Genomic DNA, 72,089 nt, shown 5'->3' with positions numbered 1-72,089 from the left:
ATATCAACCTTATGCTATCTAATTAAAGATGCAAAAAATCATTAGAGTTGCAAAATATTAGTTCCAGCTCCATCAGGCTGTGAGCTGCCCCTTCATGAATATATATTTTTTTACCCCATGATAAATAGTTAATGAGGTACAAATGACAAAATTTGCATGTAGGCAAATTAGTTTAATAGAATGATGTCTTTTCTGACTACTGAAAGTGACCTTTTCCTTATCAAAAAAATGGTTAAAATACTTGGAAATTATCATCCGGCTGCCTTTGCACAAATGACAAATTATATGTATTAACAATATAAAAATTATAAAACTCAATAATCCTAAATTCTCATCATACTGTAAATGTGTCCTGCGCTTCTGCATTTATCAATTTAATAAAAGGAAATTAAGCATATTATAAAGTATCCATTTATGAGGCAATTTTTATTCCAGATCATAAAAATGAAAAGCACATGCTTAATAGCTAGCACTATGGCAAACATCTAGATCACATTTTTAAAGCACAAGAATTCTAGACTACTTATTTGAAATACTTACATATGAAAATGCCTACTCCACTCTTAGTATTTTAGATTATAGATGATTGTTCTCAATTAAACTGGCATTATATCTTGAGATTAGTACATCAATTATTCAATAGGGCTACCTTGCTTCTCTATTAAAATAAACTAAACAAGCAAACATAAGAGATCTTGAGAAGAATCACACACAAAAATCGTAAGAAAGAAAATATCTTCACAGTGTAAATACCAAGGGCATGAAGAGTCATAATAAACAAATAAAATAAACATGTCTATTCATGTAAGTTTGGGAATGTTTGTGTATGCTTAAGACACATAACCACAACAACAAGAAATAACAGGTGGTCTACAGATTTTCAAATGATTTGCATAAACATTTCTATAATTCCTACCACTCACGGTTACTGAGTCTATACATGTAAAGACAACAGCTGCCATTTATCTAGAAATTTGAATTTCTGCTAATGGTTCAACTGAATCAAAGCCAAAATATTTTACTTAAGACCCAAATGACTTTCATTAAATTGTTTACTTCAATTCCATTTAATTAAATTGTCTTTTCTTTGATTTATTTGAATGTTTACACACAGAATTATGGACATTCTAGGTTTGAAGTCTGTTTCTGAGTTCTAGTCGTATCCATCATGGGGCAGCTAAGTCATTTTACTAAGAAGAGCATAAATATTAAAGAATTAAATAATTTCACAGCCTCCTTCAATTTTTCTTCTAGCACCTAGATTTTAATTATCTCTCATGTGTGTACACACTCTCTCATCCCTTGTTAAAATAGACATAATAAATAGTCAAGTAATTCTGTTTTCCTCTGTTTTATCTATTTAGGTACTGTTGTTCAACTCAAATTCTTTTGGTACTCAACTTTGGATTGTTCCCAAATTCTTGGACTTCCATGTTGTGACACTTATTAATGAAACAACGTGCACTCTACCTGTTCCAAGCACTGTAAAATTATCCTAAAGAGGAAGTGCTTTTTGCTTAATTTTTAGGATAATTTCAACAATTTTGGTATTTTAGAAATTATGCTGTTAGTCAAGGATGTCTGAAGAAGAAGTAACCAGAACAAATACATAGTAACATGAAATTTGTTTTGCTTCAAGTTAGGGTTTTGAAAATGCCTGCTATAATATTATATGAACTCTCAAATAAACAGAATTCAAGACATATTGATTATATTGAGTGAGCCCATGCAATTTTTTTAAAGCTAGTGTTTACATTCCTATCAAGTAGGAAATGAGGTAAGGTATAAGTTCATTCTGTAGGCTAACGAAATATATTCAATTATTCAACTATTCATTCCTGCATGCATTCTTTTATGTATTGAACAAATAGCCAGTAAACAAGTGCTATGTTCTAGAGATTGAGATTAAGGGCATGAAGACTGAGGACAGAGATTAAGGTCATAAGATGAAGAAACCACTCTTATTCCTCAAGGATATCTCAAGTCTACAAAGAAAGAGGGACACATGAACAGGTAGTTCTCAAATTGTGTGTTGGATGCTGTCAGGTAAGACAAGTAGGTTTGACAAAAAGAAAATGCCAAAATATTTCACTTAAGACCCAAATGATTTAGATTAAACTGTTTCTCTGGGTTGACTCCACAGAGAAAATACTCAAGCTGAGCCCTGGAAGAATGATTAGTTTACCAAATACTACGTGAGAAGTTGGGAGGATATTGTTCCAAACAGAGAGGAATACATGGACATGGGAAACAGTATGGCATGGGTGGTGAGTTGCTCATATTTTTATATAGCTTAATCATATTGTGGTAAGAAGCATGCTGGCTGGGAAGAGGTGGGATGGATGGGGATACAGGACATGAGGCTGAAGAGGTAAGAAATAATCAGGTCAAATGGCAGTTATAAAATAGTAAGGATTTGTGTAATGGTGGCCAAAACAACGGTAAATAACTTCAAGAACAACACAAGAAAATTATCAACTTGCTGATATACTGGCCGAGTGAGGGTTTTTTGAGCAGTCCAAAACACAAAGCTCCTTCAACCCAACTCACCTTTCTTCTTTCACCATTGATTCCTCTCCATTGCTCAGATCGTTTCACTATATAACTTAGCTCCTGATTGGAAATCTCCAAGTCATACGGTATGAAGAATTTGTTTTCTTCACTGTGGACGCACTGAAATGCATCTAATATCCAAGAGTCACTGTGTAACCTAAGAATAAAGGCATCTGTTACCCCAAGTCTTGTTTTTTTTTTATTTTTTTCCCAAGTCTTGTTTAGTTTTTTCTCCCAAAGTGTTAAATAATTCGTATTTCTTTTATCATCTTCTATTTTAGTGCATATTCTTCATTCTTTTCTCAGAAATTATTTGATGATTAAGATTTCAGAAATTATATAATAATTTCCTCAACAAAATCCCATAATGTAACAATTGCAACCCAGAGGTTTTTGCAGTTATTTCCTATAAGCCTACTGCTTCTTATTTTAAAATTTTTTAAATTTTAAAATTTTTATTTTTTTGTGGCTGCATAGTAGGAAGATCCAGAAGCAACCTACTTGTCTGTCAACAGATGAATGAATAAAGAAAATATGATAGATAGACACAGTGGAGTACTATTCAGCCATAAAAAATAATGAGATCCCGTCATTTGCAACAACATGGATGGAACTGGAGATCATTATATTAAGAGAAATAGGCCAGACACAGAAAGATAATCACATGTTCTTACTTAATTGTGGGATCTAAAAATCAAAACAGTTGAACTCATGCTTATTTTTGATGTCTAAGAAAAAATTGTAAAACTATTTAGCTATTAACTTGGATTGTAAATATCCAAATTAGTTCAAATGTGAGGGATCTATCTAAAGAAAATTTAAATTTGGATTCATTCCTGAGTGGTAGAAACCCCACTGGGGCAGGTCAGATAGCACAGTGGTTTCTCTTAGTTGTTTTTTTTTTCCAACGTGAATGGTAAACAGATTAATTTGCTGAAGCATCTAACTTGATAAAATGTTCATTTAATTTTTTTCCATGTATCAAAACAACTCCAATATTGATTTTGAAAAATCAGTTTTTCTTGTGATACTAATAAAGTGACAGCCTGTTGCCTCCCAAATTTATATTTTAATAAGAAATATTAATTATTTGATATTGTTAAGTAACATTTAGATGAGAAGTAGAGATATTTGTTAGGTCAATGCTTATAAAATTTTTCTGTTGAATACCCCTAAAAGTAAAGAAGAGAAAATGTGTATACTTTCCCTAATCTACCAGTGTTTAATACAATATATTTTCTTTTCCAAAATTTTGAGTAAAATTGAAACTTGAGAAAATGTAATATTTATCTTGTGACTTAGCGTACATATGTCTCACCATGCATACCAGGAAGTAGTTTCAGAAGCACAAAATTGGGCCACTAACAGTTCACATGCCAGACCAAAATCTTTTGTGTCTCAGTGTCAATAAACGACCCTTCTGAGAAGTAAGTTTTTAGAAAATGGCCTGAGATACAAATTGGATTATCAAGATATTTAGGCATCACATAATTATGTGTCTTCCTACACATTCAAAGTAGAGAATTATTTTAATTCAATAATTATATTTTGCTTTAACTAGTCCAGATAATGCTAGAATTTATTGATTTTCCATTATAATGGCAGTCAATTTCACATTCATCGAATTATTCTAGCCTTATTTTAATCTCGTTTTTTATATATTGATACACTAAGATACTAAAAGAAGTTTGCCTCACTGTTTATAAGTAACAGAGACAGAATTTAAGCTCAAAGATAACTCCAAAGTTTATTTTGTTCCTTTTTTCTTTTTTCTTTTTTCGAAATGCAGTCTTGCTGTGTTGCCCAGGCTGGAGTGCAATGGTGCGATCTCGGCTCACTGCAACCTCTGCCTCCGAGGTTCAAGTGATTCTCCTGCATCAACCTCCTGAGGTGCTGGGATTACAGGCCCACACCACTGTGGCCAGCTAATTTTTGTATATTTATTAGAGATAGGAGTTCACCATGTTGGCCAGGCTGGTCTTGAACTCCTGACCTTGTGGTCCACCCACCTCAGCCTCCCAAAGTGCTAGGATTACAGGCGTGAGCCACTACACCCGGCCCAAAATTTATTTTGTTCTATCATGTTGATTTAGTTAAAATAACTAATATAACATGTATCTTCATTTAACTACCTCTGTCTCAACTCTTACCAAAATAGTATAATAAACATTTTGACCTTAGCTGCTAAATAATGTCTTTGTGTTTTTTCCCCTACTATTCTGCATTTATCACACAGTGAAAATAAAAGCAAAACTGCCACCCAGCCTAACTGATGGCCCAAGACAGGCCATATGGCTGGATGCCATCTTGAAATGCAACTACTGCTCTTATTGCACTTGAGATTCTAGGTCGGCTGTTTGAATGATTTACCAGTTGCCTTGTTAAACAAGAACTAGTCTTTACCATTCTCCTAAGTTTGTTTAAAGTAACATTCATCTTTTTATTTTAATGGTGGTAAGATTTAATGTAGTTGAATTACTGTCAATTTGCCTCCATAAACATTTTCTATATGAAGATTTTAAGTGCAACATTATCAACAATGCAATTAACTTTGAATTAATTAGGAATCACAGTCCTGTTTCTGCTGGCTTCTGTTCCTTTTGCCCAGAAAATATCTGCCTCCTCTTTATTTTTCCTTCATTCTGTGTGAAAGAATAATTATGTAAACATCCAAGCCCAGATCTACAGGATGGTAAACAAGTACTTTGACAGAGAACAAAATAGCCCATTGGAATAGGGAAAGCTGTACAAAGATTAATTGCATTTTAGCTTTATTATTATTATTATTATTATGCCATTTTGGGTGGCATTTTCCAGCGAAAAGTTCCATGATGAGTTGTTAATGGGTTAAATTACAAACTTTTATAAGTTTGTAGCATATTTTTGAGCTCTATAAACCAAGCTCATATAAACAAAGAAAAAATAATCTCTGGTTATATATGCAAAATTTAAAAAATAAATAAATTGAACATAATTCTCAACATAATTGAGAATTATGTAATTCTTCTGATAATATATAACTTTTGATAATTATAATTTTTATAATTATTTTATAACATTAAGCAATATAACACTTATCCAAAGGTGAATTATTTTGTTCTTCCGCATCAAAAGATATTTTAGCCCATTATACATCTGTGAAAATGTCACTTTTCTGGTGTTCTTTAGAAAGTTAAGAAGCCCATCTATATGTTAGGAGAATTTCTGTAATGATAAACAATGTAGAAACAGTCCTTATTTCATAAATAAATTGGGTGTTGGTTACCACTGATGAAAGAGCAACAGACTATTCTCTTTGTATATGCAACACTCAATAAAATACTAAGTTTAAACTTTTCATGATCATATGTAGTTATAAAGTTTACTATCCTCAAGTGCATCAGTAATACACACAAACACACACACATTTTCACCCATTTTCTGCCATCTTGTGTGTGTGTGTGTGTGTGTCTGTGTGTGTGTGTGTGTGTGTGTATCAAACTGATTTATATAAAAGTAAAGATATGGCTGGGCACGGTGCCTCCCAACACTTTGGGAGGCTGAGGCAGGCAGATCACGAAGTCAGGAGTTCAAGACCAGTCTGGCCAACATAGTGAAACCCTGTCTCTACTAAAAATACAAAAAATTAGCCAGGCATGGTGGCAGGCACTTGTAATCCCAGCTACTTGGAAGGCTAAGGCAGGAGAATCACTTGAACCTTGGAGGTGGAGGTTGCAGGGAGCCAAGATCACGCCACTGCACTGCACTCCAGCCTGGGTGACAATGCAAGACTCCATCTCAAACAAACAAACAAAAAAAGTAAAGACATTGGATTATATTAGATGACAGAAGAGAAAAAGTAAACCAACCATGGAAAATTTTCAACAATTAATATCTCTAGTAGAAGGATATAAGTTCATTGTATGCTTATAATTTTTATAGGTTTGGGTTGTTTTTAAATAAAATGCTAAAAATTATAAGATTCTATTGCAATATACGTCATTATATGGTGATGCTTGCAAATTTGAATTTCTTTAAAAAATACAGCTATTCAATATGCCTGAAAATTTTATATCTCTAAATTATTTCTCATAAAGGTAATTAAAAGAGAAACTATATTCTACCTGTTCATAAAGCCTTAGGCATTGATGTTTATAGAAATAGGTGACATATTATGCTACAGGTTCTGATGATGGCCAATGAAACAAAGTAATTTACAAAGTCCTTTGCCCTGTGTCCTACATTTGCAGCAATTCATTGCTTTGTGAGTGGCAGAAGCTATTATGTTTGGTTCACATCTCAATGTGGGTCATTTACAGCAACCTAGTGTGTGACATTTCTTGTAAAGCTAAAAAGGACAAATGTGAATATTTAGCTAACATAGTATTTTAAGCATCATAAAAAAATGGAATCTATAACTTTAAATAGCTCTAAATGCAAATATACATATGAAGAAGAAGAATCAAATATAACTGGTTATTTCTAACTCTAATAGCTACAAGTCAGATTGGCAGTGTGATTTTACACATAGAGTAGTCAATGTACTTGTGATGTAAGTTGGAAAACTACTTACCTCTGGGCATATTTGCATTAGAATGATGCAGGTATAGCTCTAAACAGACAGGATACAAACAGCCAAACTTTTGGCACGACCAGCATATGTTCATCAAAATTCATTTTCATTGTCTTTACTTGTTAAAACCCACATATTATTTTATAAAATTGTTGAACACTTAAAAGAGGTGTCTGATACCAAAGTATTGAGACATATGGAGGCAGTTTTGGTTTGTTTTCTAGAAACTCTTAGGTGCTCACCATTCTGTTTAAGAGTCATTGAAATTCATACAGCTTTGGTTTGAAGTCATACTAAATAAAGAAAAATGAAAATATAAGGGAGGAACAAAGAAGAGAAACAGAATAAAAAGGGAAACAGAACTTTAGAAAAAGGGAAAAGAAATTCACAAAACAATAAAGTGCACACAGCTGGAAGGAGCCAAGAACTCCCCTAGCCCCTGACCATTTCTAGAGGCAGTCTTAGTGTAGGTTTCTAGTGATGAAGTCAATGTTCTTCTATATGTGTAGTCTCATGTTTGTAAGGGGACAGTCATATTCTTCTTCATTCATTCCTCTTTATTCAGTTGGTTAACAAATATGTATGGAACTAGATGAACACATTTAAGAGTGAGGGAATTTCCTGAATGTGGACACAGTTGATATGGAGGGTGAAGGAGAGGGAGGATGTAAAAATGTAATCACTGGATGGGTTTTTTTCTGCCCACTGCACAGAAAAAAATCAATTCACTGAGATCACAACATTGCAATAGAGAAAGAGTTTAATTGATGCGAGGCTGGCCACACAGGAGATGGACTTCTTACTCAAATCAATCTCTCAAAACTCTCAGAGACTAGGGATTTTATAGACACTTTCGTGGTCGGGGGGCTAGGGAATGGGTGTTGCTGACTGGCTGGGGGTGAAATAATAGGGTGTGGAAAATGGTCCTCATGCAGCGAGTCTACCTCTGGGCGGGACCATGGGACCAGTTGAGTCATGAGTCACAATTCCATGTGGGGTCAGTCTGAAAAATACCTCAAAAAAAAACCTTTTATGTTTTACAGTAGTGATGTTTTCCACAGGAGCAATTGGGGAAGTCACAAATCTTGTAATATCTGGCCACTTGACTACTGAACAGTAAGTAACTATGGAAACCATGCCTATGTTTTAGCAGAAGTGAGGTCCATCCAATATTCCTAATTTTATGGCCTTTCACTAGTCTTACAAAGGGAGTTTCAGCCCTCGAACAGGTAGGGGATTCATTTTAAAGAGAGACTGTTACTATTATTATCCTTGCTTCAAAGTTAAACTGTAAATTAAATTCCTCCCAAAATTAGCTTGGCCTATGCCCAGGAATTACCAAGGACAACTTTGAGGTCAGAAGCAAGATGGAGTCAACCACGTCAGACTTAGCTTACTGTCAAAATTTTGCAACGGCAGTTTCAAATAAAGCTGTCCAAAATAGCTTCTCTTTTCCCTCCCCCACCTTTCCTTCCCTCCACTTCCCTTCCCTTCCTCCCTCAGAACTAGATGAGTGATTTTGGCATTTACCAAGATAGGAAACCTGAATGAAAAGTGATTTGGAGGAGAAAACAATGAATTTATTTTCAAAATGTCAATAGTGAAGTCCTCTTGCTATATATATGTGGAGTTGTGAACATTAACTGTAAGTTCTATATTTTTGGACTAAATTCATGTTTACCTTGAAAGAACTAAATACCATAACTAAACAAAATGGCCTAAGTTACTGTTAGTTAGAAATACACTAAATACATTAGTTTATTTCTAAAAAACAGATCTCATTAGCTACTTTCGTACTGCCAATAGAAATGAATAATAGTTAATATTTATTTATTGAGTAAATACTTGTTATATATTTTATATATATTAAATCTATTCCTCAAAGTTCTAATTTGATTTTATTATTCACATTATCAAGAAATAGAGTCAAAGAGGTAAAACTATTATCTCAAAATGCACAGCTAGTAAGTAGCAGAGCCATGATTTAAGCCAGGTCTACCTGCCTTCAAACCAGGAACGAACCACTACATTACACTAATTCATTACAGGAAAATTAACCCACAAATGTATTTTTTTAACCATCACATGGTTAAAAATTAGAGGAAAATTAACTACAAATGTGATGTTTTAACCATCATATTTATTTTTAAGTGTACAGTTTAGTAGTATTAAGTATATTCATATTATTATGCAACAGATCTCTAGAACTATTTAATCTTGCAACACTGAAACTTTACAGCCATTAAATACCAGTTCGCCTTCTTCCCTTTCCCCAGTTCTTGGTAACCACCTTTCTACTTTTTGGTTGCTATGATTTTGGCTACTTTAAATACTTCTTATGAGTAGAATCAAAGAGCTTTTCTCTAGCTTATTTCATTTAGCATAATGACCTTAAGATTAATCCATGTTGTAGGGCATGACAGAATTTTCTTCCTTTTTTAAGACCACATAGTATTCCATTGCATGTGTATACCACATTTTCTTTATCCATCATATGTCAATGGACATTTGGATTTCTTTCACCTCTTGGCTATTGTGAATAATACTACAATGAAAATGGATATTTAAATATGTCATAGAGATTCTGTATTTAATTATTTCAAATATATACCTAGAAGTAGAGTTACAGAATCATATCGTAATTGTATTTTAAATTGTTTGAGGAATCTTCATGCTATTTTCCATAATAGTTGCACTATTTTTCATTCTTACCAAAAGTGCACAAGGGTTCCAAATTCTCTGCATCTTCTCCAACATTTGTTATTTTCTGTTCTTTTGAGAGTGGTAATCCTCTTGGGTGTGAAGTTCTATCTCACTGTGGTTTTGATCTGTATTTTCTAATAATTAATGATGCTGAGCGTGTTTTCCTGCACTTATTGGCCATTTTATATCTTCTTTAGAGAAATGTCTATTCAAGTTTTTTTGCCCATTTTTTAAAGAGGGTTATTTGGGTTTTTTTCATTGTTGAGTTGTAGAATTTCCTTATATATTCTAGATATAAACTCTTTATCTGGTATATGACTTCCAATTATTTTGTCCCATCTAGTAGGTTGCCTTTTAATCCTATTGAATGTTTCTTTTGATGGGTAGAAGTTTTTAAGGTTGATTTCATTGCATTTGTGTATTTTGGATTTTATTATCTGTGCTTTTGGTGTTATATCCAAGAAATCATTACCAAGACCAATGTCATCAGGTGTGAAAGTCCTCTGTGTAATCTCCATATGTCAATTCCTGTGGTATAGGATGAAATAGGAACCTATGCTTAGAGATTCAGAGATTTTTGTGACAGCTATTGGTTAGAATTAGGACGTTATTTTTTAATGGGTCAGATCTACCAATACATATTGTCTGATATTCCTTTGAAGGCACTGACTCATTAGATTACATAGGTGCATCTGTTATAGAATCTATACTAAGGAGACCCAAACTGCACAGCATAAGATGAACTATTAAAAGAAGAACTACAGCAGCACTGTCTCAAATCCAACTCGTCTGTGAGGTCTTAGCTACTGGGAAAACACAGTGCCAGGGAAAGGTCCAGGGTTACAACTAATGTCAATGGTGAAAACCACCACTGCTTGTGCACTAGAACTAGCTTAAGGAGGAGGCCCCTTCTGTCATTGTCCCTTTGCAGAATGACAGCCCCTTTGTAAGTATGACCAAGATCACTAGGAACTCTTCTGCAGTTTTGAGCATCTGAACATGCCTTATATTAACCTATTTAACAGGTCAATAAAGAAAAAAGACTACTTGGGGAGGAAAGCAGAAGATGGAGGCTGGAGGCTACAGAATAGAGATTTGAAAATACCAAAGTTAGAACAGAGAATTGTCAAGACAGAATTTAGAGATCATTCTGCATCTAAACTGTGGTTATTACCATCCTGGGTTCTCTGAATTTTTTATTTACATTGACTAAAAGTTTTGCATTTCTCCTGCTATGCACCATTCTGACAATTTTGAACTCTTCCTTCCACATTGCATTGTACCTTTTAAAGTTGACTGTTACCAAAAAGTCAAACTAAAAACCTATTCTGGTCATTTTGATAAGTCAAATTAACACAGGCGAGAGCTGTGTGTGTGTACCTTTCCACGCTTCATTATATTCCAGCTGACAGTTCAAAATGAAAAACACTTGGGGACAAGGGTCATTTGAACATGCAGCCTATAAGTTACATTTTATTTGAAAGGGAAAGTGTGTCCTCACCACATAAAAAAAGTATTCATTTATTTATTCATGCTTTTAGTTCAACCAATTTTTGTTGTGTTCCATTGTATTCCATGTACTTTTCTTGGTATAGAGAAGAGAAGGGTGAATTATAGAGTCCACATCTTGCCCTCAGTTGCCAGTTCAAGAATGCCATATCATTTTCTCACAATATTTGCTTCATTCTGGTCTGACTACTTATGCAACATTAAAATACAAGGTGAAGAGAATTCAACACACTGCTCTTATGCAGAGGTAATCCTCCTTGGTCTGTGGCAGCAAACCAAGATTTTTTTTTTTTTGGTTGTTTGTTCAATTGTTTCAGTAATAAGGATGGCACAATTTTTTTCAGGAAGAGTTTTAGAAACTATACATATTGCTGACAGAGAAAAGTGGGGAGTGGCACTGGCCAATGCAGATTAACTACGCTATGAGATGCAAGTACTTATATGAACGTAGAAAAGAAAATTTCTTATCCCAGTGACCTAAAATAAGCTCAAGCCAGTAATCTAGACTGTGCCAGCCAGGTAGTCTGCACCTTGTCACTTCATTCGGGCACATATAAGCTTATTGACACCTGTTTATCATTGATCAAAACTCACATGCCCTGTCTCCCATATGCTTGGGAAGAAAGTAGAAGTTGTAACAGATTATTTTATATTATTTTTACCCTAGAGGTTCTGAAAACAGGCAAATTTACCAAAAGTCAATTCATCAAAGGAGTGATTGAGTCTAAACTGACCAATTTTTCTGTTTATAAGAGAAGAAATATCATGCCAAGGAATGTTCACCTTATCTCTGACCTAGCTTCTTGCGGCTATGGATGGGAAGAGTTGGGGTAGAAAAAGAGCACTCTATCTGCTGAAACAAAAATGGAAGGGGGGTCAGCTACAACATTGTCTCAACTGCCCACACAAGACATATTAAAGTCTAAGGAGTAGAGGGAGAAACAATGATGAGCTTTTAGCAAACAAGCATTCAGTGAATGTATCTGGACCTAAACCAGCATTCAGTGAATGTATCTGGACCTGCAGGATTGAGCCATTGAGTTACAATCATTCAGTTTAATGGAGCTGACGCAATGCAGTATCTAAATCTTTTAAATAGGTCTATTCCTATACAAATGTGTCATAATGTACATAGTTCATTTCTGCCTATCAGGGCATAGAGTGTCCATGAACTAATTAGGTGAGAATTTCAAGGAATAAGAATTGCTTAGCTATATATTAATTACATACATTTTAGAATTTTTTTTCTTTACCTGGTAAATAATATTTTGCCTTTACCAAGGAACATTGTAAAGAAGATTGTAGATCCACAGTGAAATGATTTAGAAAGTAGAAAATCTTTGATTATCTCATACACAGTCCCTAGACAATGAATATGCTCATAATATCCTCATCAAAACCTGTCTTTAAATTATTTTAATCTAAATTAATTTTCCTAAGTAATAAATGACAGCAGCTAAAACTTATAAGGCTATTTGGAACTATTAAGTCAATGATTAAGAAGACATAAAGACCCTCAAAAACTAATTAACTTGACTATCAGTCTTTTAGATTTGTGTACAGCTTCCAGGATTATAACAAGCTTAAATAAATCTAACTAACACTTAAATTGTGATTTCTTGTTCTCTGCATATTTTAAAGAAAAATGTAAACAGCCTGGAGATCTTTTGTACTATTTAGATAAAGGGTTTAGAATTTAAGAATCTATATGATATCAATGGAAGCTTTATCTGAAAGGAATGCTACAAGACCAAACACTTAGTCATGGATGGGCCTCACATCTTTTCCCTAATGCCAATGTCCATAGTAGTCATTTATAAATGTTTGGGGAAAGGTAAATTTTGTAGAAGATTATCGTGAAAACAAGGGAAGCTTACTCTGTCCATCACACTGGAAACATAAAATAATTAGGTAAATTTATTTAAAATAAAACCCAGTAAGATAAAATAACAAAACAGTTAAGATCTAATGATGATACCAACTTACTGAACAGACCAGAAAATTAAAGATAAAAGAATGTCTTAGATCTCAACACTAGCCATACCAAATGACTTCTACATGGCTTATGAGCAGAGGTTCAAAAAAGAATTCAAACTTTCTAAAAATAGAAGTAAATAAATGGGAAACAATTATTTGTCAAATTTGTTATTTCAATGTCAACAAAGTTATAAAAGACTTTATGTAAATTTTAAATAACTATTTTAAAATCAAAACATAAATTTAAAAGGCTAGCAGAAAATAGAGAAAATATCCGTTAAAATTATGACAAAAGGGTTAATACTGTTAATATATATATATATATAACTCATAAAACTGAGTAAGACAAATATTTGAATGCTCTGTGGAAAGGAAGGCAAAAGGACACTTAAAAAAGAATTCATAGGCTAGGCGCTGTGGCTCACGCCTGTAATCCCAGCACTCTAGGAGGCCGAGGTGGGTGGATCACCTGAGGTCAAGAGTTCGAGACCATCCTGACCAACATGGTGAAACCCCAACTCAAAATTAGCTGGGCATGGTGGCAGGCGCCTGTAATCCCAGCTAGTGGGGAGGCTGAGGCAGGAGAATCACTTGAACCCGGGAGGCGGAGGTGGCAGTGAGCCAAGATAACCTGAGTGACAAAGTGAGATTCCATCTCAAAAAAAAAAAAGGCAATTCACAGAAAATGAAATATGAATGAATAATGAGCATAGTAAGAATGTTTAGCGATGAGTAAACAAAAACTAACATTTATTGAAAAATGAGATTTCATTTCTTCTATTAAATTTTTTTAAAGTTAAGACATTACATGAACATGATTTTAGAACTTTCCTCATTTACTACTGTGGAAAAATAAATCCATACTACTTTCCTAGAAAACAAGTTTACAATAGTTGTCAAATGTCTTAGAAATATCAAACCCTCTAAAACAGTATTTCTGGGTCTTTAGGACTCCATTCAAATAATACTTTAAAATGTAGACAAGCCCCTGTGCCCTAGGATGTTCATTAGAATTATTTATAAGATGTACAAAAATGTAAAACAATCTATTTTCCAGCAATAAATAAATATGTATTTTATACTGCTTCTACAGTATATTTTATACAATATAAAATATTGTGTATGCATTAAGTGCATACATAATTCTGAGCAAACTATCGCAAGGACAGAAAACCAAACACCGCATGTTCTCACTCATAGGTGGGAACTGAACAATGAGAACACCTGGACACAGGAAAGGGAACATCACACAGGGGGGCCTATCCTGGGGTGGGAGGAGGGGGAAGGGATAGCATTAGAAGATATACCTAATGTAAATGATGAGTTAATGGGTGCAGCACACCAACATGGCACATATATACACATGTAACAAACCTGCACATCGTGCACATGTACCCTAGAACTTAAAGTATAATAAAATTTTTTTTAAATGTATCACATAATATTAAGTTTAAAATCAACATATGAAGTTGTTTTTGTAGAATTCCAACTTTGTAAAAAACTATATAATGGGAAAACAGTTTAAATAAAAGCTCCTAAAAAATTAACAATGCTTTATCTAGATGAGATTACTCGTGTTTTTAAATTTATTCTTTGACTTTTTTCTATACTTTCAATTTTTTTCATAAATCACAAATTCTTCTAGAATGAGAAAAATTACTAAAAATATTAATGCTTTTTAGAAACTATAAAATCAAGTCCAAATGATTACATCTAGCAGATGTGAGAAACTGGTATCCAAGTCAACTTGCCTTTCAGAGCCATGGAGACTGAGAATTTTTCTAGTAGAAATCCTGTAGCATCTAATTACTGAGGCTCTTGGAGGAATCAGATCCAAACAAGCAAACTTAACAGGGATCAATCTGGAGCCTGCACAGCCAGTCCCCATAATGTGGAGCTTCCAGGGCCCAGAGCTAGACACATCCTTTATGAACTGCCAGCACAAGACTTGGTCTCCTTTGTCTTCCTATCATGCTAGCCATATTAACATTGCCATGTTGACAGCACTGATCCAGAAGTCCAGAACGACTTACAGTTGTTGCTCTAATATATCGATTAAGGATGCTAACCTAAATCAGTCAGACATTGCACAAATCCACATTGGCATTTTCCACTAAGATGAGTTCTTATGACTTCTGTGTCTCCTGGACTATTATGCCAGAGCAAAACCCCACCTCAATGACCAGATGCATCTGCTGGGGGCCGTGCTGGCTTCACAGAGGAACTGGGCTGCCCAGCATGCCATCATTTTGAGAGGTGACAATGTGCTAGCAGACCTGGCTCGCTCTCAGCGCCTCCGCGGCCTCGGCGTCCACACTTGAGGAGCCCTTCAGCCCGCCGCTGCACTGTGATAGCCTCTCTCTGGGCTGGCCCAGGCCGGAGCCGGCTCCCTCTGCTTGCAGGGAGGTGTGGAGGGAGAGGCGCGGGCTGGAACCGGGGCTGCGGGGCGCGGCGCTCACGGGCCGGTGTGAGTTCCGGGTGGGCGTGGGCTAGGTGGGCCCCGCACTCACAGCAGCTGGCTGGCGCTGCCGGCCCGGGCAGTGAGGGGCTTAGCACCCTGGCCAGCAGCTGCGCAGACTGCACTGGCTCCCCCCAGCACTGCTGGCCTGCCCGCGCCTGGCGGGAATTCTCACCAGGCCTCAGCCGCCTCCCCGCGAGGCAGGGCTCTGGATCTGCAGCCCACCATGCCCGAGCCCTGCCCTGCTGCCTCCTCCCTGCCTGTGGGCTCCGGGAGGCCAGAGGCTCCCCGAGGGGCACCACCCCCTGCTCCACGGCGACCGGTCCCATCAACAGCCCAAAGGCTGAGAAGTGCAGACGCCTGGCGCGGGATTGGCGGGCATGGCGGGGGATTGGCGGACAGCTCCGCCTGTAGCCCCATGTCGGGATCCACTAGGGAAGCCAGCTGGGCTTCCCAGTTGGGTGGGGACTTGGAGAACTTTTATGTCTAGCTGGAGGATTGTATATGCACCAATCAGCACTCTGTTTCTAGCTAATCTGGTGGGGACTTGGAGAACTTTTATGTCTAGCTAAAGGACTGTAAATGCACCAATCAGTGCTCTGCGTCTAGCTCAAAGTTTATAAATGCACCAATCAGTGCTCTGTGTCCAGCTAATCTGGTGGGGACTTTGAGAACTTCTGTGTCTAGCTCAAGGTTTGTAAACACACCAATCAGCACCCTATCAAGACAGACCAATCAGCTCTCTGTAAAATGGGCCAATCAGCAGGATGTGGGTGGGGTCAGATAAGGGAATAAAAGCAGGCTGCCGAAGCCAGGAAGGGCAACCTGCCCTGGTATTCTTTAACAGTGGGGTAGGTTTGTTGTTTTGCTTTTTGCAATAAATCTTACAGGTGCTGAGTCTCTAGGTTCCCCACTGCATTTATGAGCTATAACTGTTATTGTGAAGATCTGCAATCTTACTCCTGAGGCCAGCGAGACCAGGAACCTGTGAAGGAGAATGAACAATTCCAGACGGGAGGAACGAATGATTACATACGCGCTGCCTTAAGAGCTGTAACGCTCACCGTGAAGGTCTGTAGCTTCACACTTGAAGCCAGGCGGACCACAAACTCCTCCAGAAGGAAAAAACTCCAAATCCCTCAGAACATCAGAAGGAATAAACTCCAGACACACTATGTTTAAGAACTGTAACACTCACCACGAGGGTCAGTGGCTTTATTCTGGAAGTCAGTGAGACCAAGAACCTACCAGTTCCGGACACAGTTTCAGAGAAAGACAAGTAAACAGACTCTTCAGCTGATGTATGGGAGAGACTGACTTACTCAGATGGAAAAAAACAGGTATTTTTCCTGTAGGAGATTACCATCATTTTATCAACATCTGAAGGAACCTTAAGAGCACCTGCTTCTAGAATATAAGCAAACCCTGCTGAGGGTAACTAAGCATGCCTAGTTTAGACGGCAGGTTAAGCATGGAAAACAAGGAGAACTAGGTTGAGAGAGTGAACAAAACCTGTTTATTTCTACTAAATTATTCCAGGTTCATTGTCTATGATGGCCAGGCCATCCACCTGTCATTGTTTTGTCCCTATATTATTTCTCCATCCATTATAGTGCTTCCCACTCTTCCTACCCATAATTACCTGTGGGGTAATCTTTCTATTTTAATTCAAATACCCATTTACTTTAGGTAGCAAAGCATTAAGTCATAGTTATTTGGTGCATAAATTTTGTGCTTTCTTTTTTAACTTTACAAATAATGTAGATAATAAAGTTGTAGACCTCAGACGATGAAGAGTGTAACTGTAAACATTCATTTTAAGTGAAAAAGGTTATATTGATGTGGGAATAAATGATACAAAACATTATTTTATAATATTTTTAATCTTAGAAAAGTCTAAACTACATCTCATGCTTTAACTTCTCTGGTCATTTTAAATAATAATTATTCATGTAGAGCCTGTTATAAAAACCTACACATGCATGTTAATTTCATCATGTTACACAAAAAAAAATGCCTAAAGTCTAGCAAATGAACATCTTTGCCTAGGGCCACATGACAAGTTTGTGGTCAAATGAAAACTGAGTGATCAGAGAAGCCCTTCTCTAAGAAACTAAGTGCTCTGGAAAGATGACATACAGTACTTATGACATGTCAAAATATAAACCAAGCCTGTGCCTAAACAACACACATCCCCTGGAGAATTAGGCAATTTTACAACAGCTATGTTAGTGACCTAAAGGCCGCATCAGAGAATGATCAGTCTACTGAAGGAAGACTTGCGCAGTGAGTTCACCTCGCATTTCATAGAAAATAATGACTATCATATGTGTACTCCCTCAGCACCCAGCCACAAACCTCCAAGCAGCTGCATTCACCCTTACCTTTTTTTCTTATCATATCAAGAGACAAGATCTTTTTCCAAAATCCAAGGTTTGTCTCCATCTGAGTTGTACCTCATGTCTTCAGAGACCTCTCTCAAATATACTCCCTTGCTTAAGTATTTATAATATTTCTGTAAATTTTCATCTCTGCCTAGAAATATGTTCAAACCACGCCCGTATTTAAAAATCATTTTTAAAATATATTTTCTAACCACTTTCTATTTATAGCATAACTGTATTAAAAAAGTCACAAAGTACCAACTCTACATCCACATCCTTGACTCAGCCCACTGCAATTTAGTCTCTACCAAAAGGCAATGAAACTGGTTTCAACTACATATATCTATAGTCTATATTGATTTCCCCGAGCTCTGCACTTATTTATCCAACTTCTCGTAACATATTTCCCTTGGCAATATCAAAGATAGCTCAACATGAAAGAAAAGTGAGTTAACTTGTTATCCATCTCCTGTAAATGTTTATTTTCTATCTAATCCCTGCCTCTGAGGATTCTACAGCCATTTCCCACCTGCTCAACTCCTGATCTTGAGACTATACTAATTATCATCCTCTCCTTTGCCTTCAACTTCCAATCAAATTATGTTATGTTCTGCTCATTAACTATTTGTTTTTTGTTTTGAATTTCTTTATTTCTTCTAAAAAATATGGGAAACATCTGCAGAAAGAGCAGGTTTGTTACATAGGTATACATGTGCCATGGTGGTTTGCTGCACCAATTGACCTGTCCTCTAAGTTTCCTCCCCTCACCCCCCACCCTCCAACAGGCCCTGGTGTGTGTGGTTCTCCTCTCTGTGTCCAGGTGTTCTGAGTGTTCAACTCCCATTTATGAGTGAGAACATGCGGTGTTTGGTTTTCTGTTCCTGAGGATGATGACTTCCAGCTTCATCCATGTCCATGCAAAGGACATGATCTCATTCCTTTTTATGACTGCAGAGTATTCCATGGTGTATATGTACCACATTTTCTTTATCCAGTCTATCATAGATGGGCATTTGGTTGGTTCCATGTCTTTGCTATTGTAAATAGTGCTGCAATAAACGTACATGTGCATGTGTCTTTATCATGAAATGATTTATATTTGGGGGGATATATACCCACTAATGGCATTGCTGGGTCAAATGGCATTTCTGGTTCTAGATCATTGAGGAATAACCATACTGTCTTCCACAATGGTTGAACTAATTTAAATTCCCACCAACAGCGTAAAAGCATTCCTATTCCTCCACAGCCTCTCCAGCATCTATTGTTTCTTGACTTTTTTGTGACTGGTGTGAGATGGTATCTCATTGTGGTTTTGATTTGCATTTCTCTGATGATCAGTGATGTTGAGCTATTTTTTATGTGTTTGTTGGCCACATGTATGTCTGTTTTTGAAAGGAGTCTGTTCATATCCTTTGCCCACTTTTTAATGGGGTTGTCTTTATTCTTGTAAATTTGCTTAAATTCCTTGTAGATTCTGGATATTAGACCTTTGTCAGATGGGTAAACTGCAACATTTTTCTCCCATTCTGTAGGTTGCCTGTTCACTGTATTGATAGTTTCTTTTGCTGTGCAGAAGCTCTTTAGTTTAATTAGATCCCATTTGTCAATTTTGGTTTTTGTTGCAATTGCTTTTGGCATTTTCATCATGAAGTCTTTGCCCATGCCTACATCCTGAATTGTATTGCCTAGGTTTTCCTCTAGAGTTTTTATGGCTTTGGGTTTTACATTTAAGTCTTTAATCTATCTTGGTTAATTTTCATATAAGGTGTAAGGAAGAAGTTGAATCCCAGAACAGACCAAAAACATGTTCTGAAATTGAGGCAGTAATTAGTAGCCTATCAACCAAGAAAAGCCCAGGACCAGACAGATTCACAGCTGAATTCTACCTGAAATACAAAGAGGAGCTGGTACCATTCCTTCTGAAACTATTCCAAACAATTGAAAAGGAGGGACTCCTCCCTAACTCATTTTATGAACTAGCATCATCTTAATACCATAACTGGGAAGATACACAACAACAACAAAAAAAGAAAATTTCAGGCCAATATCTCTGATGAACATTGATGCAAAAATCCTCAATAAAATACTGACAAACTGAATCCAGCAGCACACCAAAAAATTATCCACTATGATCAATCAGCTTCATCCCTGGGATGCGAGGCTGGTTCAACATATGCAAATCAATAAACATGATCCATAAACAGAACCAAAGACAAAAACCACATGGTTATCTCAATAGATGCAGAAAATGCCTTCAATAAAATTCAACATCCTTCGTGTTAAAAACTCTCAATAAACTAGTTATTGATGGACCATATCTCAAAATAATAAGAGCTATTTATGACAAACCCACAGTCAGTATCATATTTAATGGGCCAAAGCTAGAAGCATTCCCTTTGAAAACCAGTACAAGACCAGGATGCCCCCTCTCACCACTCCTATTGAACACAGTATTGGAAGTTCTGGCCAGGGCAATCAGGCAAGAGAAAGAAAGAAAGGGTATTCAAATAGGCAAAGGGGAAGTCAAATTATATCTGTTTGCAGATGGCATGGCTTTACATTTAAAAAGCCCCATCGTCTTAGCGCCAAAACTTAAACAGATAACCAAAGTCAGCAAGGTCTCAGGATGCGAAATCAATGTGCAAAAATCACAAGCATTCCTTTACACCAACAATAGAAAAGCAGAGAGCCAAATCATGAATTAACTCCTATTCACAATTGCTAGAAAGAGAATAAAATACCTAGGAATACTGCTAACAAGGGATGTGAAAGACCTCTTCAAGGGGAACTACAAACCACTGTTCAAGGAAATAAGAGAGGACACAAACAAAAGGAAAAACATTCCATCTTCATGGACAGGAAGAATCAATATCGTGAAAATGGCCATACTGCTCAAAGTAGCATATAGATTTAATGCTATTCCCATTGAGCTACCATTGACATTCTTCACATAATTAGAAAAAACGACTTTAAATTTCATATGGAATCCAGGAAGACACTGTATAGCCAAGACAATTCTAAGCAAAAAGAGCAAAGCTGGAGGCATCACACCTCCTGACTTCAAACTACATTACAAGCCTACAGTAATCAAAGCAGCATGGTACTGGTACCAAAACAGACATGTAGACAAATGGAACAGAACAGAGACTTCAGAAATAACACCACACATCTACAACCATCTGATCTTCGATAAACCTGACAAAAATAAGCAATGGGGAAAGGATCTCTTATTCAATAAATGGTGCTGGGAAAACTGGCTAGCCATATGCAGAAAACTATTTCTTAAATATATGCCAACTTCCATGTTTAGTAATGTTCTCTTTAAAATTTTTGACACTCCTTGCCTAGACTATCAAAATGGCTTTCTAACTAGATTTTCCTACTTCCAACCTGGTCATTGTTAAACCCACCTTTCCTTCTACTATCAGAGTGATTTTCCTAAAATTAAAAGTTACGTTAAATCCTTTAATGTTTTCACTTTACCATTAGAAGAAAGTCAAACTCCATAGCATGATGTCAAGTCTTTTATCATCTTGTCCTTGAATGCATTTCCAACTTTAACTGTGCTGTCTGCCATCTCCCCATATCCTGCACACCAGCCATGTCAAAATACATTTGATTTGCCAAATACATCACACTTTTGAAGGACCATATGGCTTTATATATCTTCCCACTGCCTGCAAACCTGCTTCCCTCTGTTTTTTATCTAGCTAAATTATATTAAGGCTTCAAATATTACTTAAGTATCATATTTCCACTGAAATCTTTGCCTGTTGCCCACATCCTCCACCAGATCTGTGTTGTTTCCTTTTCTCAATGCTCCTAGAGATCCCTGTGTTGATCTCTTTCTGGCACTTTGCTAAAAAATGGTGGTGAGAACACTTAACATGAGATCTACTCTCTTAACAAAATATTAAATGCACAATACAATATTGTTAACTATATACCAATGTTGCACTGCAGATCTCTGGAACTTCATCATCATTTGTAACCAAAATTTTTACCCATTGAATGGCAACTGCATATTTACCCTTCTCTTCATCCCCTGGAAATCATCATTCTACTTTCTGCTTCTATGAGTCTGACTTATTTAGATACTTCATATATGTTGAATCATGCAGTATTTGTCACTATGTGACTGGCTTATTTATTTCACTTAGCATAATGTCCTCAAGGTTTATACACATGTATTCACACTGTCACATATCACAGGACTTCTTTCTTTTTTATGATAATATTCCATTGGATGTACGTACCACATAATATATTCATCAACTGGTGGAGATTTAGGCTGTTTCCATGTCTTGCCTATTGTGAATAGTGTTGTAATGAACATGAGAATGCTAATATCTCCTTGAAGTTCTGATTTCAATTCTTTTGGGTAAATACCCAGAAGTGGAATTGCTAGATTATATTGCAATGCTGCAGTAATTAAAACAGTATGGTACTGGCATAAAGACAGATATAGACCAATGTTACAGACTACAGAGCCCAGAAACAGATCTACACATATACAATGAACTGATCTTTAACAGGGATGCCAAGAAAACACAATGGGGAAAGGAGTCTCTTCTACAAATGGCACTGGGAAAAGTGAACATTCACATGCAAAAGAATGAGATTGACCTTTATCTTACACCATATGTTAATACAAAAATCAACTTAAAATGGATTAAAGACCTAAACATAAGATCTGAAACTGTAAAATTCCTAAAAGAAAACATAGGGGAAAATCTTCATGACATTGGTCTTGGCAATGATTTCATGGATAAGACACCAAAAGTATAGGAAGTAAAAGTGAAAATAGACAAGTGGGACTACATCAAACTAAAAAGCTTCTGCAAAGCAAAGGAAATAATCAATAGAATAAAATGCCCTCCTAGTACTTTTTATACTACCTTGCATTTATTGCTTCTCTTCTCTTTCATCACAAACATAAACTGATGACTTGGCAAGTCATATCCATGATATTCAAGATCAAAGCTGAAGAATAATTTTTCTGTTCGTGACTTTAATGGGTGGAAAGTGTGGGAAGAAGCAGGTTGGAAGGAAAAGAAAAAGAGAATTTAAGATGAACTTTTCAGGAAATTTCCCAGAATGTTATTAGATATCAAGAGATTACTCTTTGTTTGCTACAGGTCTCTGGTTTGGAGCAGCAAGTTTAATAACTCACAGTAAAATTAGCTCTCTCTATAATGGGAAAATATTTTCCTAAAGTCGAATAATTTCCTGGTTGGTCTTCAGGACAAGTGTTACAGGTAACCAAAGAAACGTTCACCTTAGCAATGTAGAGATGGTTCTAACTTCTCTTCTTTAACCATCTCCTCACAACCTAAATGTGCAATAAGAAGACTGGAGGCTGAACACATTGAAGAACAAAGTGATTGAAGCACCTTACCTGAGACAATATAAATATAAAATCAAAGAAGAAATGATGAACAGGAGGATGTAAAGCAGCACGGTGATCACCACGCCAAGAATGCCTGGCTGCATCGTTCTTACAAACATCCAGTAGAGCTTCGCGGCATCCGCCATGGGAGTCTCCTCATTATCTGTTAGCCGCTGACAAAAGCAAATACAGATTTGAAAAACTAAGAATGGGAACACTGATCATCAAGTTAGGTGAAAGTAAATATACAAAGACTATGTGACCCTATAAATTGTTTTTGAAATAAGTCTTCCAGGTACTGAAGATTGCCAGCTCTTCTGGTACACAAAGGAAAAGAAAAAAGGCTTGGTTTACCCAGTTTTTCTCATCTTCCCTCTAAGCCTTTACATGCACACACTTGACATGCAATTCATAAAGTAAAAGCCATGTTTTATTTATGTACTATTAACTTCTGAATTTAATGAGCACAAGATGTGAAGAAATTAAATATGATGGTGAAAAGAGTCCTTTCTTTCTGAAGCAGATTTGATAAGAATTTAATTTGTGCTATGCATAAAAGAGATGGCTTATTTTAGAAACTTATAAAAAAGTTATCAGGCTACTTAATGTGCGTTTGAAAACCAAGTTTACATTAGGTTAATTTAACAATAAGTCCTTATTTTAGACAAGGAAAGACGTACACTACATTGGATTAGAAATGAAAAACAATACTAAGGGGTTTTTAAAAGTATATACATTTGTAAAGACCTACAGTATCATTATATGACATCTTTGACTTTATAAAATATGGATGTTCTTTAATTATAAGTCTCTTGATATCAAGTGGAAGTAATGTGCAATATAAATGTTAAGTAAGGTATCTTTTCTCAATGCAATAGAGAAGGAAGAATTCCTTTAGTTTTTAAACTGATGATTAAACTGATGATAAATAAAAGTTGAAAAGCCGTTTTTTAAAAAGCTTATCCAAACCACTCATGTGTAGATGAAAACAGAAACCTAAGCAGATTCATTTGTATTTTCCCTACACCAAAATATACTTTAGTGATTGGGCAGTGAGTATAATTGAGATGTTCCAATTCTCAACTACTGCTTCTTTGAGCACCATCTCAAAACTTTTTTTTCTATATTCTGTACTTGTTAACCAGTCTATCTTGCAAAATTGTGTGACTGCTGCCAGGACTTTTGGCAGTAGATTGTAAGAGTCATCATGCATCTCTCCTATTCTACATCATACCTTTCTGCTGTTTCTTAAAGGTAATGAAATAGACTTGAGATTCATTAATGAAACAAACAAACAAAAAGATATATATTTGATGACAGTCACATAACCTAACCAATATATTTTAATTATTTCTTTGACCTACATATATTGAATGCCTATTATGTGTCATTAGGAACTGAAGATAAAAGAGTGAATACAATTAGACAAAAGCTCTACACTCTTGGAGCTTACATTTAGATGAGAAGGGGGTACATGAATGATAGTAAGCATATATGCAAGATTAAAATAAGTAATTTATTGTTTATGATACATCACAGGATGGTATTATGAAGAAAAATGTAAACCAGAAGAGGTATAGGAAAGATAGAAGTGTATCACTAAATATTGCTTCAGAATAGGTGTCACTAAAAAGATGGCCTCTAAGAAAAGACCTAAAGATATAAGAGAATGCGCCAGGTGCCTCCCAAATGGTATTCATCACATACGGCCCATACTACATCTGTGTGTGTGTGTGTGTGTGTGTGTGTGTGTGTGTGTGTGTGTGTGTTTATTCTCCAACTAGATTGTAAATTCCAGCCTGGACTATAGGGGCAATGGCTCTTACATCTTGTGTCATTCACAGAGCACAGCATCATCATTTCATTCTAATACTCTCATCTTTATTCTTTTTATGTCAAACATATAATATATAGTATGTTTATATATTTATACACATAATATATAAAATATATATTATACATTTATATACATAATTTATATATGTATTTATATATATATATATGTTTCAAGGTTTATTCCCAGTCTCTTATTTGATCTTCCCAGCAACACTATAAAAAGAGTAAGGTAGGTGTTTTGTATTTGTAGATATTACTACTTTCTCATGATGCATATGAGGACATTGAAAACTGAAGAGGTAAACTGGCCTATCCGACATCAAATAGATGACACATAGCAGAGCTGGGACCAGAACCCAGCTCTCTCTGACTCCAACTCTGTGGTCTTTCCACTACTCTATGGTCACTTCTAATGGGTTTGTGATTTGAATGTGTCTCCCAAAAGCATGTGTTGGAAACTTAATCCCAGTGCAACAGTGTTGGGAGGTAGAGCCTAATGGGAGGTGTTTAGGTCATGAAGGCTCCATCCTCATGAATGGATTAATGCCAATTATAAAAGGGCTTGAGGCTGCAAGTTTGAATTCTTGCCATCTCTCATCCTCTCTTTGCTCTCCTGCCATGGGATGACACAGCAAGAAGCTCCTTGCATGTGGTTGACTGCCACGGGTACTACTTGAGACCGTCATTATGGCAGTTACTATTGTTACTGCTTGAGACCATCATTACAAGACTGAATGAAGGGATGAACATAGAAATGATAACAAAAAAACAAAAGTAACTATTTTAAGGGAAGGCTAGCATGGAGGAGAAGAAGAGAGCTCCCTGCTTCTAGTGAGCAAAGACAGCCGCTGAGCATCTACAGCCCTTTGTATTGGGTAACAAGAGCAAGGAGGAGAAGGTAATGATTGGTCAGCTGCCTAATTGATCAAGGGTTCATATTGTTACTGACAGGTTTCAATTATGCCTAATCGTAAGAAACATTTGTGCAGCCTCCAACACTTTTAGGATGTCAGTTCCTCAATCTCGGACTTCCCAGACTCCATAATCATGAGCCAATAATTCCTGTTCACTATAGATTAACCAGTCTTAGGTATTTTATTATCACAGCACAAAAGAGAATAAGATGTGGAGTCTCAAGAATCGTTTGCTGAATGACAGCGTTTGCAACCTACCTTTCATCTTTGCTTACATGTTTTATTCTTATCTCACTATTTATATTGAGGGCAGAAATTATGCCATATTTATTCTGAATCTTTTAAAACCTTATGTAGAGAGTATATACTCAATAAATATGTGCTGATGGACTAAAACATTCAGTAGCAGATCTTTCCTCTACTTTTTATCCAGATTAGGGCTCAGGCAGAGAAATAATTTATCCACTTAATGAAATTGTTGAGCATAGTATCATCAATGCATTGCCAACCTCTGAACCAACAAACTGAAGGACTACCAAAGAATTACTAGCAATATCAACAGCCCCTCAGCACTTCAGCCTCAGACCAATTCATCTGCCACATCTCCCTTTAGATCTCCACACATGAAATGAATTCAAGACAGAAAATACCAGTAAAATTAGGTAGCATCTCCCTGAACTGAGTGACCTGGTTCAAACCCAGAAGATACTCAGCTTCGTCCGCTAAAAAGAAGTGCGGAAGGATCTGGAGGTATGAACACTCAGGCAACCTGAGTCTCCCAAGTGACATTCAACCTATGATAACTGCAATCCTTGTGGAACAGTAGTTTTCAAGAGTTAATGATCATCAGAATCACCTGGAAGGTTTGTTAATATACATATTGATGGGCCCCTTCCCAATGTTTCTAGCTCAGTGAATTTGGTGCAGGGCCTGAGATTTTGCATTTCTGTTAAGTTCTCAGGTGATGTTAATGCTGTTGGTCCAGGAACCACACTTTGAGAACCATAGATTTAAATCAATACTTCTGAAGCTTCAGTATGTGGCCACATCCAAGTGCATTTTTACAGGTTCCCAAAGGGTTTTAATGCTGTCTATCTGTGGATTACAGACAGCTTTAGAGGTTTTAAAAGATAACAAAATTAGATGTCATCTGCAATAGAACATGATGGATTCAAACTGCCCAATAATTTGTGCAAATTTGGAAAACAATTTAGCTTTTTTTTTTTTTTTTCAAGTGGAGAGAGAGAGAAGGGTGCTCTATACAGCTACTGGAATCCAAGGCAGCCTTTGTCAGGTTCCAGATCTATGAACTGGTTCTGAGATGGCCACACTGGAGGTTACTTTCCTATAGATTACATCGGAGGTCCAGAGTAAATTAAGTTCTGCTCATTTTGTCAGCTGCCTTGGATACAGTGGTCTGGTCTCCTATTTATCTGCCTGAGGGAACTAACTGAAACAAGAAAAGTCCTTCCAAGATTGCTGCAGATATCCTTCTGAGCAGATCTCAGAGGACCACAGGGACAGCTGCTCATCCTCCCCAAATGGCTTCATGCGTGATGTGGCTGTAGGCTGAGCCCCAGCACCCTGTCTATTCAATATGCACATTAGGACTCTGGGAGAAATTGGAAGTTGGTCCTCCCAGAATGCAGACAGCATTCCTCTCTACATCTCCTGCTCATCAATCCTCGATGCCACAGTCACCTTATTATCCTGGAGAATAAGAGAGGTAGGAATGTAGATGTTATCCAGCTGGAGAATCAGAATGTGCTAATCAACAGGGTGAAAAAAGTTTAGAGATGGGGTAGGAAACACAGCCACTTCTAACTCAAAAGGCTCCCTCTTCTGCCATGTTGTCAAGGTGCTCAAAGGCATGGAGGCTTCACACAGTGGTCTGTCCTTCAAGAACTGAGGAGCGTTCCTTGGCACATGATTCTTTCGCTAATCCCTAACAGTGGGACTAGAAACTAGATATACCAGTGGGCTTGAGGGGCACTGTTTTAGTTAATTTTAATAATGTTAAATGATCTACATAGTTAGAGTCAACAATCACACTTGTCGGCAGGTTCTGGGCATTTCTGGCAGAGGTCATTTCCACTCAGGAATAAGCAGTCAGAATTCTCACATGAAATCAACAAGACATTAGTGCACTTAAAGCTTCGAGAACTCCAGTCTTGTGAAGAGCAGTCCAGCTATCCCCAGTGAGCGAAAGCCCAGCCTAGCAAGCAGGAAAATGAAAGGAAAGGCCTTCTCTGCAAAGTATGTAGCACCTTGTTACTCACAGTGTGTCCATGGAACTAGCATCATTGGCACCATCTAGGGGTCTATCAGTAATGAAGAATCCTAGGCTCTACCTGCTAACTCAGAATGTGCATTTTGTTTTATTTTTTAAAATATGTTTTTATTTTTATAGATTTAGAGGCTGTAAGTGCAGATTTGTTACATGAATATGTTGTGCAGTGGTGAAGTCTGGGACTTTTCATGTAACCATCACCCAACTAGTATACACTGCATCCATTAGGTAATTTCTCATCCCTCATGCCAATTTCCCATCCCTCACGCCCCTTCTACCCTCCATCCTCCCACCTTTTTAAGTCTCTGATGTCTATTATTCCACTGTTTATGTTCATGTATACTCATTATTTAGCTCCCACATATAAGTGAGAACAGGAATGTGCATTTTAATAAGATCCCCAGGGAACTTGAAAGCAAATCTTTCCTCTACTTTTTATCCAGATCAGGGCTCAGGCAGAGAAATAGCATGCTAGGGCCTGAGACACAGTGCGAAAAATGGTGACAGGCTCTGCTGACCTTAGCTGTCTACTATAGCACCCATAGTGGGAGATATCTTCATGGATGCAAATGTTCTGAAAGCACTTTGTTGACAAAAGAGTCAATTTCAAACACAGTTAACAAGTAGAGTCCATCAAAACACTCATCTCTATGATTTGCTTGGTATGGTGAATATAATCCAAACACATACATTCCAGTTATGAAACTTTCCTTTTTCTTGTTAAAAGGAGAAATATACCAAATGTGGAATATTATTTCATACATTAAGATAATTTTATAAATAAACATTTGGTCATATTGATTAATTTATAGTATCTATATGCTCCCTTGCTTGGAATGATATTTTATGGCCAGGTCTACAGTATAGAAATTTAGTTAAAATTCAGATGTCTCTTCTTTTGCCTATTGAAATTGCTTAAAAATGTGATGACTCCAAGGTAAAGTGTTTCTTGGCTTGAATTACTCCACTGTTTGCCAGTATCTTTAATTTTGCTTTGATGATTTAATCTAAAGCATTTGGCAATTTAAATGGAGCTTCAATAAAGTTGCTAAATTGCAGGTCAGGGGTCACGGCAAGTAGGCAGGATAGGAAAGGATGATCCCCCATTGAGCCTTGTCTAGCCTTGCCTAGGAAAGGATGCCCAATTGAGCCCTGCCTATGCAGGAGCTTGCATCTTCCAACCTATGTTGCTATTCTTAGATCTTCTTAGTCGGCTCATCAGAGCTTTCCTATGCATCCATAATGTCCATGGTCCTCAAACTGTGGTCCCTGACCAACAACATCACTGTCATCTGTAAATTTGTTAGAAATGCAAGTTCTTGAGCTCTACTTCAGACCCACCAGAGAAAGAACTCTGGGGATGGGGCCCAGCAATCTGTTTTTACCATAGCCTACAATAGATTCTGATACAGAATAAGGTTTGAGAATCAGTACGTTTCAGTAACACTCTCTAGGAAATCCCACGCCTTGCGAATTCAAAGCAATAGATTTGGATATGGTAATAAATTTACACTAAGAGCCACATCATTTTCGCCTCAAATTATAGCCCCCAAATTCATTGGTAAATTAAATATTTTGGGGTAATCAAAAAATTGTCATCAGGGATAACATACATTTGATTTCACAAAGCAATATATTGACTGAAAGCTTGAAGTAGAGATTTTAACATGAGGGAAGGAACATCATCCTCAGAATTCAGAAATCTGGGTCCTAGTCGTGGGTGCAGTGTGAACTGGCTATATGGCCTCAGATAAGTCATGTAATTCTGCATCTGGTTTCTCCCAGCTGTAAAGTGAGAAGAATACTTGCCCTATCAACTTACAGGATTGTCATAAATATGTAATCAAAGACATTGTGTGAAGATGCTTGAAAAATACAGGAGCACTCTTCAAATATTAGAATTATTATTACCATTATTTACATGTCATTATGTACCTTAATACATCATTCATAATTATGTAATCTTAGAAATATATATTTTAGGGTGAAAATGCACCATGTCACTTCAATATCATCACAAAAGTCTAAATAAATGCCTATGCGGTAGTTTTTAAAACACATTTATTACTTAGAAATGTTTAAAAAGCTTTCATTCTTGACTGTATTTATTGCAGAAGAGTACTACATCATAGTCAATAAATAACCTAACTAATTCAAGGAACTACTGTGCAGTTACCTTTTTGCAAAATTTGCCTATGAAAATTCTTAATATTAAAAAAGTTACCTAAAAAAAGTTACCAAAAGAATATAACAAAATAAAGCTTCTTTGTAATAAGGTTACAAATGTGACAGCTAGCTGGGATTTGATCTTCAACATGACTTCTGGCTTATTTTTCAAGTGTTTATTTATGAGAGTTAAAATTACACTTAAATTGATTATATTAGACATGCATGACTTTTTTATCAGAAGAAACTTAATTTCGATTTAAGATGAATACTGATTGTTCATTATGATTGAAACTTTCCATGTCAAATGATTCATGGACTAAAGCTAAATTCTATGTCAAGGACTCATATCCTGATTATTTCATTTGACTTACCCCCAGGAGAGTATCCACTATAAACACTGCCAATGGGTCTAGAACTGTCCATAGTCCCATGGTAATGATTAACTTTGACAAGACATCAGGGCAGGAGGCAAACAGTAGCTGACAGCCCCGTCTGATCAAAACCAAAAGAAGTAGGATTGCATTCAGCATTAAAGGCCCCAACACAACCACAGGAAGCTCTTCTCCAATGTGAAGTGAGGAGGTTGGGTAGCGAAGCTCAACGGTGTGAAGAGAAAAATGGAATCTGTGGGAAAAGAAGGCAATCGTATAAGGGTGAACAAGAGGAACCGTACAAAATACCAAGTGTACAAACCAATTTAAAGAATTCTGTGTTTTGTTTTCTTTTTCTTAAATACGGAAAACTGGACACTTAGTAGTACCCCCCAATTTATTGTTAGAAGTTTTCATCTTATCCCAGCCCCTCAACATGTTACTTCCCAGGAAAAGGTAAACTCTACCCTGTTTATTGTTGTTTTAAGTGTCCTGTGCCACCATAGAAAGTATGTCAATTTGAGCCACTGAACACAGCATTCTAAGGACTAAGAGCATTTCTGCAGTTCACACAGTACATTTTAGTAGGTTATTTAAAATGCGAAATATACCAGTGAACTTTCTACTGTGTCAATCTTTAACAGAAATGAGAACTAGATGTAAATCTAATGCTCCTTTAGAGTTTCAGCATAACTGATTAATTTTACTCATGATTCTTGTCAGCAGATTCCCAGATACAACAAAAATGACACTGTCACCACTAACAACCAAAATATCATACTCCTTTGTTGTTCTAAAAGAGTCAACTAGATGCAGTTGAAGGACCTAACTCAATGATTAGATCCAATCTGAACCCAGTCATTCAAGCATCCTCGACCCAGGCTTTGCTACTATCTTTCTGTGCAGCAAGACTTTATTTCACTTGAAGTTTTCTCTCCCCTGAATTTCAGCCTATGTAAAGCTGCTTCATAGTTAATCCTGCCTGTGCATTCTATTTATCTGCCATCTACTAGAAGGAGTTGTTTTACCCACTCCTTGACTTGTGCTTCAAAGAAAGTTTTATGCTTTGTTCTTATGTGAATACCAAATAAAGTAATGTACATACATTTCTTTTTTCTTTCTTTCTTTTTTTTTTTTGAAACAGAGTCTCGCTATGTCACCCAGGCTGGAGTGCAGGGGCACAATCTTGGCTCACTGCAAGCTCTGCCTCCTGGGTTCACGCCATTCTCCTGCCTCAGCCTCCCAAGTATCTGGGACTACAGGTGCCTGCCACCACACCCGGTTAATTTTTTTTTCTTTTTTTTTTTTGTATTTTTAGGAAAGATGGAGTTTCACCATGTTAGCCAGGATGGTCTCGATCTCCTGACCTCGTGATCCGCCCACCTTGGCCTCCCAAAGTGCTGGGATTACAGGCATGAGCCACCGTGCCCGGCCATGTACGTAAATATCTTAGCATAGTATCTGACACAGAGCGAGAGTGGAAGACATGCTCATTGTTGGTAATGTTATTGCTACGGCTCATAGCTAAGATGTGACACAGAGCTACTGTGTAACTCAAGCCTGCAGACTGAGACAATAGCCAGAAAATATCCTTTGTATCTTAGGTCCTCCCTTGCTTAAGAAATTGGTTCAACGGGGCTGTCAAGATACATTTTGCAGTCTCATTTTATTAACAACTAATAAAGATAGGGCTTCCTTTCCTATTGAAGAATAAAAGAGTGAAAAGCAAACAACAACTAGGCCAAGCATATAACATTTGTTTTTCCTGCTTTGGAAACCTTAAAAAAAGGAAAGAGAAAGAAAGAAAGGAGGAACAAAGAGACTATCCATATAAAAATTCCTCCTTGAAAATGCAGTTTAGTATATACACATTTGTATATTCCATAATATATTCCGACCTTTATGATTTCATTTTCAAAGAATATCAATAACTATATATGTATGTATAAATACAAATATACATATATATTATTTTCATAAAGTCTTAAAGTTCTTTGCACTCTTCTTAATTGAAAATATACACACAACTTTATTTTTATCTGTACCATCTACATTTGAGAAAATGAATTTTACTCGTATTGATATCTATCTGTGTGTCTATCTACAGTGTCTTTGGAATCATGTTTTATAAAGAGATAACCTTTAAAATATCATCCTTTTCCAGAGGATAATGGCCCCGAAAGCTGCCTGGGCTTGAGTTTGGTAATTGTTTGAATTCAATCATTTTGCAGAAGAAGCAATCTTTGCTTCTCTGTGAATAGGTGATAAATCACACTTACATTACTTCTAAAATACCTTCAGCCTAAGTCACTATGATAAAATCAAAATAGAAGAAAACATTGTTGCTAAATTCCTTTTTGGAACCTGCTCAGATATTAGAACATATTTGAATCTGCTAAATTTAAAATATATATTGATGTACCAGTTATGTACTTATATATACAGGCCCATAAGGTGAGACTATAACTGTAATAGAAGTTCTTGCTCTTAGATAAAGACATTTTTGTCTTTTCAAATAATCTCTGCATTTTAGGTTGTACGGTAAATGGATGGGAGAGGTGTTTTGTACTTTCATTTGTCCTATCAAGATGAAAATACATTCTTTTGACTTTCAGAGGAAAGCACTCACTTTGTAACAGGAGTTGAAATGGCCTGGAGGAAAAGCCACTGGCCCAGGTAATGCAGGTAGAGCCTCAGGAACCAGAGAGAAACCATCAGCAGGATAATGTACCAGAAGCCCTGGCTTTGCCATTGAGATAACTGAAGTTCTAAAGACACTGATACCAGCACAAAATGGAGATGCTTGAAGAAGTCTCCAGATCTACTGTCAGCAACTGAAGAACAGCTGCAAACAAAGAAACAGTACATAAAATCTGTGCTTAAAGCACAACCAAAAGTAAGATATTTTGAGAATAACAGTGAAACACTGTGAAAGGAAAATTCATCAAAATTATTTCTAAATAAATAATTGGACTCAAAAGTATTTATGTTCCTTTTAGCTATAGTGGATTGCTCACATTATAGGAGAACACAAAGTAACATGAATTAGGGAAATGCAAATCAAGACCACAATGAGATGCCACCCCACATCTGTTAAAATGCCTACTATAAACACACACACACATACACAATAATAAGTGTTTGCAAGGATGTGAAGAAATTAAAACCTTTGTGTACTATTAGCAGGAAAGTAAAAAGGTTCAACTGCTATGGAAAACAGTATGGTATATCCTCAAAAAATTAAAAATAGAATTATCATATGATTCAGCAATTCCACCTTTGGATATATATCCAAAAGAATTGAAAGTAGGGTCCAGAAGTGATATTTGTGTACCCATGATTATAACAGAATTATTCACAATAGGCAAGATGTGGAAACAATATAAATGTCCATTGGTCGATGAATGGATAAACAAAGTGTGGTGTATATATATAAACAATGGGATATTATTCATCTTTAACAAAGAAGGAAATTCTGACACATACTACAACATGGATGAACCTTGAGGACATTGTACTAAGAAAGATAAGCCAGTCACAAAAGAACACATATGATTTCACTTACATGAAGAGGTATCTGAAATAGTCAAAATCATAGAAACAGAAAGTAGAATGGTGGTTGGCAGGCGTGGGGGAGAGGGGAAATGAGCAGTTGCTAACAGTATAGAATTTCAGTTTTTCAAGATAAAAATACTCAGGAGATTTGTTGCACAACAATGGGAAAATACCACTGAACTGTAACTTAAAAGTGGCCAAGATGGTAAGTTTTATGTTATGTGGATTTTACCATAATTGAACAGTTTTTAAAAATAAACATGAAATAAATTATTGTAAATGGTAAATGTATTTTTTATTTTTAAAATCTAAAATATATTCCTGCTTATCTCACCCACAATTATCTCTCTACATGGAGATTAAATTATTTGCATGTAACTTGTTAAAGATCAATTTTCATTTTAAAAATTGAAATTATCAGTATGCCACTAAAAATCTATGAATACAAATTCAAAGCTTAAGAACTTTTTCATTACATAACACAATACTGATATTTTTGGCTGAAATAAACTATAAAAGGATCTCATACAAAGTATTCTGATTTAGCTCTGATCTCCTCTCAATATTTGGCATTAAGGGCGAGAGATGTCAAAGTTTCTAAAATTTTTTGCAAGAGAAAAGATGAAGAGCCCATCTGAAAATAACTGAACAATCAGAAAGCATTTTCCACTCAGTCCAAATAATTTGTGGAGGTAGTATACAGTAGTTACCACAGTGTTGTGACTAAAATCTCTGGGAGTTGACAGCCTGGATATAATTCTCTATGCCTTAGTTTGCTCACATGGACAAAGAAGCTTGTAATAGCACCCATATCTCAGGGTCAGCATGATGAGTAGGTTAACAGATATAAAACAATTTGAACCATATTATCACTGTGGTACATTCACAAAACAATGAACACTTAATCTGTTGCTTCTCTTTCTTTCTCCTAATTTTTCCCAGCGCTACTTTGAACTACTCTGGGCTTCCATTGAGCCCAAGAAATGTAGAAAACCTGACTAAATAATGATATGATTCCTTTTATTTTTGAAGATATATATATATATGGATATGCAAATATTTATTTAAGGCAGTAAATCACATGGGTATATACCATGTGTTTTATTAAACCAGTAATTGATCTTTATAATAACTAGTCTCTAAATTCCTGGATAAGCATGCCTAATTTTATTCTAGAAAGATTTTCCAGAATGAGATAGTAAATTCCTCCATGAAAAATAGTCCTAATAATAAACATGTTACCAAAGGAGAAACTAGTAACAGACTAGGCAGTTCAATGACTTAATGATGAACCACAGCAAGTCAGAGCAGTGCTGGGGACAGCAAATAAATGGAATTCATGGACATATTCAAAAGATGTTACATATAAATGCTCATTGCTCTCTGAAGATAAAATATGATGACATAACATGGGAAGAGAAGATAAATCATGAAAACAAGGGTGGGGAAAAAAGAAAGAAAGAAAAAACGACGAGTAAAAGATAATCTACTATTCCCTCTTAGCGTTGCAGACCACGATTACAGTCTTTTGGTCTGCACAGAACTAGTGAGGCACCGAACCTGATATTGACAATTCCTTTTTTTTTTCTTGTATGTGTTTCTCCATGAAGGTGTAGACCGTCACCTAATGGAAAGCAAGATGCAGTCTTTTCATTGAGCATTCTTTTCAATTACACAAATGAGGAACAGTTAAACAGGAAACAGACCCCAAGAAGGTTTGGTTTATATACAGTAATGTAGTCAGGGGCTAACTCTGTTATAGAAGGGATTCCAAAATACCTCACTCCATTTACCATCATGTGAAATGAAATGCAGAACTTTCCACACTGCTAAAGCAGAATGCCCTGTACATGATCTCCTCCTCAGTTAATTATTCTGTCATTGTTTTGCCTCTTCAAAGGGAAGGGAAAATCAAATGCAGATTTGGCATTGTGTTGTTTGAAAAAAAAAGAACAAAAAAACCCTGGAAAGTCTCAAATGATACAAAACAGAAAAGACAGTAGCTTTTTTGACCTTTGGAAATTTCCACTCTTCTTTTCATATCTATTGACATAAATGACTAAGCAGTTTAAGTGTGTATGCACAGAACCCACTATAAAGTCATTCTTTTACCATTAGTTTTACTATAAAAATGTTTCCTACTCACATTCAGATATATGTGTTGTTTTTTTTTAACCAGACTTTTGATTTAGGACAAATAACACTAAAATTTCATTAGGAACCACTTACATTGAATTCAAAATATTCAGTTATTTTATACCCAGTCACCACAAGTCAATATTTGCTTTTTGATTTATCTAATAATGGTAACTATTATTAGATACATGTGGATTCAAAGAGTCAGGAAAATCCCTGAATTGATCATTGAGAGTTTAGAAATTTATATACTGCAAATTAGAAATTAATAAAGGAATCAGTTGATACTGAATGATGCCAAATAAAAGACTATATCAAAAGCTAATTAATTGAGCAAAACTAGGCAAGTATAGTGTTATTAACAATGCTCATACAAAAACAAAATATGACAGTCTTTTAATCATTTTAAATTTGCCCTTGAAATCTAAATGTATAGAATTTAGAACTATTGTAGAATTATCTCTACAACTTTCTCTTCACTTCTCATTCTTGAAACATTTTTCATTAAAAAGAATTTTGCTTCCATGTTTCAAAATTGTCTTGAAAAAGAGCATCTTTTGTATCCTTATAGGCATGCAAGGCTTACATGATAAAATGCAGTGCCATTGTGGAATATCTTCATCCATATTGCAACTGTTCTTTTCCTTCCTCTGTAATCTTTCTTGGTTATGTACAAAGAGTATGACCATCAAAAGGATAATAAATGGCCTCTGCCACTGGGGTGTGTAATACGCATAGTGGGAATTGATTTGTTGGTTATGAAGGAAGCCACAGAGCACACAGATCACTGCAAAATCACATTGAGGCCAGCAGCTACTTCTCAGTTCATGCGGACATCTCCTCTATTGCTCACGGGGTGTGAGAAGAATGGTGAGGTCATCCAGTATTCAGCTATTAAATGAAACCTATTTCTCTGAACTTCAGCCACATTTCAAATGACACACATATATCCACCTTCCATGCCCAGTCCTAATGGAGACCTGAAATCAAACAAGATTTCTATGATCCATCCACGTAATCATAATAAAAAAAGACCAAAATTGCTTTGGAAAAAAAAGAAGAGAATGCATAAAAAAGAGAATGCATTCTTAAACTACTCTATTCTATAGTTAACAAGAATCCTTAGGAATTTGGATAAAACAAAGGGTCATTCACTCATCAATTATGCATAATAATTCTTATTTAAAAATCACTACCAATAGATGGCACTAAAAATTTCCATATGCCTTTCTTTTGGCATAACCAAACACACTCTGGTTGTACCATTTTTTAAAAAGTATGGTGCTTTTTTCATTATAATCATCTATAAGTAATTCTTTTATTTAGGTACTTCTTGATTTCTTTTCCACCATATCCCACTCATCAGCAAGTTTTTGAGCATGGATATCCTCAGTGACTTCTGAGGCTTTCTAAGACTTAATAGTCACCTTTTCAGGGAGTCATTATCATGAAGATATCAAAGAAACATTGATATATCATATCATTTCATGGTTGGAGAAGGTGTTATTATATTCCCTCAGCATTCCCTTCTCCAGAGGCTGAATTAAAGCCTAAATAAGATAAGTCATTTGCCTAAGTAACATTACTGGTAACAAAGAATTTTTAAACTAGTGTCACCTGCTTTTTTGTGAGGACTCTTCATCAGTCAGCTACTGAATCACTTTAGCAAGAAACCCAACGACCAAGAAACTCTAGGCTGATTGAAAGTGAGCATCTTTACCTAGAAACTAGGTAAAAAAAAAAAAAAAAGCATTTCTTCCTTTGTAGAAGCTGGTTGAATTGGGTATAATTTATTCAACAGATTATTGTTAAATCAATACAGTATATCAGGCTTTATCATAGTGCAGTTGGCAGAATAATGGCCCCCAAATATTCTATGCCTTAATTCCTGGAATCTGTGATTATGCGAAATTATATGGCAAAGGGAAATTAAGTAGCAGATGGAGTTAAAGTTGCTAACTGCTGGGCTTAAAATATGAAAAGTATTCTGGATGATTTAGTCAAGCCCAATCTAATCACAAGGATTCTTAAAAAAAAAAAAATGGAAGAAGAAAGCAGAAGAGACAGAATGAAAACACAAGACAGACCCAGAAAAAGGGTAACGTGAGAAGGATGGTGGAAACTGTAGTCTTTGAACCTGGAGATGATCCGAGGCCTGAAGACAGACTCTAGAGGCTGGAAAAGACAAGGAAACTCCTCTGGAGCCTCCAGAAAGAAGGCAGTCCTGCTGACACCTTGACTTTAGCCCAGTGAGACACATTGCAGACTTCCGACCTCCAGAACTGTAAAATAACAAACGTGCATTGCTTTAAGTCACAAGTTGGTAGTCATTTGTTCCAGCAGCAATAGATTGCTAATATAGATGAGCTCTGGATTCCCACCATTCGATTCCCACCATTGAATAACACCCCCACTCACCCACAGAATTTTCCATCCATTTGTAGAGACAGATGAGTGTAGAAAAATAAAACACAGAGCTAAAATCCAGTGATAAGCGCTTTAGTGTTGTACTAAATACTATGAAGAAACATATAGAATAGACCTATCTCTAACTTAGCCAGAGGTGACTTCTCTTATGAGCTTTACAAGGTAAAGAGGAATTAGACAAATGGGTAGGAAAATTGGAAAGGCATTCCAACACTATGCAGTTTTCAGAAGAAAAATCCTGTCTCCAAAACTGAAAACAAATGGAACTGGCTGGTGAAAGTCCAAGTAGGAGAAGATGTTTCCAGAATGTGAAGCTAGAGAGGTAGATATGAACTACTGGGAAGAGACCTGGCCAGTTTATGCCATCTAAAGGAGTTTGGACATTGTCCCAACACCATCAGCAGACTGTATTTTTCTTCCCTTGGGGATGGGGGGAATATTATGCTTGCATTTTTGAAACATTGCTCTGGCTGCAGAATAAATAAAGGTTTGGGAGGGTCCATACTAAAGGACGGAAAGCATGGTGACCTACATCAATGTTTATCAGTAATGCCCGACCAGGGGTGGAACTCTGGAGTCTTCAGACATGTGGTTGTGGGTGTTCCTTGTTGTCACAGTAACATGAAAGTTGGCTAAGACGCTAAGCTTCCTGAAATGAGAATGGAAGTCTCAGACAAGGAAGAAGTCTTTTGTCCCCATGTTAGTTTCTTAGGGCTGCTGTAACCACAACATGAGTGACTTCAAACAACAGAAATTTATTCTCTTACATTTCTGGAGGCTAGAAGTCTTAAATCAAAGTGCTGGTAGGGCGATGGTCCCTTCAAAGCATCTTGGAGAGGATTCTTCCTTGCTTCCTCCAGCTTCTGGTAGCCCCCAGCGCTCCTTGGCTTATAGCAGCATAGCACTAATTTCTACTTCAGTCATCACATGGCTGTCTTCCTCTGTATGTCTGTGTCCTTAGGCATAAGAGCAGCAGCCATATTGGATAAAGGGCCCACCCTACTCCAGTATGGCCTCATCTTAACTTACATTCGCCATGACTCTATTTCCAAATAAGGTCACATTCTGAGATAATGTAAGTTAGGACTTCAACATATATATGTATGTTATATGTCTCTCTCTATATATATGGGGGGGGGGGGGCAGAGAATACAATTTAACGCCTAATACTCCCAAACATGAACAGCCGCATTTTTGAAGAAAAGAGAATTCAAGTGGTAGAAGAACAGCGATAAGAGAGTGTACTCCAGAGAAGTCCGACTACTATGGACAGGATGTGGAAACTGAATATGAGGGCTGAAAGAAAAGATTCAGAAAGGGTTCCAAAGTTTCTGGTTCAGGTAGCTTACCCAATGGTGGCTGAATAGAGGACATATTAGAAAAAAATCGTTGGTCCGGGAGTGGAGAAGATGAGGGAAAAGATAAGCTCATATTGACCTTCTTATAGAAAATGGCAGTGGTATGTCCCAGAGAATTTTCCCAATTGTCAGTTTTCCTTATGGAAGTGGAGTTCAAGAGATGTCAGGACTGGAAATATAAATTCGAAGCCATACACATGGTAACAAGAAGCAATCAGAATGGTGTGAAAATGACTTGAAACTTTAAAAAATTATAAAAATGTTGGTGACTAGTATGATACACATTTTCTCTTCTCATGGAATTTACTGTATTGCTGAAGCAATTGACACTCCAGCACCCATTGAAGCGATTCTTTTTCCATATGCTGCCTGATGGCTGCAGATCCACTTAATCAGGAAACAATGTGCCTCCACTCACTTCTCCAAAAAAGTTTATGAATAAGAGGGTTTTTTTTTGTTTTTTGTTTTTTGTTTTTGAGACGGAGTCCTGCTCTGTCGCCCAGGCTGGAGTGCAGTGGCCGGATCTCAGCTCACTGCAAGCTCCGCCTCCCGGGTTTACGCCATTCTCCTGCCTCAGCCTCCCGAGTAGCTGGGACTACAGGCGCCCGCCACAGTTGAGAGAGAGTATTTGACATAGACAATACTACTGATGTAATATTACCAGCTATTATGCATTGAATACACTATGCACTGGGAGCTTTTCATAAATATATCTAATTTACAGGGCCAGTTTGGAGGACACATGGTACTGTACTCATTTTACAGAGGAGGAAACAACTAAAAAAGTTCAATTTACTTGCTTTACATCATACAGCTATTAAGAGACAGATCAAGACCAGAACCTAGATTTAAACCTGATTTTCGTCTAATGCCAAAACCTGTGCATTTCCACAACGCATGCCATGTTTGACTACATGGGGGTTGGTAGGGATGGCAGGAAGGAGGTATACGACCCACTCACATATACGCAGAACTCAGTTAAAATGCAAACTGATATTCATGATGTAGTGACTCTGCTCTGTGAAGGCAGGAACTGTCTGTCTTGCTCACTGCTGTGTTCCCAGGTGCTAGCACCATGCCTCCTGCATTGCAGGTGCTTGAAAATGAACAGGTACTAAATGAATACGTTCTTAGAATAAGTGGGTTTCTAAATGGCTTCAGTTAAAACTATGAACTGCTTCTGCCTATTCCTATAATCTACCATTTCAAGATTCATACAGCCCATGCCAATGTATGTGCTTGGTACCTAAGAAATTTGAAAGCAACCATTAGGATTTTCTAAATGGCTTCTGAAGAAAGGTACAACCAGATATCATTATGTGATGTGGCTGGTATGACCCTCTTTGGGCAAGTTCATTGTGACACCATGCTTAAAAGAAAATGAGGTAAAATATGTCAAGATAAGGAGGCACTTATTTGGAAAGAAGGAGCATTAATCAAAAATAAGTTATGACAATACTATAATAATGTGTTGATATTAGATAAATATTAACACATTAATTATAAATGACATCAGTTTCATTTTTCAACAAAGTTGTTAAAATGCTCAAATCTTTTATTTTTTATTTTTGTCTTCAAGTATTTTTGTGAAATGTGTATCTTTTTACATAGGTATCTGTACATATACTTTTGCCAAAATGTTCTGGATAAAATTGTTATCCATTCTTTCAACTTTTAGAAAACCTGATGAAAAGAAAAACTTCACAACTTTGTTTTGATGTTGACATTTTTAAACTGGACATTTCCCCTTAAAATTGTGTCTCCTTGGTCAACGTGGCTATTATATTTTTAATATAACACATTGCACTTTTAACAGGTTTAATTCAATTTACAACAAATGCCTCTAATTAAGTTAAAAGATCTTTGAAAATTGCTAAATCTTAGGGGTAATATTACCACTACTGACATTGAAATAATTGATCATTCCCACTGAGGCACAAAAGTATAAATGTTCTAATGAGAAAACAGCGATTGAAGTATATTGAAGGAATCCAAAGAGACTCCAAACTCTTTAGGCTGTTATTTCCAATGACAGTCTCTGAATGGGAGAGAGAAGCTTTGGAGGGGGCAGGGAACGATGAAACTTATCACACAGTATAAAAAGAAAATTGAAAGCAAACTTCACCACTTGAAGCAAGGGATGCCAAAGTCTGTTTGTCTTTTCGCAGATACATTTTTTGAAATTCAGTGTGTGTGGTACGTGTCTGTTTTAGACCGTTAATTTTGCCATTTGAAAATAACAGTTTCTTTAACATTCTCTAGTAATAAATACTGGGTGCAATATTCGAATGCACTTATTTTTCCAAGAGAAATTTTCTTAGAGTCAAAGATGAATAAATATAGGGCCAGTGCTTTATGATAATTAAGATGTATGAAAACTAAGGACAACAATTGTCCCGGACTTAACAACAATAGCAGAGCGGGAAGCAGAAATGAATGACTGTTGCCACAATTTTTATCGCAGCTCACCTTCTGGCTTTGGGAAGTGACTTAGCTTTGCAGCTAATCTATTAGAAAGAAGGAGAACATATACCTTGCTGGTATTTGCCTGACCTAATTAGTTAAAATGTTTACAAAGCACTTCAGAAGTGAAAATAGCTGAATACTTTATGCATAATGGGAGTTTTATTAATAATTGGAACAATAATGTAAAAGCAGTTAGCTTTGAAAACAATTACATTGATGAGCTGTGTGATAATGTGTTAACAGAACAGTATAAGAAGAAAAAAGAAAAGAAAAACAACTTCACAGCTTAGCCAGAAGCATGCCATCAGGAGCCTCCCAGACACGTAAGGCTGCCCACACTGAAGGATGAGGGAAGGCAGGGCTATGTACAGGCTGACAGCAGAGATTCCGGCTTAAATTTTTGCTCTTCTATCTATAGCTTTGTGATATTTCATAAATTATCTAGACTCTGGGCCTCAAATGACTTCTATAAAAACAAGAGATTGTACTGTCTACCACTTCAAATTATTATGAGGATCAAACAAAAGAATATGTCAGATTCCTAGGAAGGCAAATGCCACTTTTAAAGAAGAATTGCATATTATACAAAGCTGAGAGGTCACTAACTAGTCAAAGAAAGTACTTTTGAATCACAAAATTAGTTTTTCGTTTTGTAGTCACCATTGCAGGCAATGGAAAACACATTTCAGTGAAAAGAATCACATTGTGATTCTAACGGCATCTATAAGTAGCTCAGACATTGAAATCAAGAAACAAAGGACATAGCTTGATCTCTTCTTTGTTTCCTTCCTAAAACCATAGTTTGGATTGTATGTATTAGATAAATAGGTGTTTGGCAGTAAGGAGTCCAAAAATAGAAATGCAGCCCAAACCAGTGACAATATCAGATATGTTGAAAACAGTAGAAAGAGAAAAATACACGCAGTGTATGTGAGTTTAAACAGGTCGATAAATTTATTTTGTGTAGAATACACTCTAACACTCAGACTTTCTTGTGAGATCAAGTTTAATTTTGCCTTTTCTAGCAAAATGTGGACATCTGTCAAATACAATATGGGTCTGACATCTTATCCTGACATGACAGTGTAATTCAGATATAACTCAGATTAAAATGAAAATGAAGACAAATGAGGAAAAAGTAATAATTGAGTGTTGACAAAAAGTCGAAGGGGAGCAGCCCTGCTATGCTGTCAGTGTCTGGAGTAGTAGTGCTCATAGTACTGCTCAGGAAGGCATAGCTCAACTGAATTGATTTGAATTGAAAATGCACATGGCATAAAGAATGAACTGTATTTAGCAGTATATGTAATATGTACATATATGACATATACATATCTATTTGATGAATATAATATCAAAAGAAAAATGTATAGCAGAGTTTTGAAAGTATAAATTTTTAAAATCAGATGGAACTGGATTTGAATAGTAACCTTATCACAAAGTAGCTATAGAAACCTGAGTAAAGTACTTAACTTCTCTAAAATAATAATTCTAATAATATAAAGAAGATAATACTTTTTTTTTTTTTTTGAGGTGGAGTCTCACTGTGTCACTCAGGCTGGAGTGCAGTGGCGCAATCTTGGTTCACTGCAACCACTGCCTCCCGGGTTCAAGCGATTCTCTTGCCTCAGCCTCCCGACTAGCTGGGGTTACAGGTACCTGCCACTGTGCCTGGCTAATTTTTTTGTATTTTTAGTAGAGATAGGATTTCACCATCTTGGCCAGGCTGGTCCTGAACTCCTGACCTTGTGATTCACCTGCCTTGGCCTCCCAAAGTGCTGGGATTACAGGCCTGAGCCACTGCACCCAGTCAATAAAACCTATTTTAAAGGTGCATGAAGAAATGTAAAGGAGTCCAGGTGTGGTGGCTCTTGCCTGTAATCCCAGCACTTTGGGAGACCCTGGTGGAAGGATCACTTGAGGCCAGGAATTAGAGACCAGCCTGGGCAACATGGTGAAACCCCTCTCTACAAAATATACAAATATTAGCCAGGCATGGTGGCCCACGTATGTAATACCAACTATTCATGAGGTTGACCTGGAAGGATTGCTTGAGCCAGGAATTAAAGGATTCTTGAGCCAGGAATTCAAGGCTGAAGTGAGCTGTGATTGCACCACTACCCTCTTGCCTGTGTGACAGAGCGAAGCCCTATCCCCCCATCCCCCCAAAAAAGGAAAAAAGAAATGAAAACAGAGAATACATGTAAAGCTATTAGCATAATATTTATCTCACAGGGGGCCAGGCGCGGTGGCTCACGCCTGTAATCCCAGCATTTTGGGAGGCCGAGGTGGGTGGATCACGAGATCAGGAGATCGAGACCATCCTGGCTAACACGGTGAAACCCCGTCTCTACTAAAAATACAAAAACTTAGCTGGGCGAGGTGGCGGGCGCCTGTAGTCCCAGCTACTCGAGAGGCTGAGGCAGGAGAATGGCGTGAATCCAGGAAGTGGAGCTTTCAGTGAGCCGAGATAATGCCACGGCACCCCAGCCTGGGCAACGAAGTGAGACTCCGTCTCAAAAAAAAAAAAAAAAAAAAATTTGTCTCACAGTTAGTGCTCAGTTAATATTAGCCAAATAGAATTATTCTTATTTTTTGTCACCATCATCATCATTATTAAAAACCATGATGGCAGCATTTTCTAAACAAATAATGGAAATAATCTGAATTCCACTCTCTTCTAGCTTCTTACAAGGAGGTGCCCTTGCTATAGAAATAAGATTTAAATCCTTCCAATTATGTCGAGAGAACTTTTAGTAATTATCAATCCATATCTTCTTTTAAGACTTCTAAATAAAGACCTAAAATAGAGAAAAATATGTCTTCATAATTTAATGTAACAAAATACATAATATATTAATTATTTTGCTTTCCAATTTAATCCTGAGTTGTTTTATTTAGTCTCCTATTATAAAAAGTAATTTGTGTTGATAGCTCTGAGGAAATCTAGAAATTAAAGAACTAATTAAATTCTTTCTGAGTAATTTTTTAGTCTCTCTATCAATATATGTGTGCTCACACGTTCAAACATCTACGAATAGCCAAGCACTGCAGGATGTTTCTCGAAACTGACCTTCCATGATGTCTACTTTGACTCACCCTTTCCTCTGGGCAAACAAACCTAACCTTTAAGCCACATTTTCAAAGAAATCATAGATCATGCACCTCATAGAACTGAACTAGAATGTCAGAAATTATGATCAAGATAGGAAAGACAGGTAATCAGAAGCTGACCTATTTTGTCGTGAATTTACTATGGATGGAAGATCTCAAGGAAGTTTTTACTTTCTTAAGTAATAATAGTGATAAATACTCTGTAAAATATTTAAATAATGGTCCCATTTCCATAAATAGTTTGGCATCTTCAAAGTTATATTTAAATAATATTTTTATAAATAATTTACCTGCATATTTAAGAAAAGGAGTTTTTAAAACATATCATGAAAGCACTATAAAGAAACTATAACTGGTGTGATAATTCTAGAATTTCACCCTGAAACAAAAATACCATCATAGTTTACAAAATCCTTTGTTAATTTAATTCTGTGTATATACTCCTATATTTCAATAAAGGTGCTATTTTTTTTTCACCTGGAGCTCTGATATATATAAATAACAGCAAATCTCTTGTTATTTTTAAATATAACTCAGTTTCTTGATCTTTCATGTTTTTTATATATGCATTTATCAAAGTAGATATCAGCAAATCTTAAAATCAAAACCTAAATTGATATTTAAAATTTAAATTTTAAATTCTAAAACATATAAAATTTAGTGAATATAAAATTTACTGAAGCACTCTTATTCAAATGGGACAAAAATCTGGGAACACGATGCTGATTAGAATAGCAAGGTAAATATAAGCCACCGAAATGTTGAGCTCTCTCCTACTAAATAATTGTCTTCTCGGAGGCAAAGTCGAATGCAAGAGGTCCCTTGAGGAGAGATTACGGGAGCTGTACTTGTCCTAAAGGGAAGGAAGTAGAACTGAGCAGAAGGAGAACCTGACCCACAAGGCCTTTGTGATGATCTGGAGTTAGAGTGGCCCTTCATACTGTCCCGAAATAAGGCAAGGGGAGCAGGCCTTTGTGTTTCCACATTAGTCATCAGCTTGAGTTGCCCTATTAGAGGGGCACAACATGAATGAGAAAATTTCCTATGACCAAGGAGAATTCCCAAGGAGGCCCTCAGGTCTCAGCCATCCACGACCAATATTCCCAGCAACTGAAGGAATGGGGGCTGGGTCTGAGTGAAACATGACAGTATTCATCATAGTCCACACTTTGTGCCACTCAGATCCACTTGCTTCCTACAGTAAATTCACACCATCTGGAAACTGTTCCAGTTGGTCAGTCTTGTTTCCTGGGAAGCTTAGTGGAGAAGGGTGAGTGGGGACAATGGCATCCTGAGTTGTACTGCCACCATACAACTGCTGCAGTTGATCTCGAGGTTAACATTGACATTCTCTATCACCCTCCTCCACCGTACTTACCCTGGAGTAGCACTTCTGCTGGTCTAGATGTCTTGCTTGTTGAGATGTTCTAATCTTCATGCCCTGAAGGTCCAAGTCCTAGAGAGTGTGACCCTCCCAGGTTTCTGCTCCTTTCTGTGTCCGTTGACAGTTAAAGCCAGACACGAGGACCAGAAGAAGCCCCAGATGGATCACCTGAGAACCAAACCTATTTTCCCCTGTTCCCATTGTGTAGTAGCAGCTCCACCTCCTACCAAGATAAGAGATAATTAACCTTGACAATAATGTGACTCCTTTCCTTGCCTGCAGTCTCTTGGCATGAGAAGCCTGAGATGACCTAGTGGTGACTATAGCTTAATGTTCTATGTCCTGAGATGGAAATGGTTTCCTTCTGCAAAGCAAGGCCTCCAGAATTCTGCAGCCTCAAAATTGTTGGGTTAGGAAACAAATTCCCCATGTGGGTCACTAGGAGTCATTTTAAGTGAGGCCCTTTCCATTTCCAGCTCTTGCCTTCCAGTTATTCTATGTACTGGGGACACCCATATTATGGTTACTGATTTAGTGTATGTTGGGCCCCCCCATCCTTCCAAGGTAATATATTCAATCCAGTGACTGAGCTGAACTTCCAAGAGGCTACTTCACCAGTCTATCAGGTTGGGAGCATATGGAGGGTGGGAAATATACTAAGATTAGTGGATCATGGTACCAGAGCTGCATCTCCTTGGGAATACAATGAGCCCCTTGTTCTTTTCTTTTATATATATACTTTAAGTTCTAGGGTACATGGGCACAACGTGCAGGTTTGTTGCATATGTATACATGTGCCATGTTGGTGTGCTGCACCCATTAACTCATCATTTACATTAGGTATATCTCCTAATGCTATCCCTCCCCCTTGCCCCACCCCACGACAGGCCCCCGTGTGTGGTGTTCCCCACCCTGTGTCCAGGTGTTCTCACTGTTCGATTCCCACCTATGAGTGAAAACACGCGGTGTTTGGTTTTCTGTCTTTGCGATAGTTTGAATGAGCCCGTTGTTCTGAGGCAGTCTTGCACAGCCTTCTGGCTGAAGGGATCAAACCCTCTGTAAATTGTCAGACAGTGTACAGGCCATGGCCTAGTTGGCAATACATGCAAACCCAAATCTAGAATATATGTTGCTCCTGGTCAAGCTGACTTGCTGCATCTTCCAAGGAGGAAGGGGCCCAATGTAGTCAACTTGCCGCCGAATGGCTGGTTGGTCTCCTTGAGAGATGATGCTATATCAAGGGCAGCATTTATTTCTATTGGTGATGGGCTGGACATTTGGCAACACTAGCTAATGTAAGCCATGGTGAATTGCAGCCCATACTGTTTGCCTGCACATAGCTTTCATCTCTGCCCACATGTCTATTTGGTTCATGAACTCATTGTGCCAGCACTGAGATGGTCAATTATAAAGACAAGCTCAGGTTAAACAGCTGAGACACTGTGTTTACTTTTTGCTTGGTGCTTCTTCCAGGGTGGATGTTACCTGTGGGTGTTAACGTGCAACCCAAAAGTGTTTATACTTTGTACCCACTTCAAAGGTAAACTCCTGTGATTCTTTCTCAAAACTCATTACCTATTTTCTCTTTACCCTTTCAGTCCCCTGTCCAAGCAGCCAGGACATCTGTGTCTACCATGAGCCCTCGCAGATGTTTACCTTAGGCTACGTCACTTTCAACACAAAGGTAACGACTAGTTGCACCTGCAAGAGTGCTACCCACTGGAGAATTTCCCCTGCCTGCTGCCGTACAGGGACACCCCAAGTGAGCTGTAATGCAGCAGTTATCTGTTTTCCACTACATGAACCACCTGCAAGCTATGCTTGTTCTTCTTTTCTTTTCCATCAGGTGGTCATAAAAGCCCTCTCTCCTATATTGACACAGATAGTAGTTCAGAGAGGGAATCCAGTGCATCAGCGGTAGGTATTATGGAAGTCTAAGTCATCTGCTCATACAGCGTACTTTTAAAATTAAGGTCATCTCCAAAAGATGGCATGGTTCCACCAGTATGGTATCACAGATATGACATATGTCCAAAGTCATCAAATTGTATACATTATACATGTGCAGGATTTTTTTTGGGGGGGTACATCAACTATACCTAATTAAGATTACATCAAAAACTGGTAAGTGCTATGAAAAAATTATATGAATCAGGATAATGAGATTGGGATTGACTGTTGGGCGAACATGGAAGGCCACAAGGCGGCATTTGAGAAGACCTGAATTAGATGAAACCATGTCAACTTATGACAATAGGCAAAAACATTCTGGAGAGAGTGAGTCTGTCCCTGGGTCAAATCATACCTGAGGTCAGTGGCCAGTTTTATTCTCTATCTGCCACTATCCTATCCTCCTTTAAAAAATATTGATGCCAGGCACAATGGCTCATGCCTATAATCCCAGCACTTTGGGAGGCTGAGGCAGGCGGATTGCCTGGGGGTCAGGAATTTGAGACCAGCCTGGCAAACATGGTGAAATCCCGTCTCTATTAAAAATACAAAAATTAGCCAGGCATGGTGACACGCACTTGTAATTTCAGCGACTCAGGAAGTTGAGGCAGGAGAATCGCTTGAACCTGGGAGGTGGAGGTTGCAGTGAGCCAAGATCACACCACTGTACTCCAGCCTGGGTGATAGAGTGAGACTCCTTCTCAAAAAATACACACACACACACACACACACACACACACACACGAGCTCATTTAAATTAAATTTTGTGATTTTGACCAAAGAATTCTATTGTAGACTGCATGTTTGTGTTCCCCCCAAATTCACATGGTGAAACTCCAACCGTCTAGGGATGGTGTTAGGAGGTGGAAATGTTGGTAGGTGATTAGGTTCAGATGACGTCATGAGGGTGGGAGCTCTCAGCATGGAATTCATGCCCTTATAAGAAAATAAAGAGACAAAAATTTGTTCTCTCAGCCATGTTAGGATCCAAGGAGAAGACAGCCATCCATGAACCAGGAACAGAACCCAACCAGACACCAGATCTGCCAGCACCTTGATGTTAAGCTTCCAGCCTCCAAAAATAAATGTTTGTTATTTACCCTATGTAGTATATTTTTGATACAGCAGCTCAAACTGACGAAAACCAATCCTAATATAAATCCTAGTATTAATTCAACATATGCTGTGTTGTGGTGGAGTTGGGATGGTGAGCCTATTTTCTGTGAATAATAAAAAAAGTTAATAATACTAATTATAAGATTTGCAGGGACCATGTGGCAATAATTAGTTGGCTACCCAAAAGCACATTCCAATCCAACTGTCCCTTTCCCTCCTCCAGCTGGAGAGGCTAGAAAAGTCTAGATATTCCTTTTTCCAACTTCCCCTTGTAATGAAGAGTGGGCACATGACCCAGTTGTGGACAGTGAGATACAAGGGGAAGGCTGCTGAAGGGATTCTGAGAAACTGAATCCTCTCCCTAGCAGAAGGGAAAACACAAATCAGTTCACTTTACCACTAGCCCCTCTTTCCCTTTGAATGTGATCTTGTTACTCAGAGCTCGTGAAATCATGAGGGTCAAAAGAGAGAATCACGGAAAGACTGAGCCAGAATCCTGACACAGCCAAGCCATAGAAAAATACCAGCAACTGCCTGCTTATCAACTCCCTGTTGCCTGAGAAAAATGGACTTATCATTTAGGCCATTCGTGTTTGGCTTTCCTTTTATTTGCAATTTGAAAATATTATTTACTTAAACTAACCATGTAATACATTGAATTCCTAAAACCTAGCAAGGCCTAGAATAGGAATTGCCATTAAATAAAAATCTACGGTGTAAACAAAATTAAGGAGAGTTGAAAATATAAGAAAGCAGATACAGCCATCATCATGTTTGCCTTGATGATGTCACTCAAGTCACAAAGTCAGGAAACCAAAGGACCTAAGTTTTTGCTAGTTTTGTTTTACATATTCAGGATGGTCTTTCAGTTGAATAGCAAAGGTAAAAGAATAATTGAATTATTTATTGATTTAGATGCTGGGGTTGATCCTATGTGTGTGTGTTTCGTAGGTGACAGAATGATTATTAAATGCACACTGCACATATGGGCAGCAAGTGTCATTTAGAGAGATAGCCATGAGATTTGCTAGCAAAAATATTTCTCAGCAAAGCTGCTCTGTGTGTGTATGTGTGTGTGAGTGTGTGTCACTGTGTGTGTGGGTGTGTGTGTATGTGTTCAGAAGCAATTCACAGCACTAGGATTGCATCTGCCTGGAGGCAATCACAGACAATGCACACACAAATACATTCAGAAACACGGGGAAAATCTGTTATTGTGTGAAATATTACATTTCCCATACAATTCCTCATAACCACAACATTAATTATTAGGTCCTACTTGGTAAAAACAAAACAAGACACTCAATAGGTTATTCAGGAGAACACTGTATTAAATGGAAAACAGGGATTCGAATATGATGTGAGAAAGTGAATGAAATACTTAAATGCCCTCTAAATTAGCTCTGAATGGAAACATCTAATAATAAATTAGGAGATTTTGGGCTGAGACAATGGGGTTTTCTAAATATACAATCATGTCATCTGCAAACAGGGACAGTTTGACTTCTTCTTTTCCTAACTGAATACCCTTGATTTCTTTCTCTTGCCTAATTGCCCTAGCCAGAACTTCCAACACTATGTTGAATAGGAGTGGTGAGAGAGGGCATCCCTGTCTTGTGCCAGTTTTCAAAGGGAATTTTTCCAGTTTTTGCCCATTCAGTATGATATTGGCTGTGGGTTTGTCATAAATAGCTCTTATTATTTTGAGGTACGTTCCATCAATACCGAATTTATTGAGCGTTTTTAGCATGAAGGGCTGTTGAATTTTGTCAAAAGCCTTTTCTGCATCTATTGAGATAATCATGTGGTTCTTGTCTTTGGTTCTGTTTATATGCTGGATTATGTTTATTGATTTGCGAATGTTGAACCAGCCTTGCATCCCAGGGATGAAGCCCACTTGATCATGGTGGATAAGCTTTTTGATGTGTTGCTGAATCCGGTTTGCCAGTATTTTATTGAGGATTTTTGCATCGATGTTCATCAGGGATATTGGTCTAAAATTCTCTTTTTTTGTTGTGTCTCTGCCAGGCTTTGGTATCAGGATGATGTTGGCCTCATAAAATGAGTTAGGGAGGATTCCCTCTTTTTCTATTGATTGGAATAGTTTCAGAAGGAATGGTACCAACTCCTCCTTGTACCTCTGGCAGAATTCAGCTGTGAATCTATCTGGTCCTGGACTTTTTTTGGTTGGTAGGCTATTAATTATTGCCTCAATTTCAGAGCCTGCTATTGGTCTATTCAGGGATTCAACTTCTTCCTGGTTTAGTCTTGGAAGAGTGAAAGTGTCCAGGAAATTATCCATTTCTTCTAGATTTTCCAGTTTATTTGCGTAGAGGTGTTTATAGTATTCTCTGATGGTAGTTTGTATTTCTGTGGGGTCGGTGGTGATATCCCCTTTATCATTTTTAATTGCGTTGATTTGATTCTTCTCTCTTTTCTTCTTTATTAGTCTTGCTAGCGGTCTGTCAATTTTGTTGATCTTTTCAAAAAACCAACTCCTGGATTCATTGATTTTTTGGAGAGTTTTTTGTGTCTCTATCTCCTTCAGTTCTGCTCTGATCTTAGTTATTTCTTGCCTTCTGCTAGCTTTTGAATGCGTTTTCTCTTGCTTCTCTAGTTCTTTTAATTGCGATGTTAGAGTGTCAATTTTAGATCTTTCCTGCTTTCTCTTGTGGGCATTTAGTGCTATAAATGAGTTTGTGTCCTTTGTAGGGACATGGATGCAGCTGGAAACCATCATTCTTAGCAAACTATCACAAGAACAGAAAACCAAACACCGCATGTTCTCACTCATAGGTGGGAACTGAACAATGAGATCACTTGGACTCAGGAAGGGGAACATCACACACCGGGGCCTATCATGGGGAGGGGGGAGGGGGGAGGGGGGAGGGATTGCATTGGGAGTTATACCTGATGTAAATGACGAGTTGATGGGTGCAGCACACCAACAAGGCACAAGTATACATATGTAACAAACCTGCACGTTATGCACATGTACCCTACAACTTAAAGTATAATAATAATAAATAAATTTAAAAAAAAAATAAAAAATAAATAAATTAGGAAATTAAAAATTTCTAAATGTCGGGGGTTCTCAAAATGAAGGGACACTGCAATAACCCCTATGCAAAGCAAAGCAAAATAGAACTCCCCCCAGGGGTAAAAGCCACAGTGAGAATTTGAACTCAAGTCCTAGGAAGCCAGAAGGCAACACCGCCTTTCTCCAATGGTAAAGAGCCACATGGAAGAATAGTACCTGAGATGTCTGAATTCATCTTCTAGAATCTTTGAGTACATTTAGAAATGAATTTCTATTTATATAGCAATTGATCAGAGAGTTTTAAAAATAGCTCATCATCCAGTGTCCTGAAGTCACGAGCAAAGCTTGTGAAAAATAAAAATCCTCTTGTTTTCCTTCAAGAGTGTAGCAACAGTGTTTTCATTTATTTTCAGAAAGCAGCAGACAGAGAATAAGGGCAGATTGCCAAATACGAGACTAGGGATGTCCTTGAAGACAGCCTACACCAAAACAAACACAAAAACAAACATGTCTACAATTAAAAGACAGTAACACTGCATTATAATTAGTTGTCTCGGGAAGTAAAGATGTTTTCAGTTAACTGAATGGGTAACAATTACTTGGATTATTGTCATACTTAAAATGTCAGCGTTAAATGATTGCTTTAAGCACATAATAATAAATTCTGCATTCTTAAGTGGCAAATACAACAAAGCCAAATATAGAGAATGTTGTTACTGGAAGCAAAATGAAACATTAACAAAAACCTGCAGCACGCATTTTTAAAACACAGGGAACAAAAGAGGAATAGCTGGAGATAAACAAAGATTGTTCTGATATTCACCACTTGCCTTAGAATTAGGAACAGGTCAAAAACTCATGGAGAAAACCTGTTTGAGGCACGCCTACCATTTCAGAAGTAAACACATAAGGAGGGATGACTACAGAGAATAGTATAGAACCTTCAAGACCTCTTCCTGGAAATCTAGGTTAATTATAGTATTTAGGAAAATGACATTGCTTAATTTCACACCTGCGATTAAATCCAACATGATTTCCTGGGATATGTTACGATCACATCGTCGTCCTTGCAAACCATATTTTTCCCGTGTCGCTGTTAATTGCGCAGGATTAACAAATAACAAGGGCCATTTGCTTACACTGCCACCGTCAGGAGCATCTCTCTCCTTTTCTCCAATATAGGTTCTTACTTCCTTTTGAATTCCCAAGTCCCCCAAACAAACCTAAAGCTTTCAGTGATTCAGCTGAGGCAGTTTACCCATCCTGCAAGCCATGCCACCTGAAAACTAATACCACAGAGCAGGAAGTTAAATCTAACTGCAAAATTGTGGGAAGAGTTAGTTCTTCCCTTTGGAAGTTAGAGTTTAATTGGATATATGAGATATTCCTCTACTCATCATCCATGACTCAACTGCACTGATTTTCTGCACTGATAACAATGGAGCACAAATACAATGGGCTCTGTCCTTCCTCTTCTGCTAGGAGAGAAGACATACCACAGCCCTGATGTTAATTGTCTAGTTGGAAAGTTCTAAAAGGTTTGGAGCGGATAAGAGGCCACTTGTAGCTGGAAATAAATGTTTAAGGACCATCTGCTGGGAAAATGGTTTGTGAGATGGACTCTGAAGCACTGGTAGGATTTGGGCTGGCAAAAGTGTGGGAGTCTGAGGATTATATAACAATGTGGAAGAATCCAAGAAGAGGGACATGGCAGAATGAGGAGGCAAACTTAGCTGCCTTCCATCTTTCTTCACAGAGAGAGAAAATATTTCCTCCCTATAAAGGTCTTGAGCAACAAGTAAATTTTTAAAAAGACTCATTTGCCCTTTGTTGTCAACATCCAGAATTATATACTTCTCAAAAAGAAAATAAAAGCTAATCTATTCTTTCTCCTTAGAAAAAAAAATACAATGTTTTCTTTTGGCCTAAGCTATTAAGGTACTTCTCTCTCAGAATTTACACACCTAACAGAGCTGATAAGAGCTTCCAAGCTCAGAACTTAAAGGAAAATCTATCATTATTATCATTCTTATATTTCATTCAAGATAAGACTTTCTTTGAAAAGTATGATTTAATAAATAAACAAGCAAATCAGACAATCACACTAAATGCTGAACCCAGAAAGCATTACATGCACTTCATCATAATTCAGGACACACGTGAGTGACTAAAGGTTGTGGCACCATAATGCCTATCAGTAGACCCATCTGAAATTGGTCCACTGAAATAATGACTCAGAAATTGTGGTAAAGCTTAAATAGGCAACCACCACAGGCAGCATGAGTGTCACCTCACGACATCGCAATTTATTTGTGCTGGGTTCCAAAATAGTAAGAATATGGAAAAAATAATTGGGATTGCCTTTTCAAAGGCCTTTCAACTTGTTTGCTTCCACAGTCAAAAGATCATGGGTTTTAACTTTAGTGGGCAGTAGGTTTCAAAGCAGCTGGCTACTTCCCAGCCATGTGGAATGAGGTAGATTACTTTGTCTGAAGGGTAACTTTATCTACCTTCAAAAACAGGAATGACACCTTCCTGAAAAAGTTTCTTAAGAGAGAAAATTGGGGAGACACATAGCTATGCCAAGTCAATGCCACCTTATCATAGTAGTAAAATAATTGAATCACTACTCACCCATTTAATAAACATTAACGGAGTGTCCACAAGATATAAAAAAGACAGAGTGAGCATGTTTACAAGGGCACCTGAATCTAACGTCCTTAAAGCATCTTCCAGCTGCCTGTGCTAAAAGTGAAGAGATAGCCAAACCCTCCACAGTGTGCTTTTTGAATGCTGCTTTACACTGTTTTTCTACTAATTTCTAACATAGGGAGAATTTCATTAGATAATTACCCAACTAGTGAGGAAAAGGAGAATACATTAAATGTTGTTGAAACAATATCCATAACCTGTTCTAAATCTAAAACATTCCTCAGACTTCTCTTCCAGAACCATGTACAAATAAATGTGCTATTTTAATTATTAAATAAGGAAAATAGGGCAAATTTAACATAAACCAAGGTTGTTTTATTATAACTGCTGTGAATATTAATATTAGAAGAAAGAATTATTAATGCATTTATTTAGACCTTAGGGTCCAATTTCTTTTAAATGCTTTTGTATAATGAAAAAGTAAGGCCAATTGTTTGGGGAATCAGGCTACCCTGGGAAAATACTTCCTTTCCATTTAACAGTTATTATTTTCAAAAAATTCATTAAAACCGTTTATCTGATTAGCACTATCCTAGGCACTAAATTGATCAGTGAAAATTACATTTTTAAAACAAGGGTATTTTAAATAATTGATTTTTAGAATGCTTTGAGAATTTTTATATATTTCAAGAAGCCAAATGCTTATTTTTTCTAGAAATTACACAACTTAGAATAAGTCTTACGCATTTACTGGAAGACCGCAAGAGTGTCACTTAAATAAATATCAAAGCAATGAGTCCTCACGAGAAGTTGAAGCCTGAGGTTTGTTTGAATTTGCTACTTTAAAAAATGCAGAAACCATTACAGTCAAGAAGTTCAAGTATTAGTCTTCTCTTTTGTCTTCTATCATTTAATGAAGAGCAGAGAGCCAGATGCCACCAGGCACTAACGCTGGCATGGCCCATTCTAGGTCAGTAAGTTGCCAAGAAATGTTCTCTGCACGTTGGTATTTGCGTCCAGCACTAGAAAACCATACTATTGTGCCACTGTGTCTATATACAAGAGGAATGAATAAATCCACAATAAATGAAGTACTAAATGTGTCTAATTTCCAATGCAGTGCTTCCAGCAACAATTGAAATTTTAAAAACTTCTAAAACACAACTATAGAACATGCTATCTTGTTGTGAGTGCACCGAAGCAAAGATTAACAATAAAATAAAAGAAGGAATGAATATGCATCTATAGCTGGGATGTCATGCCTGCCTGATAGGCCTTGGCAACAACCATTGTACTTGTCAGATCCCATATAAGTTTGGAAGGTTCATGGTTTTAGAGCAAGAAAACGTTTTTCCATTTTTTTGTTTGTTTGTTTTAGTGAGACTCAAACTAGAAATGCCAAACTGCGATTTCCACTAAAGACACGGATGACTATGTCAGGTTGTCTGCCAAATTCTGTACCTTGAATAAATATAGGTAAACAGGAATTCAGTTCAGTAGGACCAGGGTCCATATGTCTACTAGCATACCTACCCCTACCTTGGGGAAACATTAAGAATAAAGTCTGCATTCCACAAATACTGTTGCCATAGTGTGGAATTTGTTTCATGCTTTCCTGTGCTGGGTGTCAACTTGGAAAAGCTAAGAGCTGCATTTCCTAGAATCTCCTTCCCTATAGGGAAGAGTTTTGGGGTGCAATCACTCAAAAACAGAGCCAATGCATTCGTTAAAAAGCCAGAGACTCCTGTTAAGCCCTCGTAGAACATCCACACCTATGGAGTAAAGCCTTCATAGGACATCCACTCCTGTTGAGTGAAGCCCTCACAGAGTATCCATTCCTGTTGAGTGACACCCTCAGAGAACAGCTGTTCCTGTTGAGTCAAGCTGCCATAGAATATCCATTCCCATTGAGTAAAACCCTCACAGAACATCCATTCCCACTGAATGAAGTCCTCATAGAACATCCATTTCCACTGAGTGAAGTCTTCATAGAACAGCCATTCCCATTAAGTGAGGCCCCAATAGAACATCCATTCCCATTGAGTGTATTCCCCATAGAACATCCATTCCCATTGAGTGTATTCCCCATAGAACATCCATTCCTATTGAGTGTATTCCCCATAGAACATCCATTCCCATTGAGTGTATTCCCCATAGAACATCCATTCCCATTGAGTGTATTCCCCATAGAACATCCATTCCCATTGAGTGTATTCCCCATAGAACATCCATTCCCATTGAGTGTAGCCCCCATAGAACACCCATTTCCACTGAGTGAAGTCCCTCACAGAACACCCATTTCCACTGAGTGAAGTCCCCATAGAACACCCATTCTCGTTGAGTGAAGCCTCCATAGAACATCCATTCGTGGTGAGTGAAGCCCCCATAGAACATCCATTCCCACTGAGCAAAGGCCTCATAGAATACCCATTCCCGTTAAGGAAGCCCCCATAGAACATCCATTCCCATTGAGAGAAGCCTGCATAAAACATCCATTCCTGTCGAGTGGAGACTTCATAGAACAGCCATTGCCACTGAGTGAAGCCCTCAGAGAACATCCATTCCCATTGACTGTCAACTGATTGCAGCCATGATTCATCCCAGGCAGAACTGCCCAACAAGCTCAGCTCCAACTAATAATGGATTTTTTAATGCAGTAATAGATAACTCAATTTTAAATAATGATATTAAAATGTGCTGTCATAACAAAAATCTTAAACCTGTGGCACTGGCTCTGGTAGGAGATGGGTTATGGGTGAAGCATACAGAAATGGCAAAGAAACTTTTGGGAAAGGGAAAAAGCAGCGAGAAACTGCTAGAAGATACCAGTCCCCTATAGTATATAGAGGTGGAAAGATTTGAAAAATTATCACCTGTAGTAACTTGGAAAGTAGAAAATATGCATAAATAACTTGCAGATCTGGCTAAGAAGAACTTCGGAGAGAATGGGAACTTACTGGTTTGGTACATCTGGCTGTGTATGACAAAGCACTGTAAGAGAGACATAAACTAAGGGAAAAAACTCTTCAGTTTGGAAATACAGAGGGGCCAAGACTTCCTGGGTTAGGAAATAAAACTCTTTCTCATCTTATATGTGCCTTCACCCCACAAAAGTTGTCCCAGTAAGAAATAGCTCCAGAATAAAGAATAAAGATATGGCTATAACATCTTTTTCAAGACCTAAGAATAACTTAAGAAAGTGCCTAATAGACCCTCTCAGTAGGGCAAAGGGCCTCTATGAATCTTAAGAAGGTTGTCCCACAGCATCCTGACCTGCCGCCCAAAGTAGAACAGGACTATTTCCAAAATAATGGTGGGTGTGGCCTTTACAAGAGAGTCTAATGGGAGATATATATATATATATATATATATATATATATATATATATATATATATAAAATCTGGCACATGAACTTTTTAAGGGATCTTTGCCAGCATGGTAAAAGTATAGAATAGAGACACTTCCAAATGGACGTTGCTTCTGGGCCCCCAACTTTCTGTGGGCAGGAAGCAGGGTAAGAAGGCTAATTAGCTGCAAACATGGGGAATTTCTTGTCAAATAGGAAAGGCATCTCAGAGACCGGAGTTAAGAGCCTGGAGGTGAAGGTAAGAGCAGAAGGGGACAATGGCCTAGGGAGCTACTTTCTGCAAATATGACTTAACCCTAACCAACACGTTTTCCCTGTCTCTGAAATAGGAGAACTTACAACGGCTTGTGCCCAGATGGATTTCAGAATCGCTATGGAACAGCGATTGATACAAGCTTCTTGCTCCTCACCTTCTGAAGAGAGTATCTATTATGATTACCCTGCTAAGTGTGTGTAATGGGGTCAGGGGTGACATACAGATAACAAGTCCTTTTAGAACACTGATCCCTGGATCCAGAGGAGCCATATCTGAGTAGCTGCATCTAAGAAGCTCAATTCAGATCTGGTCCTGATTTAGATGATGAGATCCTGGATGATTTGACCCTAATGTCATAATGGAATAAGACTCCCGAGGAGAAGGCAGTGCATCTTTATGTAGAAGGGATGTAAATAATTATGGCCAAAGAGTGGACAGAAAGTGATTGTTTGCAATTGGTAATGGATACATCTCTTTTGTTTTTATTATACTTTATGTTCTAGGGTACATGTGCACAACTTAAGCCTATATACTTACACGTATATAATTCCAGGTTTATATGCTAATGGTTGAGGATACAATAGTAAGGAAAAATAGATGTATTTTCTGTTATCACAGTTTCAGTCTTGTAAATATAGAGAAATATTAGTAAAATAAATTATCAATAAAAGTAAATTGCACCAATGGTAGACATTACAAAGAAGAGGCACATGAGATTATGAGAATCAAAATAAAGGCATAGGGAAAAGGAACATCTGAAGAATAAGTAAAAAGTAACAAGGCCAAAAGGAGAGAAGAGAGTTTCTAAGCAGAGGAACCACCTGACAAATCCCCTCTGGAGGGAGAATCCAAAAGCTGGTAAGAGTCTAATTGTGATGTTTTGAAAGAATCTAAACATTAACAGGCAGGTAAAGTTATTAAATACAAATACTACCAGTAGGCAGTCTCAGTCCTAAAGCTTGAATAAAACTAATCCTGAAAATGATTTGAGGCAAAGCAAAGAATAAATAACCATTAGCATAGTTCCTGAAAAGTTACATTTTGAAAGAACTGAATCCTTCCCTGTTAAAGTAAACAAAACATGAATCGCTGAACAGAAGAATGCAGGACCCCTGAATATAGATTGAGCCTAGGCATTTGCCAAAATATTATTTACCAGCCCATTTCTTACTAAGATAAAAAGCATATCTAATGAGCTGGCAAGATCAATCTCCATAATTATTACCCAGAGATATATATTTCATAAGTAAAAAATGAAGTGCTTGTATAAGAAAGAACTGCATTATTTGTTTCAACATTTCGGTTTGTAATTTTTTTTTTTCAGATGAATAGACTCTTGTATGTAGAGACTGACTGTCTATGCAAAGACTTCTAATTGATTGCTGTTGAGTGATCCATGTGTAATGTTTACAATGACCCATGGGAAGCTCCTCATCAATGAGATCGAATGGAAGTATATCACAGAAATTTCCATTCTGTCCATTAAGAAAAGGAAGAGAATTCTTACTAATTGTCAAGAAGCATATCCACAGGTCATGTTTGAAGTAATCAACTTCTCTCAGAAGGCAAAGATTTATATCAAAGTGGAGGGCTTTGGGAGGCCGAGGCGGGCGGATCACGAGATCAGATCGAGACCATCCTGGCTAACACAATGAAACCCCGTCTCTACTAAAAATACAAAAAAATTAGCTGGGCGAGGTGGCGGGTGCCTGTAATCCCAGCTACTTGGGAGGCTGAGGCAGGAGAATGGCGTGAACCCGGGAGGTGGAACCCGCAGTGAACTGAGATCGTGCCTCTGCACTCTAGCCTGGGCAACAGAGTGAGACTACAACTCAAAAAAAAAGTCAATTAACAAAAGGTTCAGAGTGCCATCTTGACAAAATATGACACTCATAATCCACTGGAAATGTTACCACATGATGTATCATATTGGATTCAAGTGATCATGATTAGAAACCATGAAGTTACACAGTTTTTGAAATGTACAAGAAAAATGCCTAAATATACTGAATGTTAGCAATAGTGTTTCTAAAAATTAAAAGGGGAAGGAAGGAGGAATTCAACCCCTTCTCCCTGCCTCACTTAATGAACTGGGACATCTCATCTCATTTGCGTTTGTTCTCAGAATGGGATTTACAACATCAGCTCCCCTGGTCCTCAGGTCTTTGGACTCATACTTAATTACACTTCCGGCTTTCCTGGTTTTTAGTTTACAGACGGCAAGTGGTAGGACTTCCCAGCCTCCATGGCTGCATGAGTCAGATATCTATATATCTATATATCTATATATATATCTGTTGTTCTCCTCTTTCTGCCAATGTGTTCTCATTATTTAGCTCCCACTTATGACTGAGAACATATGGTATTTGGTTTTCTGTTCCTAAGGATAATGGCCTCCACCTCCATCCATATTGCTGAATAGTACATGATTTCATTCTTTATTATGGCTGCACAGTATTCCATGGTGTATATGTACCACATTTTCTTTATCCAGTCTACCTTTGATGGGTACTTAGATTAGATCTATGTCTTTGCTATTGTGAATAGTGCTGTAATGAACATACATGTGCATGTATCATTGTGGTAGAACAATTTATATTGCATTGAATATATACCCAGTAGTGGAATTGCTGGGTCGAATGGTAGTTCTGTTTTTAGTTCTTTAAGGAATCGTCACACTGCTTTCCACAATGATTGTAATAATATACACTCATACCAGCCGTGCATAAGTGTTCCCTTTTCTCCGCAACCTTACCAGCATTGTTGTTTATTGCCTTTTTAATAATAGCCATTCTGACTGGTGTGAGATGGTACCTCACTGTGGCTTTGATTTGCATTTCTCTAATGATTGGTGGTATTGGGCATTTGTTCATATGTATGTTGGTCACTTGTATGTCTTCTTTTGAAAAACATCTGTTCATGTCATTTGCCTACTTTTTAATGGGGTTGTTTTTTGCTTGTATGTTTGCTTAAGTTCCTTATTGATTCTGAACATTAGACCATTGTCAGCTGTATAGTTTACAAATATTTTCTCCTGTTATGTAGGTTGCCTGTTTATTCTGTTGATGGTTTCTTTTGCTGTATGGAAGCTCTTTAATTTAATTAGGTTCCATTTATCAATTTTTGCTTTTGTTGCAATCGCTTTTGGCATTTTCACCACAAAATCTTTGCCAGTTCCTGTGTCCAAAGTGGTGCTTCATAGATTATCTTCCTGGGTTTTTATACTTTCAGGTTTTACATTTATGTCTCTAATCCATCTTGAGTTGATTTTTTATATGTATAAAAAAGGAGTCCAATTTCAGCCTTCTGCATACAGCTAGCCAGTTATCCCAGCACCCTTTTTGAATAGGGAGTTCTTTCCCCATTGCTTGTTTTTGTCAGCCTTGTCAAAGATCAGGTGGTTGTATGTGTGAGGTCATATTTCTGCGTTCTCTAGTCTGTTCAATTGGTCTGTGTGTCTGTTTTTGTACTAGTACCATGCTGTTTTTGGTTACTTAGCCTTGTAGTGCAGTTTGAAGTTGGGCAATGCGATTCCTCCAGCTTTGCTCTTTTTGTTTAGGATTGCAATGGCTATACAGGCTCTTGTTTGGTTCCATATAAACTTTAGAATAGTTTTTCCTAGTTATGTAAAGAACATCATTGGTAGTTTGATAGGAATAGTGATGAATCTGTAAATTGCTTTAGGCAGTGTGGCCACTTTAATAACATTGATTCTTTTGCTATCCCAGAGCATGGAATGTTCTTCTATTTGTTTGTGTCATCTCTGATTTCTTTCAGCAGCCTTTTGTAATTCTCATTGTAGAGATCCTTCACCTCCTTGATTAGCTGTATTCCTTGGGATTTTATTCTTTTTGTGGCAATTGTGAATGAGATTGCATTCCTGATTTGCCTCTCAGTTTGGGTGTTGTTAGTGTATAGGAATGCTAGTGATTTTTGTACATTGTTTTTATATCATGAAACTTTGCTGATGTTGCTTATCACCTCAAGAAACTTTTGGACAGAGACTATGGGGTTTTCTAGATCTAGAATCATGTTGTCTGCCAATAGGGATAGTTTGACTTTCTCTCTTACTATTTGGATGCCCTTTATTTCTTTCCCTTGCCTGATTGCTGTGGCCAGGACTTCCAATACTAAGTTGAATAGGAGTAGTAAGGTGGCATCCTTGTCTTGTTCCAGTTTTCAAGGGGAGTGCTTCCAGCTTTTGCCCTCAGTATGATGTTGGCTGCGGCTTTGTCCTAGATAGCTCTTATTATTTTGAATTATGTGCTTTCAATACCTACTTTATTGAGAGTTTTTAACACAAAAGGATGTTGAATTTTATTGAAAGCCTTTTTTTCTGCATCTACTGGAATGATCACGTGAGTTTTATTTATAGTTCTATTTATGTGATGAGTCATATTTATTAATTTGCCTATACTGAACCAACCTTGCATCCCAGGGATAAAACCTAATTGATCGTGGTGGATCACCTTTTTGGTGTGCTGCTTGATTCCATTTGCTAGTATTTTGTTGAAGACTTCTGCATCTATGTTAATCAAGGATATTGGCCTGAAGTGTTTGGTGGTTGTTGTTGTGTCTCTGCCAGGTTTTGGTATTAAGATGATGCTTGCCTCATAGAATGAGTCGGGGTTGAATCCCTTCTCAATTTTTTGGAATAGCTTCAGTGGGAATGGTACCAGCTCTTCTTTGTACATCTGGTACAAATTGTCTGTGAATCTGTCCAGTCCTGGACTTTTTTGGGGTTGGTAGGCTATTTAATTACTGATTCAATTGCAGAGCTAATTATTGGTCTATTCAGGGCATTCAATTTCTCCCTGGTTCACTTGTGGGAGGATGTATGTGTCCAGGAATGTATCTGTTTTTTTCTAGATTTTGTACTTCTTGTGCACTGAAGTGTTCATAGCAGTCCCCAGTGGTTATCTATATTTCTGGGGGGTCCGTGGTAATATCCCCTTTGTCATTTTTATGTTTTTTGGATCTTCTCTGTTTTCTTTATTAGTCTAGCTAGCAGTCCATCTATCTTATTAATTTTTTCAAAAAAACCACTCTAGATTTGTTGATCTATTTTGTGTTTTTTCATGTCTCAGTCTCCTTCAGTTCAGCTTTGATTTTGGTTATTTCTTGTCCTCTGCTAGTTTTAGGGTTTGTTTGTTCTTGCTTCTCTAGTTTTTCTAGTTGTGATGTAACATTGTTAATTTGAGATCTGTCTAACTTTTTGATGTGGGTGTTTAGTGCTATAAATTACCATCTTAACATTGCCTTAGCTGTGTCTCCGAGATTCTGGTATGTTGTGTCTTTGTTCTTATTAGTTTCAAAGAAAGTCTTGATTTCTGCTTTAATTTCATTAGTTACCTAAGAGTACATTGTTTAATTTCCATGTAATCGTGTGGTTTGGGGCAATTTTCTAGGCCTTGGTTTTTATTTTTCATTGTGCCGTGGTTCCAAAGTATGGTTGACATAATTTCAGTTATTTTGAGTTTGTTGAGTGCTGTTTGATATCCAGCTGCATGGTCAATATTAGAGTATGTGCCTTGTGGTGATGAAAAGAATGCATGTTCTGTCATCTTTGGGTGGAGAGTTCCGTAGATGTCTATGAGGTCCATTTGGTCAAGTGTTGAGTTCAGGTCCTGAACCTCTTTGTTCATTTCCCGCCTCAGTGATCTATCTAATACTACCAGTGGGGTTTTGAAGTCTCCCACTATTATTGTGTGTAAATCTAAGTCTCTTTGTAGGTCTCTAAGAGCTTTCTTCAGGAATGTGAGTGCGACTGTGTTGGGTGCATATAGATTTGGGATAATTAGGTCTTCTTGTTCAATGAAACTGTTTACCATTATGTTACGCCCTTTTTTGTCTTTTTCGAATTTTATTGGTTTAAAGTCTGTTTGGTCTGAAATTCAAATTGCAACTCCTGCTTTTTCTGTTTTTCATTCGCTTGGTAAATTTTTCTTCATTAGGGAGATTCTTATGCAGCATGAGGGTAGAAGCACGATAACATGTAAGTCAGTCAAAATAGGAAATGAATGTCACATCCAGAATTATGACTTCACAAGATCTCATACTACGTGAATGTTATGACTGTTAGGGAGAAAAAAATCTCCTTCGAAAAGGATTAATACACAAATGCCTCCCTCCTATCCTTGAATGGAAACTTACTCACTCACCAGGTTGTGTGAGTTGAAATGAGAAACAGTCTATTTGCACTGCTACTTACTGCCTTACCACTGAACACAAAGTTAAAGATACAGTAGCATTTCACATGTGATGGAATAGATAAAGAGGCAAGCTTATTCATTCTTAGCACCACCTGTGATCATCCTCAACCCATTAATAAATTCCTTCTAGGGCATCAGATAATTATCTTAAACTCATTTGCAGGAATACAAGAAACGTATTTCCAGGAACAGAGAAGAGTCTAGGAACAAGGATCTATTTCATAAAGTCTTAGGATGTGGGCTTTAATTTTTTTGAAAAGTGTAGTAAAATTTTAAACTCATTTGTAAATCTATATAAATGTCTTTCCAGGGAATGAAGAAGATACCATGAACACAAATCTATTTCAAAAGCCTTATACATTTTGCTTTCAATTCTTTTAAAACCATAGTAAATATAAATTGAAACTAGCAGGCTAAGTATAAAAATAACACAGCCGTTCACATTTGGCATTTCTTCCTTTTTAACAGAAATAGCATATTTGAAGCACAAGGTCAAAATGTCTTCCTTTATTTAAAGAAAACGTCAAAGATAACAGTAATTTAGGGATCAACTTGTAAACAATGCATAGCAAATTATATCAGTAACTGGTTAAAAGCCCTATAAAAATAACTTATCCTGTATTTTTAAGTAATGGGATTCAACAAGAACTTCTAAGACATCAAAATGCTGATTCACAAAAGAAATTCTTTAAAAAGAACCAAATAAATGTCTCTGCAGGCCCCACACGCAAATTAACTTGTTGTTTAGCTTGAAAGGTTAAAGACGTGGCAGGATACTCTTGATGAGTTCCAATGAAGGTCACAACCTCAAGGTCACAGTAAGCTCATAATGTTTGACCTAGGAATTCCTTCCTAAATAGCTTTATCTTCCTAAATCAAGGAAAAGGAATCATCCACAAGGTGTCAAATTCTTGGCCTTTTATGGAGAAGGGTAGCTTGGATAAATTCTGCATTCAGTTACTTTTACATTAAATGGGATTTACCGGGAAGGAATGAGAGAATCTTGACTAGTGGGGAATAAACTGAGTAACTTTTCTTTTTTTTTTTTTTTTTTTTTTTTTTTTTTTGAGACGGAGTCTTGCTCTGTCGCCCAGGCTGGAGTGCAGTGGCCGGATCTCAGCTCACTGCAAGCTCCGCCTCCCGGGTTCACGCCATTCTCCTGCCTCAGCCTCCCGAGTAGCTGGGACTACAGGCGCCCACCACCTCGCCCGGCTAGTTTTTTGTATTTTTTTAGTAGAGACGGGGTTTCACCGTGTTAGCCAGGATGGTCTCGATCTCCCGACCTCGTGATCCGCCCGTCTCGGCCTCCCAAAGTGCTGGGATTACAGGCTTGAGCCACCGCGCCCGGCCTAAACTGAGTAACTTTTCTAGTGGTTTAAACAATGCCAAGTACTTTATGACCAAATTGTTGTATAGCTGAAGAACAGCATTGTATAGCTCCTTAATTACCCTTACTTTTTCTTCCATTCTTGTTGAGCAAAAGGAGAAAACATTAGCTAATAATTCAGTTCACAAGAACAAGTGTGATTGCACTGACTCATTAGGGCTTGTGGCCAGATATGTGTGAATGCTGAGTGCCTTGAGTTAGAGATAGTCGAGAATGAAGGGAAACCAAGAATGGACATGTGATGAATTAACTGCTACTTTGTACATGTATTATTTCCTAGATTAAAACTACTGTGAATCTAGTTTGTTTTAATGAAAAATACAATAACATATGGAGAAATAAGATGGATTTTCTCTTACCTAGATTAGTTTGACCAATAAATTAGTTATTAATAGACTGTTAGCATGATACTGTTATCTGACGCACTATTAATAGGAATTATATAATAGATTCAGGAAGTTAAAATCTCAAAAAGTTATTACTGCTGTGCCCCCAGTTTCAACAATAGTGCCTCACTTATAGTATGTGTTCAGAAAATACTTGTTAAGTGGGTTCTGTCGCAGAAGAAACAACTGCAATATTTCTCAATATGTAGACATTTTAACAAGAGAGACAAAAAGCAGTATTATCTGGAAAAAATCAAAGAATTCTTGCTAAGACTGTTATATGAAAACTTTTCAAAAATGAAATGTCCAATGATTCATCCCTATGAATCACTAAGCATATATAGTCCCTTGCAATGTCTTATTGGGTGCAACTGGAAACCCAACTAAGCTGAAAAACTAAGATGTCCCCTAGCGTTGTAGAGAGAGACTGTTGCTTATCCAAGAAGAAATGCATAATATGGCATTATGATACCTAAAAAGGTGAGAGAGAACAGACCTTTCTAGAAATCCAAAAAGTAATACCCAGTGTTATCTGTGGTGCCCTATACCTGTATTATTTTATTCACTGGGGTCCCTATGAATCTCTGGACGTATATAATCCCTTGCAATGTCTTCTTGGGTGCAACTGGAAACCTAACTAAGCTGAGAAACTAAACATTATGCGTGTCTACAGGCAGCAAAACTGAGAGCAAATCATATATATAATTTGGTATAGGATGAAGAAACAAAGTGTTCTGTTGATGTGTTTTATAAAGTGTTTTATTTTTCTTGATGCATGGTAGATGCATCTAGGACCCACGTTTTTATCTCTTAGGAGAAAAGATTGACTTGCAGCTCTGTTGTGCCTAATACAACCAATCTGTCTCTCCACCACATAGCTCAACAAACCCACCCCATGAGGGCCAGCTGGACATCCACCAGAACACCCTACGCATCTCCATACAGTATGCCAACTCCATACACTATGCCAAGAGGACCTCCATGTACCTGGAAATGAATTCTCCTCTACAGTGGATATCTTTGACACAGCTTCCAGGTGGAATACCCTCAGCAGTGGTACTGAGGCGGAACTGAAGAGTCCTTCCTCTCTAGCTTCTGACTATAACCCTGGTTGAGACCAGGAATCTTCAGGGCAGAATTAAATAGGAATAGACACTTGGCCCCAAGCCAGCTACATAAGTGCTGGATGTTCCTGGCTGATGCAGAATTAGTTGGTAAACATAAGGAATATAGCCCTACCATGAACTCTGAGATCTTAATTTGGCTGCAGAGAGGAGATAATGGTATGCTATATTGTATTCCAAGCCCACTTGGGATACGAAGAAGGAAATTCTCCATGTCTACATATTTTAAATTCATCTACATTAAATGTTCCTAAGTGAGTGTGTGCTGTGTTCATACATGAGAGAATAAACAAATAATCTAACTAAATAATTGGCACTCTAGGAAAACTGTACATGACTTGAAAAGGCTGATTTTTTTTTTGCAACTGAGAAAGTATTACAAAGAATTTGTTAGTCTACATGAATAAGACTTAATGTTAATAAAAGACGTATTGTGCTAGACATTTTCCTGTGTTCTTCGTAGAGACTCATTGAATCCTTACCATATCCCTACAAGATACATACTGTCATATGCCTTCAGAAACTGAGACACAGAGAGGTTAAATTTGCTCAATGACATTATTAATTGATAAGGCCAAGATTTAAATCTAAATAGTAAGTTGCATACCGTTGCTCTTAACCATTAAGCTAAGTCATATTTCTAGATTACAATGTCTCCAAGGGATATCCCACGAAAGTATAGAAGAACAAAACCACTTCAAACCAATGACAGTTGTGAGTTAAACCTTACATTTTGTGTAATTATAGTTGGTATATATGAAGCATACTGTGTTTTGTTCAACTTGTGGTTGCAAATGTTTGGTTGGTTAAAGTATCATTTTTAACTCTGAGGTTTGATGACGCTGTTAGTTCTTGAAAAGAAATAGTATGTGTCGATTTGATAACAATATTTATTCTATAAAATCTGTACCCAAATATCTTGAGGAAGTCATTTAAAAATATACACTACTTCAAAACAAACTAGATAAAAGATGCAATAATCTCTAGTTTGCTCCATGCTTTCTAAAGCTAGCTTTCTAAACTCAGTGGCTTTAAAATCCCTTGGCCTCATTCATCACCAGCTAGGTACCCAACTCCAAAACCAATTCTGGTCACAAGAAGGGGATTACAGCAAAGGTCTGATAAAAGATGTCCCCTGGCATTGTATAGAGATTGTTGCTAAGGGCTCTATTCTCTGCTTTTATCCGCTTCTCTGGTAACTGTTTCCTAGCAAGCAAAACTCTTTATACTCTGCCTTCTTAGTGAATCACTATCCTGTCTTAAAGCTCCATCTCTGGTAAATGAAGCTCTTACTTATTCCTGCAGTTTCTTTATGATTAGGTTGCTGATATTTTATAGTTGCATCATTGTGCAAAGAAGACAGGAGTTAGAGTTAGAAGTACACTGTTGGTGGGAGTGTAAATTAGTTCAACCATTGTTGAAGACAGTGTGGTGATTCCTCAAGGATCTAGAACCAGAAATACCATTTGACCCAGTAATCCCATTACTGGGCATGTACCCAAAGGATTGTAAATCATGCCACTATAAAGACACATGCACACGTATGTTTATTGCAGCACTGTACACAATAGCAAATACTTGGAACCAACCCAAATGCCCATCAATAATAGACTGGATAAAGAAAATGTGGCACATATACACCACGGAATACTATGCAGCCATAAAAAAGGATGAGTTTATGTCCTTTGCAGGGACATGGATGAAGCTGGAAACCATTATTTTTAGCAAACTAACATAGGAACAGAAAACCAAACACGGCATGTTCTCACTCATAAGTGGGAGTTGAACAATGAGAACATGTGGACACAGGGAGGGGAACATCACACACCGGGGCCTGTCAGGTGGTGGGGGTCTAGGGGAGGGATAGCATTAGGAGAAATACCTAATGTAGGTGATGGGTTGATGGGTGTAGATGATGGGTTGATGGATGACACGTGTATGCATATGTCACAAACCTGCATGTTCTGCACATGAATCCCAGACTCAAAGTATAATAATAAAAAAAGAAGTACTGGAACTAGCTCCTAGGTTTGATAGTTGCTAGCTGAGTAAACTTTAGTGAATTACTTAACCTCTCGTACTTTTAGTTCCTACATGTGCAAGATAGTAGTGCTCATAATAATGGACTTGGTAGCTCTGAGCAAATTGCTAATACCTTCAGAGTAGAAGTTGCCTCTCATGCATTTTTGTGTCCCTAGCAGCCAGTCCATAGTCAGTGTTCCTAAGTGAGTGTGTGCTGTGTTCATACATGACAGAATAAACAAATAATCTTCATCTTGGTGCTGTGGTCCTTCCTAAAACAAAGTTCCAGACTTCCTCAGTCTGGCATCTCCTGTTGGCTCCCAATTCCTGATTTACCCTGACATGTAAAGGTGAATCAGTATTGCTAAAAGTTTTTGGAGGTGGGTTCCATCTCACCAGGTAGTATGGAGAAGTGAAGACTTGATCTGATATTTTCTGTTTGTTTAATTTTTCCTCCTGCATTATCCCCTACTTTCAAAATAAGCAAAGCTCAAATTATCATCATAAAAATTAAATTCTGCTCTGATGGATAGCTTTTTTTCTTTTGCATTAAAGAGTCAGCCACCACTAAAACCTCTAAGGCAATCTTCCGGGCAAATGCTGATGGTTGTACCGAAACACATGAGCAAACAGGCTCGGAGATGGGCTGATAGTTTCCTTACTAGAGCCACATTGCATTATGAGTTGGCAGAAAGTTAGGTCAGATACGGCCAACACCTGGAAAAGTCACAGAAGCATCCAAATACTGTTGTAAATGGCAGAAAACCAAAGTCTGGAACTGAATTCCCCCCATACTATGCACTCCAATAATGCACAGTTGGAGAAGGAGACAGCAGCCCTCATTAAGCTTCTGAGTGCATCCTCGGGAAACATGGCACCAATGTAGCATCAAGACAGATGAAAATCCATGTCTCCTAAGCTGGCGTGTCCATGCAATTACCTTAATGCATCCCAGATTTGAACCCATCATTGATGTTCCCGTTAGTTACTGGACTGATTCCACTAGTGCCACCAAAGCACCATTCTCC

Source organism: Macaca nemestrina, chromosome 5 (genome assembly GCF_043159975.1).
Source record: "Macaca nemestrina isolate mMacNem1 chromosome 5, mMacNem.hap1, whole genome shotgun sequence".
NCBI classification, from domain to species: domain Eukaryota; kingdom Metazoa; phylum Chordata; class Mammalia; order Primates; family Cercopithecidae; genus Macaca; species Macaca nemestrina.
Note: the sequence above shows the minus strand (reverse complement) of the source record.